Genomic DNA, 60,211 nt, shown 5'->3' on the forward strand with positions numbered 1-60,211 from the left:
AAAAATCAAATCAGCTGCTATACTGATACTATCTGTGCAATGTGCTTTGCCTTATTCATAAAAAATAAAGTAGCTTTACAAAAGGTTTATAAATTGAAAAATGTATGAAAACGTCACTTTATAAAGCGTTTTAAACCTACTTAATTTTTTATGAATAAGACCACTAGTGTGAAACCTCTAGACAAAAAGTTACTAATAATTTCTTTCCAAATGTTCATCTAAATATCTTCTCGGATAGCCAAGCGGCTATTAAGGCACTCTCTTCTGTAGGAGAGAGCTGACCTACACATATCACTGATCAATGCGAAACTACCCTACATAGGGACATTTACGGAAACGAGGCAACGATACCGAAATGTATCATTTGAAGGCTAAGCAGCGGTGGGACTGAATACGATCGTACAAGATTACCAGGCAATTCTGGATGTCCTGCGACCCACTTGAAACCAAAGCTCTCTTAGGAATGAGCAAAGAAGATACCTTCAAACTTATTGCAGTGTGCACAGGGTACTGGCCCGTTGGGGTACATGCCGCAAAAGTTGGATTGACTTTCAAAAGGTTCTGTCGCAGTTGCGATAACCCTGTCTCAAAAGAGACAGTCGAACACTTCCCGTGCGAGTGTCCAGCCCTCGCATGGATGAGGCTGAAAACACTCGGCAAGCTATTCCTGCAGAATGTTTCAGAGTGCAGCTGCCTCTCCGTACGATGTAATAAAATTCATTATATCCGTCAAATGGCTGTAGGTTGCTCAAGTTGTGGAATCAAAATGGCAAACTTGCTAATTGCTTGTCACCAGGGTGACAATCCTCTTAAACCAACCAACCATTCATCTGAACCACTATTAAACTGTCAATGTTCGTATATCCGAGCGGACTTGTGCACAAGGGTATTATAGCTTTGTTCACATAACGGTTGTTTGTAAATGGCAAAACGAATCGAGATATATATATGTGACCTGGTCTACGAAAAGGGAGCTTACGTGCGAAAACTAGTTTTCTGTGAAAAAGCTGTTAAAAGTAAGCAACTCGTTTCGTCAGTTTCTCATTATCTCGTTAATTGTTCTCCGCGCCGGACGTCCAGTAAGTGTTGTTGTTGGTCCAGTAAGTGTTGTTGTTGGTCGGAATATTATTATAGTTCATCGTGTAAGTTGCTAGTGTGGAACATTTGAGTGTTGATGAGGAGTTCAGTGCCGTATACGGACAATATTTTCAAGAAAAGGATGATGAAAACGATGATGAAATCGATGATGAAAACTATGAAGAGAGCGATGATGATGAAGACGAAGTATGTGTATCTCAGGCGGAAGATGATACCGAATAAACTTTTGTTAAGATGGATGGATGGAGATCTCAAGGAAAACGACAACAAAGAAAAATACATAAACTACTCAGCATTATTATTTTTGGCCCATAAACCGTTTTTCTAGTGTATAATCATGTCTTTATAGCTTATAATTCAATGTATTTTGTTCATTACCAATAAATTATATTTTGTCGTATTTTTACTCTTCTTTCTCTACATTAGCAGTTAGGATTTTCTGCTTTTCACCACGTGAAAAAGCATCTCATCTTCCATCCGAATCAACCAAAAAGTGAAAATAGATTTTTGGACACCTAAGCCCCCTTTCCGTAGACCAGGTCACATATGTAGAGAAATGTATACATAAATGATCAGAATGAAAAGAGAAATCGATTAAGCGGTGACTGTCTGTCCGTCCGTCTGTCCACGATAACTCGAGTAAAAATTGAGATATCTTAACGAAACTTTATATGTGCACTTCTTTCGGGCGTAGGACGGATGCTATTGAAAATGGGCGAAATCGGACTGTAACCACGCCCACTTCGCATATAACGGTAATTTCCAGAAATACGAAAACTGCGATATTTTAGTAACTACTGAAGATTATTCACTCAAAATTGATATTTACAATAATTTTTAGAGGAAAAATAAGAATATTATAAATTTTTGGTAACCGCTGCACCAATTTCTTCCAAATTTGGCACAGTTGTTAGTCTTGCTACAGCATACCAAATGGCCGTTAATATTAAAGCTAATTTTTTTTTAATTGATACTTGCAACAATTCTTTACCAAGAAACACGTTTTTGATAAAATTTTGGAAAATGGGCATGACACCGCCAACTTATGATCACATATATGTATCTCGGTAACCGTTCTACCAATTTGTACCAAACTCGGTACAGTTATTGTGCTTACCACATAAAAGCATAACGTTGAAAATTGTTGAAATCGGACTAAAATTGAGGCCGCTTTTCATATAACGGTAAATTTCGGTAATACTTGAAACTTCAATATTTCGAAATTGAAGGACACTAATTTACTCAAAATTGATACACCCCGGCTTACCATGTAGCGGTAGCTTTCGGAAAGATGAAAATCATATATTTAATACTTGCGCCAGGTATTTAATATTCGGCTCCGCCCGAACTTAGACTATCTTACTTGTTATTTTTTGCACCGACAATAAAATATTAGGAACATATTTTTAATTGCATATTTTATTTGTTTGTAGCGCATATATTTGAATTTTGAGTGCATGAGATTCCGGCTTTTCCCTTGTCACTTTATTCTTAATAATAAACTAGCTGTACCCTGCTCCGCTTTGCTGTGGCATATTCCTGTTTCATGGATGATAAATGATTAACAAAACAAAGCATACGTTTCTGATAAGTTTGATTTTGAAATACTTGTGTGTACACACTATATTTCGTTTTTCCATTCTCTACGTAGATATTAGGGCTATTTGGTTTGCCGACAATCAACATACATAAAATCGCCCATGTGAGAAGCAATCGGCGTCTAAATCTAAACCACACTTTTCCAAATATTGACCTTGAGCTTTATTGATTGTGATTGCGAATGCCAATCGAATTGGGAAGTAAAATATTTTAAATTGAAATGGTGCATCGGTAGGAATCATGGGAATTCGGGGGATGAGGACATCTTTTCCTTTGAAAGGCCACGTTAGAATCTCTGCTTCCATTACGTTCTTCTCAATTTCATAACTGCGAGTCGCGTGCGGCTGCAGAGCTTTGGCTGATTAATATTTCGCAACATGATGATTGACTCACCTATTTGCAATTTCAGTATGTGGGGTAATCTCTGGAAGATCAATCGAGTTCAAAAATTCCGTTGGATAATTAACTGCTTCATTTGTTTCCACAACGGTGTTTATCGACGTAAATATATGTTATTTCATCACTTTTAATGCTGGATTCCTTATTCTTCGCGGCAAAAATAGCTCATTCACTGAGCCAATCGTGATTCCTATAATTAATTTGAATATCTGGAAACATTCTTTCGATCAGTTCTCCTCTCGATGTTTCTAAGTTACAAAACGTATCAGGCAATAAAATTCGTCCCAATCTCTCATTGACTGGCACCTTTCCGTTCCCTATTTTCAGTAATTGTCGCGAGAAAACCTATGCTGATTAATCGCTCTGTAGTTGGACACGCATTTATCTCGCCCGCTGGTGTCAATCGAGAAATTACAGGCAATATTTGCCTAAAATATCCTGCGAACAATATGAATGGTTGAACGTTTCTATGCAAATATCGCACCGATCGATCAAGAAACTCAAACGATTTTTTATGTGCGATCGTGCACTCATCCCAAACAATGAGTTTACATTTTTGTACTAAGTACTTTTCCCATACCGGATGTTCTGGAAATTATGCACGTGGGAGTTTCGATGATTTGTATGTTCAAAGGCAGCATAAGAGCTAAATGAGAAGTGTTTCCACCTGGTAACAATGTCGTAGATGTTCCAGACGAAGCGAGAGCTACGGCTATGCCATTTTTTCATCGAATCGTTGCCACAATCTTTTAAGGAATGTTCTCCTAGTTCCTCTTGGTGCATCCAAGAAGAAGGTAAATTATCATTTGCATCATTAGCGCACACAAGGGGTGGGTTATGGGGTTCAAACCCCCCCTAAAGCTAATAACCTCAAATACAATATGTATCTTAAAGCTAAGAATCCAGCTCTCAAGGAAATTATAAAAAATATTTATTATAATTTCTGTTGCTTGAAAAAGTGCGAAAATATACGAGCTTTTTTTTTCTTGAGAGCTGCAAATTGATTTAAGAAATTTTGGTAGAAGAATATTTCTTTTCCATTTCCCGTCCGTCGTTTTATATGAATTTTTCGTTTTTCTTGAGAGTTCAGTTAATTTTTTCGGTATTTGAAATATTAAAAAAATTTAGCAATTTCGAAAAATCACCATCTCTATCGAAAACCAGAAATCAAAAAGTGAACATAGAAGTGCAAAAATTCATGGAATCAACAAATTTATTTTTACTCACTTTTCTATTTTTTTTTTAATTTTTAATTAGGTACTTTTGAAAGTTGAGCGCATCTTGAGTTTATAGAACTTTTTATTAAACAAGTAGTTTTTAAGGAAAGAACACAACCGACTTCAATTCTCATATTCAAATTTAGGGGTACCGTTAATTTCTTCATGATCCAATCATCGGATCTCTAAAACAAATTACGGGACGAACCTTGAGGTACTATCTTTCTAATAAAAAAAGGATTATTGAAAACGGTTCACGTGGTCCAAAGTTATGTATTCCGGCGAGATGATAACCTCCCTTTTTTTTGAAGTCGGTTAAAAGCGTTTGAGTTCTGTTTATCCGTAAATAAAGTGCAGTTTATGAATTTTAAAACGTTTATTTATTTATTACATACTGTACATAAAACTTGCCAAATGTATTTTAAAGAAGGTATTATCTGAAGCAAATTTTCAGTATTTTCCGGTGATATATCTTCAGAAATATAAAACCCCCCCTAAAATATATTCCTGGGTGCGCCCCTGATTTGCATATTCTTATTTGGCGCTGTAATCGCATACGCGATTTTGGCAGAGTTCGGCAAAGCACGCCATTCGTTTCTCCCTGCGCCAATTTACACTGATTGGAAATGCCACGTGAAGCCAAGTCCTTTTCCACTTGGTCTTTCCATTGCTGCTACCACCAGGGAGTTGCGAGTCGAAAACTTTTAGACCTGGAACGTCGGTCCCATTCGAACGACATAGCGAAGCCAGCGGAGCCGCTGTAAAGCTTACACGGATAATCGTTCCATTGTCTGCGGTACTCATCGTCGCCAACGCGTAGGGGCCCTTAAGTCTTCCGTAAGATTATTATTATTATTATATATATGAAAAGAAGTGACGATCCACTGCTTTACATTTAGATGGAGCACTAGTGTTACCACCTTCGGCTCGAGCCGCCTCATCGGATGTTGTCATTGTCCATTCTTATGCGCCATACACCGGCATGGGCATGACGAGTGACTTCTAGAGTGTGGTTTTTGTACGCCGAGTGAGAACTTTACTACTCCGGAATTGCCTACTCAGTCTAAAGAAGCACCTGTTCGCTACAGTAATTCTGCGTTGGATTTCGATGCCGACATTATTATCGGTTCCTAACTAAACGAAATTTTCTACTTTTTTGAAATTATAACTGGCAACAGTGACGTTGGTGCCAAGGCGCGAATGCTTTGTCTCTTTGTTTCATGACAGGAGACACTTCGTCTTATCCTTGTTGATCACCAAACCCAATCGCTTTGCTTCGTTATCCAACTTGGAAAAGGCAGGAAGACTTCGAGGTTTTTGTTACCGATGAGGTCGATGTCATTGATATAGACCAGAAATTACACATCCTTGTAAAAAATTGTTCGTGAGTGGTTCATTCAGTTCTGGAGCTCTTATTATCTTAGCATTTGCAGTATGCGATCATAAATGCCCTTCTGTTCACGCTTTAATGTGTGAGTGTTTGGTTGGGCATATAATTGGAAATTAGAATAATTATAATAATAATCATAATCTTCATAATAATATCCAACGTTATTCAAATTGCTCTCGCTGATTTTTGGAAACGTTTGGCTCAAAACCCGAAGAAGGTCATTTAATGTAGCACAAAAAAAAATCTGGAAAATGAGGATATTGTAAGATAGATGTGTATTTCACTAACAGCCAGTTTCACCAGCAGTTAAAATGGAAAAGGTTTTTTTATTAAAATTTTATTTAAATTTTCACTTGAATTGCTTTCAAGAAATTGGCTGTAATGTATGTAGATTCTTAGATATTTTAAGGTCGGAAAAACTCAACGCTTAAGCAGGCACATTCTCTTTACTCGCAATATACGTAGTAGGAAATGGCGACACCAAATGAAATTGTTTATGATTAAAAGTTAACTTTTTTATAATTTTAGGGAATAATGACAACAATTTTAAGTTTTTATTAAGGATTTTTTAAACAGCTTTCATGGGATATTTTTATGTTTTCGCTAGGTACGGTTTTTATTATTTCTTCATTAGGATCAGTAGTTTTTTATAATTTTCTTCATTTCGAAATTTGCATACCATCTCTTCGTTGAAAATATGATCAGTTCTTTTGATAAGATTTTGTAATTTACTTCTTCATTTAAACTGTTCGGCTTTTGGATAAGGGGAAACATAAAAAAAATCTCTAGTAAAGCTTTCCCTAACACTTTCCGTTTGGAACCAATTATGTAATATTTCATTTAGTTTTAAAATTTGCAGTCTTTACTTTTAGATAGGGCATAATTCTATCGAAAATGTTTCTAAATTAAGATTTCTCAAATGCCTTTAGTTTGGTACCCATATTGTAACATTTAATTTCTTTTTTAATTGAGTTAAACTTTCAAACAGGTGGCAACCCTCCTCAAAAATATTTCCATTATTAATTTTTCTTAAACCTCTTTAATCTGCTACCCATATTATAATACTTCATTTATTTTATCGATATAATTGGGTTTAAAAATTTTCAAATAGGTGGGCAACCCTCCAAATTTTTATGATATCATTGATCCTAGTATTATACCGAACAATGCAAAAAAAAAAAAATATTTAAATAGGTTCAGCCGTTCTCGAGTTTTGACGACCGTGATATACGAACACAACATTTTTATACATCTCCGATGTTTTTGCAAAACCGCCCATCGACCAGTTGCAAAACGGCCTACATCGCCGTTATGGCAAAAATGAGAATTGGTAATCCTGAACTCCAGGCATCGATATTTATGCATAAAAATCGTTAATTCGTTATTAAAACCACAGATTTGTAAAATAATAGCTAGAGAAAATACCGCCTATCAAGGCAATGCCTTCAAAGAATAACCCGTTTTTCGCTCTCCTATAAAATTCGAGTGCTGTAAGATAGGCGGTTTTGCAATTGGGCGAAGGGCGGTTTTGCAAAAACATCGACGATATATAGATATAAGATAGCAATTGTGTCAACATGGCGTCAGGTAAGTTTTTTATTTGCGATTTTTTGTTAATAATATATTTGCTTGTACAATGGTTATAAAACATATTTTATAAGATATCGTTTTTTTTTTTTACAAAATTTTGAAATTGTTAATTTAGCTAGAGTTATAAAAAAGTTCGAAAGAGTACAGGGACTTCTCTTCAATAGTTCGAAACTCCAATAAACCACCAATGTAAAAATATGAAGAACACGTCCGCCGTTTCCCCCTTGCATTACATAGGTCATCCGTTTCTTAGGTCGCATACAGGGACGAATCGAGAATCTAGGACGTCAAATGTGTTTACTTGCAAGCATCAATACAGCTTATCACTTCCACAGTTGTCGCAGGCGGTCAATTTGTTACATACGTTAATATCGGATTGGCACATTGTCGCTGATTTGGTATTTTTTCACAGCTGAATGCTTTTGGATAGGAAAAACCATTTTAATAGGTAGATGAATTACCTCGGAATAAGTAAATAAGTTATTTTTAAATAAATAAATTATTTGAGGGGCCCTTTCATGACGCATACATACACTTGCCTGCATATGTGACACGTAAAGTTAAAAGCGACCTACGCTCAGAAAAAAGATTTCGAGAAAAACGACTTTGCAGTTTACCAAGTTGATTTTGATGCTTCTGAACGTTTTAATGGATTGAAACTCGTTACTCGGGATTTTCGGGGTCACTGATTACGAATCCGATGTTAGTTTTCCAAAATTCAAAATGGCGGATCCAATATGGCGGATGACTTTTTTAAAAATTGATCGGAATCGCTCATTAACCGGGGGCTTTTGGTGTCGCTGATTACGAGTCCGATGTTCGTTTTTAAAAAATCAGAATCGCGGATCCAATATGGCGGAAAAAATTTAAAATTTGTTCGGATGCATGTGAAACTCAAAAAAGTCGTTGACACCGAAAAGGTCAGTGATTACTAATCCGATGTTCGAAAACCCCCGAGTAACGAGTTTCAAGCGAAATTGATTAATTTCAGAATAGTTTGTCAGATTTGATTTTTGTGTACTTTTTTTTGTGAAAGTACCTAACTTTGAAGTGAAATTGTGAAAAAATACTAATGCAGCTAGAAAGCTGCGGTTTATTGCATTGGAATGAGTGGCCCGTTTACTATAAGAGTCGATGAAAAAGTGAAAACCGATTTTTTCTGACCGTAGGTCCCTTTTAACTTTACGTGCCACACACATATATCCGCGGACATCCTATCTTTTTATACCCGAGCGCACTTGTGTACAAGGCTTTTATAACTTTGTTCACGTAAAGGTTGTTTGTAAATGCCGAAACGAATCGAGATAGATATAGACAAATGTACATATACATGAGTTCTGAGAATGGAAAAAGAAATCGATTAAGCCGTGACTGCCTGTGCGTCTATCCGTCCGTCCGTTCGTCCGTCTGTGCACAAGATAACTCGAGTAAAAATTGAGACATCTTAGCGAAACTTGTACGTGTTTTGAGCCGGACGGATGATATTGAAAATGGGCATAATCGGACGGTAACCACGCCTACCTCCCATATAACGGCAGATTTCAGAAATACGAAAACTAGGACATTTTAGTAACTATTGAAGCTTATTCACTCAAAATTTATATTTGCAATGATCTCTTGGGGAAAAATAAGAACATTATAATAACCTATATTTGAAAATGGCTGTAGCCACGCAAGTGTATATCTCGGTAACCTCTCCACCAATTTCTCCGAAACTTGGCAAAGCTGTTGGCTTGTTTTTTCCTAAATTTCGAGAATGCAAACAATCGTTGCCCTTGTTTCTTTACCAGGCCTAAGGCAACTCTGCGATGAAAAGACCAATTGGTGCCAGTTAGCACAGAAAGGAACGAGTGGCGTATTGAACTTGACCAATATAGATTCGGGTGGTTACAGCGCCAATCAAGAAAAAGAAAAAAAGCGGCACTGATCAGGTCCAATCAGTCCGGTGACGGTGGTCTTTCACACAATACGATTGACCGGACTTTATATGCGGTGCTTAGAAGGCTGATCCCGAGGTAGTCGGCGCTATGGCGTGGTCACCTTTCTTGTGGATTGGGCAGAGCACACTTAAATTCCAGTCGTCGGACATGCGTTCATCTGACCATATTCTGCATATGTGTACCTTATCAACTACTAACCACCGTACTTGAACAGCTCAGCTAGCAGGCTGTCAGCTCCAGCAGCTTAGTTGTTTTTCCACCGCATCCATAGTCATCGACTCTTCTTCTTCACGTCTTTCAGACTTGCTACTATACAATATGGTGGAAAAGTCTTTACTCCATAATTTAAGTACGTTCTGGACATCGGTCAATAGGTCACCATTTTTGTTCTTACAAGGGTTCGCTGGTCTTGAAACCTTCCGTAAGACGCCCAACTCTCTGGTAAAATTTTCGGGCGTTTTTCCTGTCGGCCAGCCTCTGTATTCTTATTACGGCAAATACGTTTCGCTTCCATCTTCAGTTCCCTAAACCGGTCCCACATAGCTCGCATGGCCCTGTAGGCGGTATCTTTTTTCTCTGCAGCTTCTTGAAACTCCTCCTTGTTCTTTCGGGCTCACTGAAATCCGACTACTTTTTCGGCGGTGGTCCTTAGTGAACGGGAAATGTGGTTCTCGCATGTGTCGGTTTGTTGAAGAGTGCTCTCTGAGAGCAAGAGTGAGAATCGAGTAGCGAATGTATTGGCCGTCTGTTATGACTGCAGCTTTTCGAAGTTCAGTTTTCTTTGCATTTTGGGAGCACAATTTTTGCTGCACAGAGGCGGGTTTGTATCTTGGCTGCAACAAGATAGTGGTTCGAGTCGATGTTTAGTACTCGGTGGGTATGTATGTCTGAAACACTGGAAGCGTGTATTTTTTCTATCACAACATGATTGATTTGGATTATTCTGGAGACAAATAACTAGCTCTATATACTGTAGGTCTCATCACCTTTAATTCATTGACATTAAGGCATCGGGATCCCGAAGCCCGGTACAAGTCCCGAGCCTTTATTTAGTCCCGAAATCCCGGGGTCCCCGGATATAATTTAATTTACGACTAAATTAAAATAAAACGAGATTCAGACACTATCGGCATAAAATAATTATAAAATTCAACACTACAAATAAACTATTATATGTTACAATACTAACACTACTATTATTCTATGATATAATATATACTAGCAGACCCGGCGAACTTCGTCCCGCCCAAAATTAGATTTTAAATGTAAACAGCGCGGAGCGGAAACTAGAGCTTACCGCCTGCCACACATTCAAAGTAATGACTACGGGAACATGGATCGGAAACTCATTCTTTCCGACCATGATGAACAGCTTTTTCATAGCGTGGAGCGGAAACTAGAGCTTTCCGCCTGCCGCACATACAAAGTAATGTCTTCGGGAGCATGGATCGGAAACCCGGTCTTACCGACCATGATTAACAGCCTGTCCGCAGCGCGAAGCGGAAACTAAGTCTTTCCGCCGGACGCACTCAAAAGTAGACTGAAGACTAGGCCTCGCCAGCTACCAAACCTGCCATTTTAGATTATTATTATTATTATTATTACAAATTAATATGTAGTGTACTCTGTAATATATCACACATACTTAAATATCTAAATGTTCTATTCTCATTTGTCTGTAAGAAAACGTTTATCTGTAGACCAAATAAATAAATACATTTTGGTTCAACATTTTCTCAAACAATCCACATTTACGATTTGTACTGGCACATTCATCGGCTAAGACTATGGTTTGGTGGTCGTTTGTCGCCTTAAATATCCGAACAAAAGTGTTATGTCTATGAGAAGTTTCCTGGTGGCAACAATGATCCGGATCTATAGGGAATGTGCCCTAGAAACTTTATCTCACAGTTGGTGGCAATTTCAAAATTAATGCGTATCCTTGTTCAACAGAAATACAATATACAGCGTGGGGACGAATAACTGTTACCCAGGTTTTTTGACAAACAAAAGAGTCCTTTATAGATTTTGCGAAAAATGTATTTTATTGTAAGTTTTCCACAGATTTTACTTTATTTGTTTAATTAGTTTTTAAATTTTAATCCCTATTTACATTTGCCAGCAGTGTAAACTTTGAAAGAAATGTTTATTTGGCACGCAGGTCTTCGTCAATTAATTTATTCCATATCTTCTGTAACCATAGGCTAATTTTCTCCGTATAAGTCCCTTATACTCCCCCTTCCGTCCAGCATACGGCCTCATACTCAAAAATCGAAAAGACTCGGAACTACCTATACAGTTTTTCTTTTTTTGTCAAAGCCTAAGAAAAAATACACCTGAAAAAGACTTGCGTGCCATATGATCTTTTCTCTCCAAGTTTACACTGCTGGAAAATGTAAATAAGAATTGAAATTTAAAATCTAATTAATATAACTAAAGTAAAATCTGTGGAAAATTAACAATAAAATAATTTTTTGCAAAAGCTATAAAGGACCCTTTTATTTCTCCAAAAAACCTGGGTAACGGTTATTCGTCGCCACGCCGTACATACATAAACTGAGATGAAATACCTTAAAAGCCAGTTTCGCAATTTAAGTGAAAAATGATTTTTTCTGTCAGGTTCTATATTAAATTCAATCCAAAAAATCAATTTTCATTAAATTGCTTAAGGTATTTCGACAGGTGGTGATTTGAGATTTACCACCTCAACCCTTCGAATGAAGCTTTAACGCATAATATTAAAAGCAAATCATGTCCATTGAGCCAATCGTAACACACAAGAGTTCGATATACTCAAGGGTGCAACAGGTCAACTTAGTCTGACATTCACGGCACCTTTTCTCACTTGTCGATTTTTAGTAATAACTCGATCTCCTGGCAGCTGCAATTGGGCCGCCTTTAGAGTTTCCAATAAATGTTTTGAATGTTCGCCTAACCGGATTATAAAAAAGATTTTTAGTAATAACTCATCTCCGACGCCAACCGGCGGATTATATTGTGAAACTAAACTCTCGAGAGACCTACCCAAACACAAACACAAAACTTTGTTAAAATCCCTCTAGAAATTTAGGATTTCAACAACAAATATACCTACAGAAGAATTATATACACATTCAAAGATAAGCAAAAGTCAGTACGTTTGTCCTTTTCCACGCCCTCTTTTCATTTTTCTCAATGAGTATGGGATTGATTTCATATATTTATCTCCATGCGAAGTGTTCCAGTATGGTAGGTGCCACGCCTCTTTTCCAATAGCTCCATATTTTCTCCATGACTATTCTATTAATTTCATATATATCCATGCCAAGTTCCAGTATTCTACCAAGACAATTCCAGAGATATGCAATAAGAAAAATTCGGTTTGTATGGGAGGTGAAACGCCCGTACTCTACCATGACCATTTTAGATATACTTATTATGAAAACTTCGGTTTGTGTGGGAGGTGCCACGCCCCGTTTTCAAATAGTCCGAATTTTTGTACATGAGTATGAGATTGATTTCATATATTTCCGTACCAAGTTCCATAAAAATTACCATGAACGCTTCCAAAAATGAGCGCAGTATGAAATATTCGGGTTGTATGGCAGGTACCACGCCCTCTTTTCCAATAGCTCCAATTTTTCTGCAAGTGTATGCGATTGATTTTATATATCTCCACGCCAAGTTCCAGTACTCTACCATGAACATTTCCAGAGATATGCAGTATGAAAAATTCGGATTGTATGGAAGCGTCCACACCCTTTTTTATATCGAGATTTTTGTTAGCTGATAGCCATCCTTTGATCATCTGCAGCAGGTGTCCGAAATTTCAAAAAAATCGGTTTAGCCGTTCTCAAGCTTTGCGATATACATTTGTAGATGGATAAGAGTTGCTGATTTTAATATTGCGCTAACTTACCTGCAAAAAAACATAGCAGCAGAGTTTTTATGCGTAAGTATATACATACATACATATGTATGTATGTACATAAATATGCATATACAAATCTAAGCGCAATGTTAGTTGCTCCTTGTGGCAACATACTCTACATACATAATTGCCTACATTATTTCTCCATGAACTGTACATAATATTCCGTAAGAATTAATAGCAGAGGACGCTCTCATTTGTGATTTACAGGTGAGCAGCGCTGTTATGTGGGCATATAGTATGTTAGATTCTATAGGATTCCTGCAGTACCATTTTTAAAAAGTATTTAAACTTTTTTTTTTTTCCTAGGACAATGAGAAGCCCATCCAGAACCTATAACCTAAATTTCAAAAAAATCGGTATAGCTGATCTCGAGCTATGCGAACAGAACAAAACGGCTTTCGAAATATATATTAGTATAGATAATGTATATATGAGGCATTCTTTTTCATATCGGATACCAAATTTGGTGTCACAAAATTAAACGAGGATTACGATAGTGTAATTTTAAAATCCAAATTTGGTGAATTCCACGTCAACTCATCACAGATATTTTATTGAATTAATGGGATATGGTTAATATTCTGTGTAAGTAAACCCTATATTATGAAAAATATTACCAACACATATTTTTTGAAAATTTAAAAAATGGCGGTTATATAAGACTTCAAAAGTTTTGGTCATATTTTTTTTTGAAATCGTTATAACTTTTTCTCACTCATTCGATTTAAGATTTTAATATCAGAAATTAATCACAAAATAATTCACTTTTAAATAGGAGGCACTTAGTTTACAAAACAAAAAAAAATTAATTACTTCAGAAAACTATAAAAAAATAAAAGTCGCCATTTTGAAAAGGTGGGCTCTTCAATTTCTAACTTTTTTTTCAAATGTAGCCCCCAATGTCCCCTACATGACCTGTAAGTTTCATCGTGGGGCTGCCTTATATATTCAAGAAAAATGTTTTACAGTCGTGCGACTCCCAATTTAAGTCAATAAAGTTAAATTTATTGTTCAGTTTTGGGTTTTTTTTTCAAAAAATGTAATACTCTTAACAATACAACTGAAAGAAACCAAACAAATAATTTATTTATAAATTTCTTACACACCACGAATACAACTGAACATTTTACATTACTTATTTCATGCAAATCCGTGACCTGTGAATTTTTTTGTTTCATTTACCAGCGCTTCACTGCATTTTTCGAGGCATGCGAATTGTTTTTTTTTTTCATAGTTTTTAATACAGTCACAATGTTATATTCCTCCGAAAGGGAAATTGCTTAGTCATTACTTCTGTTTTAGCAAACGGAATAACGGCATGTATTTGTTGTGTTCCAGGAAGTGTGATGGAATTTTTGAACCGATCATTTAAGAAATCTGATTCAATTTCATACTCTTGCTTGGTGCACAATTTCACGGAAATTTCATTCAAATGGATTTTAGCCCTTTTAAAGAGTTCTTGAGCACAGGTTATTTGGTTGTTGTAAGGTCGTTGAAGATTTGCTCTTGCAGCTGTCCTTTTTATAATTCCTCCTATTCCATCGCCCGGAACTTTGCCGTGAAAGGTTGCATGAAAACTCCATTTTCCTGGACAACCGAAATCATCCTCATGATGAATAAGATTGACAAAGTTTTTTCGATTTTTTTACTGCGCTGCTGAACCATCTCTAAAGTATATTATCTCGATCATCAATATTTCTTTTTTCTTTAGGAAGGCTAAACACTTTTTTTGATGAAGGTGCACAGAAATCGTATTATGCTCCATTATGTCAGATATTATGGCAAAACTAATGTGTTGCAAATCCCCTTTAGATGTGCGATAATTAACTATAAAAGGGTGGATTGAGACTTGTGTTTTAGACCAATGATGCCATTGGGAGGAATCCTGGCAATCAATAGAATGATTTTATGCAAAGTCCATTAAAATTAGAAGCTTACCGACTTTTAAAGAGGTATTCAGCTCATGTAAATGCAAACTTTGTTGTTTGGCAATGAAGTCATGTCGAAGAATTTTCTTCATATGGTCACTTAAAAACTGAACAGACTCATCCACTGGTTTAACTACGGTTTGCAAATCACAGCGATCTATTGATAACACTGGTCTACAAATTTCAACTTTTTTTCTGCGAATAAGACGGGACCTGGTGTTTCTGAACGGATTTTTCGTGCTGAACACGAATCCGGGGTCAAAAATGTCCCATCACGTCACGTTTTCGAGAAAAAAGGGGTTGAAACCCCTAAAAACAACGTTTTTGGCCATTTTCGAAAAATTATAGAGCTGAACCCTGACGTGGTACAAATTTTGCATATATCAGAAATTAAAGGCTAAACCGTGCCCTTTCGAATGAGCCCTATGCCGAATTGATCGCGTGCACCCTTAAAGCAGGGGGTGTATTTGTGTTTAGGGGTGCAGGAAAAATTGATCACAGAAAGAATTTAATCTTAAACGATCATAGAAAATTAATAATGCCAAGGTTTTAACTATATTAAAAGTCGCTGATTACGAATCTGCAGTTAGATTTTAAAAATTTAAGATGACGGGTCGAATATGGTGGATATAAAAATTGGACTCCTAGACACAAATACACCCCCTGATCTAAGGGTGCATGCGATTAATTCGGCATAGGGCTCATTCGAAAGGGCACGATTTAGCCTTTAATTTCTGACATATACAAAGTTTGTAGCACGTCAGGGTTCAGCTCTACAATTTTTCAAAAATGGCCAAAAACGCTGTTTTTAGGGGTTTCAGCCCCTTTTTTCTCGAAAACGTGACGTGATGGGAAGTTTTGGACCCCAGATTCGTGTTCAGCACGAAAAATCCGTTCGGAAACACCAGGTCCCGTCTTATTCGCAAAACCCTTGTAGACCAGTGTAATCACTGTTTAAATGTGATTTCTGTAATATATTCCTCGGCATGGGCTTGCTCTAATAAAATTTTAAGGTTTTCATCGCCAGGACAACTTTCACATTTATTCAAATAGCATTTGATTTGTGGAGGATTACAAATTAGTTGAGCCAACCAATGTTTAGCAGTGGGCAACGGTAAATAATTACATTCACTTATATCTACTATTTTTCCATTCACGAACATAAGTTTGGCGTTATGATGATACACACCAACACATACGTTATGGGTGTCACTTGATCCTGCCAAAACGCATTGTTTTGGTCTCAATTCAGCAAATTTTGAAAATCCAACTTTAACAGCAGGATTCGTTTCTTTAAACGCAACAAATAGTTCTCTCAAATTGCATAAAACTAGACGCTTTTGAAGCTTGACATTTTTCCGTCAACTTTCGTGGTAACACAATCATTTTTACATGGCATTACAATCATTTTTGTAGAAATTTTGAATGTTTGTCACAGCTTCATCTGATAAAGTTTTCCCTGATTTTTCATTCGAATCTATCAACTTTTAAGCAGTACGGACCATGTGATCTGAAGAACCAATCTGAGATATAATTTTTCTAATAGACCAAGTCGTGGGTAAAATAGTCCAAATTGTTATTTGTTTTCTTTTGTCAAATTCTTCCTTGTAGAAATTATATTTTATATGACTTAAAACATCATAATTATCACTCCGCACGTTAGCAACACTAAAAAGTTTGCGTAAAGATTCACTTATTTGTTTCAAAGCTTCACTCTTCTCCTGGTTTGTTTTTAATTCAAACAAATTTATTTTTTGTTCCCAAGCAGCTTTAAGCGAGTATTGCTTGCTTTTTATACCATACTGAAATTTCAAAATCAGTTTGCATCCTTTTTAAAGAAGATCACTGTCAACATCCATGTTATCTTCAGCTTCGCTCACATTTATTGAATTATTTATGGATGCATTCGGAACCAATGTTTGATCTGTTAGTAACTGTTTACGACAATTATCACCAGGGAACGGATTTTATGGAAATTGCCTTTTTTTCTGCTAAAGAGATAGAGTATTCGATTAAAAATGTCCACGATTTAGCTTTCCCTGATTCCATATATACACATTTGATGTTGCCTTTTTTGCCTTTTTTAAGATATTTGCCTTTTTTTTGCCTTTTTTAAGATATTTGCCTTGTTTTGCCTTTTCTACCTTTAAAGAAGTGATTATAGCATTTACAATTTTTTTTGAAGATTAAAAAATATACAAATGCCCATGCGGCTTATAGAAGCGCAGGGACCTCTTGCCAAACTGGTGTTGGAAAAATTCAAAGCCGTTTTCTCAGCTAACGTAGGCTTAGAGACAATAAGGGATGTGGATAAAATTGTAAAGGGCTAGGAAAACGCCCATATTCCTGATAATATGAACGTTTCAAACGTTCCATATTAAAATTGGGCTCCACTTGTATCACCTTACGGCGAGCGCACATTTAGTACATTCAAGGCTTTTCTTCGCGAAAATCGAATGAAAATGCTGCCAGAAAACTTCAAAATGCATCTTGTGGTTAAATGTTACTACAACTATACAGATTAAAGTTTTATGAGTTAGAAACTCGAAAGGATAAAATAGTCAAAGATTCAAAGTACAAATTTTTCATATAATGAAACTAGTTCATAGTTTTTCTCTTTTTACTTGTAATATAAACATTTCTAAAAAAAATACATTTTTTGATTGTTCTTCGTATTTTCTGTCTTTTTTTAGTGCCTTATTTTGCTTTTTTTGCAAAACTTTTTTTTTTTGCCTTTTCCTGCCTTTTTCGCTATTTTATTTTGCCTTTTTTTGCCTTTTTTACAATACCTAGTGCCTTTTCCTGCCTTTTTGGCTATTTTATTTTGCCTTTTCCAGCCTATTTCGTTACTTTATTTTGCCTTTTTTATAGGTTTTTAGGTCCTAAAAATCCGTTCCCTGATTATCACATATAAAATCACTTCTTGTAAAATTTGAATGTTTTTCACAAATGCTCTGAGGAACATCACGCAGATTTTTCCGGAAATCGTTATGATTAGGCTACCCAAAAGGGTTAAACCACTTCTTATACGACATTTTCAATTATACGTGAAAGATTTGTAAGTAAAACTTTCGTCAGGTTTTTCCTGCTGTTAACTTTATGGAAAAATCATGACCCTCTTCGGTAAAAAAAAGAAAATAAATCATTAAAATAAATTTACATATTTAAAAGTTTCTAACGAAAAATACGATTTATTCTTTAAATAATATATTGATATCCTTTCCGCAAATATAAAAACAAGTGACCATAAAGCATCAAAAGTAATGTAAACAAGTATAAAATATACGCTGGTATACGCCACACTCCCTGCCTTCTGCCTTTACTGAAATTTCGCAATTATTAGAGCGTTAAGTAAATTATTATTTTTGAATATTTAAGTCAGTCGCACGATGAAACTTACAGGTCATGAAGGGTATATTCGGGGCTACATTTGAAAAAATTAGAAATTGAAGGCCCCATATTTTCAAAATGGCGACTTTTTTTTATGGTTTTCAAGTTATTAATTTTTTTTGTTTTGTAAACTAGATGCCCCTTATTTAAAAGAGAATTATTTTGTGATTAATTTCTGATATTAAACACTTACATCGGATGAATGAAAAAAAGTTATAAAGATTTAAAATAGTACCAAAAATTTTGTCTTGTATAATCGATATTTTTTTAAATTTTCAAAAAATATTTAATGGCAATATTTTTAATAGTATAGGGTTTGCTTACACAGAATATTAACCAAATCCCACTAAGTCATTAAAATTTCTGTGATGAGTTGACGTGGAGTTCACCAGTTACTGGTCTTCACTATGTAAATCGACTTAAAAAAGTTCAACTGTCTAAGATAACTTTAGCTCGTTTCTTTATTTTCAAAACGACGTTAAGATGAAGTCTGTGCGATGAGTAGAGCACGAGATACAACGACTTGAAGAAGTACAGGAATGGTCAGAATCACGAAAACATTCGAACTTTGCCAGATCATACATATCTCCGAAGAAAACAAATTAAAAAAATTCCTCGAATACGTGTTAGCTTATTTCATATATGGAAGCCATACAAAAATTTGAAGTTAATCGGAGACATGAAATCATTTATTTTACGAAGTCTGTCCGACTTTTATATACATATATATCTTTTGGCATACTAATATTGCTACACATATGTGTATATGTATAAATACTATATAGTTTATTCAGTTTGTAATTAGCTTTTGAAACTGATATAAAATAAAGACATTTATATTTCTTTGCTTAAAAACACAAATTTATTTTTATTTCTGGTATTCGGACTAAATCAAGACTACAAAACTAGTTTGTTAGCATATTTTAATTATTGGCAATAATATCCCGGGATCCCGGAGTGAAATGATGTCTTAACATCTCGGTTGCCTACAGTATAATGTGGATTTATCTATGTTATGCTATGTTGGCATCTACATATGTACCTATATATGTTAACATACACACATTCTATGTGCTGCGCAAGTACCACCAAAGCATTTGCACGTGTTTAGCACGCTTAAATCGACGAAACTGAAAACGAAACCGAAACCGAAACTGATCTACTTTGTTTATAGTTGCTAGGAAAAAAGCTTCTGTTAAGCAAATCGCCCAGCTCTTACGATGAAATATGGTGCAACCGATACCAAAGCTGCTTCGACGGTCATCAGTTGTCATCGTCGTCATTGCCACTGCAGCTGCTGGAATCCTCGATTTACATACCCAAGAATATAACGACCCAGTGGGAAAAGTAGTAATGCATTACATGCGTGATACATAATGTAATTACTTATGAGCAGGGAACGGATTTTATGGAAACTTCCTTTTTTTCTGCTAAAGAGATAGAGTATATTCGATTAAGAATGTCCACGATTTAGCTTTCCCTGATTCTATATATAACCATTTGATGTTGCCTTTTTTGCCTTTTTTTAAGATATTTGCCTATTTTGCCTATTGTACCTTTAAAAAAGTGATTATAGCGAGGAGAAAACCCTTATTCCTGATAATATAAAAGTTTCAAACGTTCCATATTTACATAAATTGGGCACCACTAGTATCAACTGACGTCGAGCGCACGTTTAATACATTCAAAGCTGTGAAGACTGTAAAGCCTGTTCTCTTACAAAAAAATCAAGATGATAATGAAGAAAATCGATGGATAAGTAAAGAAGTAATAAGTGGTCATATGAAGATGCGCAAAGATTTTTGTATGAAAAATGAGCAGGAAAGAATGTTACTCATACGCCATGCACATCGAAAAATATCTCGAAAACTTATGCATAGAATAAAAAGTTAACTCGATTTGCGGAATCAGCAAGCAATTTTATATATTTTTTCTGTAATCCAGTGTTAGTTTTCAGTTTTTGTCTTTTTTTGTGCCTTATTTTGCCTTTTTTGCTATTTTTAGTGCCTTTTCCTGCCTATATCGCTATTTTATTTTGTCTTTTTTTTATAGGTTTTTAGGTTCTAAAAATCCCTTCCTTGCTTATGAGTGCGAAAAAATTTTTTAAGTCTTAAAAGAATGGGGCCAGTTCGGGGCTTGATGGGGACCAGTTCGGGTCTATTTCGGGAGAAGTGTGCGACCAGTTTGGACTTAGTTTGGGTCTAGTTCGGAACTATATACATGTAATATAGACCCCAACTGTCCCAAACTACTCCCCAACAAGTCCCGAACTGGGCCCCGACTAGCCCCGAATAGGCTCCCAACTAGTCCCGAACTAATCCCGAATTGGTCTTTAATAAGCCCCGTCCTTTAAGACTTAAAAGATCTTTTCGCACTCATAATTATTATGACAAAACTTTTATAATATAAGCCTCAAAATAAAAGTCTTCCAAGACTTAAAAATATTTACCTCTCACACATAATCAGGGACGTGAACCGGTTTTGAACCGGAAAACCGCTTTTTCTATAAACTAACTGAACCATTAACCGAACCGAAATTTTCCACAAATGTTTGAACCGAACAGAAACCCCGGTTCAAAGACCAAAAAAACCGCTTTGACGAACCAATCCAAAAGTGCAAAAACGGTTCAAACCGCTGAACCGAACCGACCAATTTTTAGACTTTTATAATTCTTGCGAAATACTGGATGACTTTTTAAAAACTCCACCATGAAATAATTATTATTCTGGGTCTCTGCCTATGAGTTCAAGATTACATTACTGTTTAATGTGCAATCAGCATTCGAATGTATCCAAAAAATCGCAAAAATATCATATTGAATCAAATTCATTCTGGCATTACTGGTAATGCAAAATTGAATGCCCCACTTTTCTTAGGACATCGCCGTGGAAAAAAAAATTAATTTTCGAATGTGAAAACGGCTGATTTACTGATTATTTTTTTGATTACAATACATTACATTTTCCCACTGGGGGTGTGTTGGTTTTTGCACAAGCGTTTCTTTACTTGGGCGCGGACCACGTGAAGTTCCTTGCAATCTATTTTCGTCGGCCTCATCGTCGTTCTTTTGCTTTAGCTAGGCAAATGACCAAGCTTAGGTAAAACTCTAGCTTAATGGCACGGAAGCCATTATAAATATGCATACATACATACAAACATACACAAATACATACATGCGTACTGGGCAAGCAACCATACCAAAATGAGCATCCCAGCAAAAACGTGATAACCACAGAAATGAGTGTGGAATCGAGAGAAAATTGCTAAGCGCTCCCTTTAGCTTCTAGAAGGCAATACTTTAACCAGTATGTCTTTGACGATAATGGTTTGAAGATGACTTTACATTCAATGTAATGGGTTAAAGAAGAGAAAGACAGTTTAGATATACTAAAGTAATACCTTCCAGAACACGTTACCAGCAAAAAATTAGGAATCGCTTTAAGTGAAAATGTGTGTTTGAACATATTACTTTATAATGTCTTTCGCTTCTTTAGCCCTTTACGGGGAATGCAAAGTGGTCTGCAAGCCATTACCTATGGATAAGTAATGCCTTCTAGAAGCGAAAGAGGTCAACACGTTACCACAAAAAAACGATTTAAAATTTTTGCTGGGATGCCAAAACGGCCATTGAGGCTCAGTCTGGTAAGAACAGTATGTGATGGCCCGTGGAGAAAAAAACGAGTGAGTATGTGAGGAATGATGAATTATTTTTGATTAGAATTACTTGCAGCGCCTGAGGGCGAAAAGTTTTGCCAGCGCAGCTGCAACCGTTTTTGGGTTCAGGCGGGCTTTTAAAATGGATGCTGTGAAAGGAGAATTGCATGCTTTTTTACAGTGTCAAGATTTGATGAAGAAAAACTTTCGCTATTTCCATGACACTGAACCGCTGCGGTGCGCTGATCCAATGGTATCGAACGTGAGGCCTTCCGCAGCAGAGTCTGCTGGCTATGACTGATACGTGTTGCTGTTCATCGGCTTTTTCGCGCAATCAGCGGCTTTCAATTAGTCAAATGTCATTGGACCTGATAATGGTTTTATTAATAGTTCTCTGTAGCACTTACGCCTTGCCCACTCTTCCCTCATTCTTCTTATTTTTCACTCGTCCGCCCAGTTACTATATTTAGCAGCACGCTCGCGCTTACGCTGAAGCCACTGTGAATAACAGAAAAACCGAATGTGTTGCATGCAGCAAAAGCAAAAGTCTGCCAACATGAAAACAACAAATAAATCACATACGCCAAGCAGGCGAACGGTGGGGCGGTTGGCGCACCAAATGACGTACCCAAAACTAAGCAATTCAATTTATTTGCAAAATAAATCACCAACGGCCACTCATTAACACATGAAAGCGTGCCACTCGCTACTTGCCACACGACAGCCCGACTCTGTAATGCAAATGCAGCAAATCGAATGGCTTTGCATGCCTAGCATGTCACAGTCCGACGTCAATCTGGCATCTCGCGACCAAATGACCGGCAGACTGGAGCAACACATTCCAATTGGTTGTTCGTAGTTTGATTAGACGACAACTTTAACACCTCGGAACATAGAAATCATTTGGGGCATCCATCCGTTGCACACTGGTTCCAATTTATAATTTTGTGGCATAAATTGTAAATTGTATTTAAGGAGTTTGCGACAAAGGTTTTGATATTCCTTAAGCTGATGTTCCAGAGAACTTAAAAACCATAACTACATAATTAACTTATAGGCAAACCTGTATTTTGTAACTGAATTTGTTTAATAGCGTTTGGTAAATGAATAAATTTCGCTAAAGAAATTAGTTTAATATGGATCGTTATATTTTGTACAAAATGCAATTTATTTGGGGCAGTGCATGAGACACAAACTTCCTAAATTTCACTATGCACATAGTACATCCAGTGATCTAGGGGTGTGACCTATCTTTCCCTCTTTCCCGTTGGATACGCATATTTCCCAACCATTGTGGAGATAAAAAATACATTTGGGTCCGAATCGCGGCATTCGATATCGAACGTAACTCGAATCGAAATCCGAGTTTGAGATGACGGCATTCCATAGCGAGTATGCTTCGCCCAGTTAAATTGTATTGTTTAGAAAAAAAAAAAACAACTGCCACCGTGTTTGACTCGATTCAAAAGACACGCTTCGGACCTGCTCCTGACGAGCCAAGACAGCCAGCTGGCTTCAAGACAGATGCCAATTTGCAGCCTCGTTTTCTGGTGTACAGAAGCTGAATTCATATTCACAGCCGCATAGTTATTGTAATTTTTGGTTATTGTAAATTTTAAATAAAATTTGTATTTGTTTATATTTTTCATTTATAGGCTTTGCTATGCTCACTCAACAGACTTCACAGGGTTGTTAAGGGTGTCTGGCTCTACTTATGTGCAATTAAATATTAAATGTAAAATTAATTAATTGTTGCTATTGTGTTAATTAATTGGTTATTGTGTTATAAATTGAGCTCAATAAACAGCTTGTTTGCTTATTTAGTATTCCTAATTGCGCTACTAAAAGGCATGTGTGATCATATTTACCTCCGAATTCTGGGCACTTGAAAAATTGTCAAGCTTGACTATTTGTCAAACAAAATACGATAGAACTATGCTTCGAAAATTTAATTTTAGGCGCTCTAAAAATGCACAGCAAATTTAGTCAAATACAGACAAATCTTAGCGGCATAACTTTAGGCGCAAATTTTTGACAAATAGTCAAGCTTGATTATTTGTCAAGTGCACAGAAATGCGGGGTTTGTATTAAGAGCAAAATATGTATGAGTAAAAATTCCAGAAGTGGCGCTCTCAGTTTTCACAAAGTAACGAATATTGCAATAAGTGTTTGCATTTCTTAGCTTGAGTATCCACAAATATTTCAGCACAAAAAAATTTTATATATATAAAATATTTATAAAGGAAAAAGTATGTATTTTATTTTAGCTTGTGTGTTATCGTTTGGCCAAACGGCGATATTTTAAATATAAAAAATTGCATTAAAAGTCTTTCGTTTCTTTGTAAAAATATTTTATATTTGCACGCTGCGGTTAGAAACTTTTACATACATCTCCGCAAAGCCAATTCATGCTCAGAGCCCGCCAAAAATTGCTTAGGATTTTAGAGCGGTGGCATCACTAGAAAGCAGGATAGTTGCACAAACTTGAGAAACTAGAATATATTATTTCATTGAAAAGTAGAAGATAGGCATCACAAAAATGTATTGAATTTTTGCTATTTTTTTACAGCGTAATTTTGCACCTTTGTGCCAAGTTGTAAAATAAGGTACCCTTTGAAGTAAAAAGAGGCCAAAAATGGTACGGTTTGAGTCAATTTGACAGGCGTGCTAGAGAGGAATGAAAAAAAAATTGTGGCCGGAACTTGAAGACGATATTTTGTTTTGTTTGCCACAATCGATCTTTTGTGCGCCAAGGTCGGTAATCGTGTCATCAGTCATCTCGGTGATGTCAATTGGCCACCTCGGAACAGATATTTGAGCTACCGGACTACGCTAGTGTCTTCAAGGCTGAGGTCTCAGCTATAATGAAGACTATAAAGAACTCTGTATTAATTCAAATTGTAAAGATCTTTAGTCACATCCAGGGGCCCATTTCATAAAGCGGCAATGATAATTTTGTAATGACAGGCAATTTCCATGTTGTCAGTGACAACTCGGCCGTTTGGTAGATGTTTTGTTACATAAAAACAATTGTCACCACCTCTTAAATTCCATTGAAAAAGTGACAAATTGTCATTGTCGGAGTTTAAAATTGTCGTTGACAAAATTGTCGCCAGTCATATGAAATTTATATGTAAATTATATGTAATATTGCATTTGCATTATTTTAGTTTTAAGAACTATTCAAATCATTGAAAAGTAATGAAATGTGCGCAATTACCATATAAATAAATTTACAAAACCCTGCTGTGAAAGCGTTCTGACGGAGCTATTTAGTTTTGTCGCCATTGTCGCGACAATTTTGTCAGAGTGATAATTGTCAGCCCAATTGTCGACAATAGTCCATATTATAACTGTCGTTTTCAAAAAATTTTCACGGTTGTCTACAAACGTATATTAAACCGGCAAACTGTCGCCGACAATTCTGGCAGTGAAATTTTAGAGAAAAATCGACAAATGTCGCATCTGAAACTTTTATGAAATAGGCCCCAGGCAGCAATTAAAGCTATGAGTTCCGTCACAATTAAATCAAAACTTGTGCAAGACTTGTGGAATTGCCTTCGGTAGTAGCAATGCACTGCATCCAAGTTAATTTGAAAGAGGTTGAAACTATCAACAGTTCTGCGATTTTACGATCAGCGATCGTGCCAACTGCACGGTCAAAAATTTGGGTTTATTGTTTAAACCGCCCTGGGACTACAGCCTTTTTTAATCGTTTTAAGCAATCTTTAATATATTCTGGTTTAGATTTTTGTCCAAAAGTTCGTGGTTTAAAAATCAAACCAAAATGTTTGAATTCTAGTTTCTAGGTTTCATATATAGAAAATTTCGTTTAAAATCTAAACCGAAACAGAAAATGTTTGCACACATAGAAATGAGGTGTTGATTCAAACTCAACATATGAAAGCACATTTACATGCGTGGCTGTAGCTGAGTGTGCAAGGATGCTTGATACAATTGGTTGCTACCAAGGCTGTCCGGGTTGAATTCCCATCAGACGGAGCATGAAATTTACGGTTTTTTTTTATTAATTACGAAAATGTTTGAGTTTAAAATTTAAAGCGAACTGTTTACATTCTAAACCCAAAATATGCGCTCTCTTTTTTTAAACTTGGAAGGTTTGTATTTGAAACTGAATTTAGTTTGGTCATATATGTAGCACAAAAAGTTTAAAATTAAAACCGAAATTTTTAACCGTGTGAGCATTGGGATTTTCTTTCATAAAGGCCCCGCCAGATAGAAAACCTTGTCTGCGCCACAGGGATGCATATGACTGACATGACGCACAGAACATGGCTCTCACTGAGTTAACTTCGATGTCAGTCAAAAGCATTCCCATGGCGCAGAAAAGAATTTCTATTTAGTGGGGCCTTAAGTGAAACCAACCTTTCCTGCTTATTTTTAGTACTCACGACCTTACCCCTACATGAAATTAATAAAAAAAATTTTAATTCGTCTTAAATTTTTTAAAATTTTCTAACACTTTGCTACGGCATCGGAAGCAAAATTCTGTACGACAGAAAATTCGATACTCAATGAAAATTTCGACACGGTTGCATAGCCCACAATACGAATTTTACACTCGACCTTCGAAACTTAGCCGCTTCGTATCACTCGCTAGTGGCAGTGTAATCAACATTCTAATTCGATAAAAGATCAAAAATAATTTTAAGTAGATGATCAAATATTGAATATTTAAATACCCATTATAGCAATTGAATGCCACACTTACCTATGAACTTAGAATTGAAGTAACGCCAAAAATGAATTCATCTTTAACTCTTTCATAATGTTTTATTATAGATTTATAATTTGAAATACAATTGTACATATGTTTGTATGTATATTATTACATATTTATAATATTTATAAAATAATGACAACAAATTTTAAATAAATTTTTTTTCAATTTTAGAAAAAATACATGTCATATAAATATAGTTTTATAAATACATACATATACCACTATAAATAATTGTAAAATAGAAAGAATCTTGCGTAAGAAACTGTGCATTCATAAAAAATACATACAACATTTAAGATAAACAACTAAGCAACAATTATGTATCTTGATAGTTCACACATATTGCGACCTGCTAGTGTAAGACAGAAGATTATAAAATAATTAATTAATATTTAATTAATAATTAATTTAATGCTATGATAAACATAAAATGCTTTAAGCAATGTTTGAAAAACTTTATTTGTGTTAGATTTTATTGTGTTTCTTTTTCGTACTTTTCATTCCACGAATATGATTACAACACAAAGACAGTCTTTTCGAATGAGGGGGAAATCTATGTATTAGCAGCTATGCACGCTATATGCTAAGACAATTTTGAGAAGAAAATTGCATTGCAAATCTTGAGAGTGCACAACGATTATAAAAGGGTTAATGGTCCTCAATTATACTAGAACATTTTTTTCTTCATTTTATTTAACTTTGAGATGTTTGTGTATACTTGAGTAAATACTTAAGAAATTGCAAGCCTTTAATTTCGTACTCATTGAATCATTATGCTTGTCTTCTGATGCTTGGGATTTTTAATACGTAAAGTTTTTCAGCGTTTTTTTTTTGTAACAGTTTTTAATATAAGCTTATATTTTTAAATAAATAAATAGTTTTACATTATACTTATTACTCTAAAATATATTTGCATGTAAATTATGTAAATATATCAACATTTCGTGTCCGCTTCAAAAAGTTTTTGTAATTTTTAACACTCAAAACTGCGAAAAAACTTGCTTTAGTTGATTGTAAATGGAATGTATTGAGATACATACTTAACCGAGAAAAAAAGAGCCTTAATTAATCGATATTAAGTTTGTATTTACTAATAGTGATACTTTATTTGATTTTCTTTAATGAAATATGTATGTTTGTATGTATGCACCTGGAAGTGCATGAGCATTAAAATTATCTCTAGCTACATACATTTAAAAACGTTTATCATCGGAAATAATCTTTCAAACATTTACATCAATACATTCGAACTGCAGGTTTTATCATACATTTTTTAAAATAGTTTTTATTTTGTAAATATTTTTAAAATTTTAATTAATTACACAATATTTATTTGTAACAACTTATATGGAAGAAAAACTGTCCATAATTCAGCTTTGATAATAACTACATACCATTTTATAAATATCTTTTTTATAATCTTTTAGCAATTAATTGATTTTTTAGTGTTTATTTTTTTCTGTTAATCTTTGATATTGTTTGAAAAGCATAAAATGAAAACATCGTGATGAATGACAATAATCACAACACCTTATGTATAGATATCTGCAGCTATCTACATATGTATGTATATAGAATGTTCAATAGTTCGCCAATATATAGCGCTAAGGCAAACTTGCAAAATAAGTTTGCAATAAAGCGCCTTGCTAATGAAGTTCTTCATCTGCTTTTCGTTATGTGAAGGAGCTTACATCCCTAAAGCATTTATTATATATAATTTATATAGATTAGTATATATGTTTGGGCGCGCATCGAAAATGTTTTTTGGAACTTTCAAGACCCTACTCCCTAATTTTATTAGTTTTTATGAGAAATATTATTACCTATTTTTATAGATTTATTAAATGTCATTTAGGGGTCGCCACATCTTTTAATGACTATTTTTGATCCGATTTCAAAGATCGAATATGATCTGAGAAGAGGATATATTATAAAAGGAACCAAATTAGGGGGTAGGGTCTTGAAATTAAAAAAAAAAATATTTGCTATGGGCACCCTAATGTATATACATACATATATTATATATGTACATACATGTACTATTAAAATGACTTATGTTTTCGTTCCGTCATTACTTTTTCTCAATTTGAAAGCATGCATTTTCTTACCATGTCTTGTAATAATACAGTTCTACATATAAATTACCATCAAAAATCTTACAATTTATTGTTTTTGTTCGCTGAGTTGCCATTTTGGCTACCTGAACTCACAGCTCTTTGAATACCGAAATTCCTGCCAACCGATGTAGTTAATATTTTATTTTATTCCTTAATGGCACCTTTTTACAAATATTAAATACCTAAATACATTAAAGGCCTTGTCAACCTGTTCGTTCTTCTAATTTCAATAAAATTTTTAGTCTTAGGTATGTTAGCCAAATCAAAATCCCTTTTTTACACTTTTAAATCCCCAATATCTGAAAACCTAGAGCCAGCAGAATCATTTGAAGGCCAGATTCTAATTCTGTGGGAAAATCATATAAGAACCAGTGGTCACTGGTTGTGCCCCAACCTATTGGTAGAATTTTGTTGAGGCCTTGCAATAGTAAATGGGAGTAGAGCTGTGGTTGTTTTTGGCATTGTTCGTTTGTGAATTGAACTGGATCTAACACTTACTAGTACAACTTGCAGATAATATAGTTGATGCGCCAAACTAAAAAATTTTAAAATCAAGTTGAATCTATTTTCCTGAGTGGCTGTAATTTAGATTAGAGTGACCGTTAACTATTTATACGAAAAATGTTTCTGTAAGTTTATTTTTGGCTAGGCGGCACCCACCATAGATAATAATTGAAAGTAGTTAATAAGAAGAAAAGTCCTACTTGTATGTATGTACATATTTTTTACGATGAACAATGAGGACATGGTCCAGCGAATTAAAATACAGCGGGTACGCTGGCTTGGTCATGTCGTTCGAATAGACACGAACGCTCCAGCTATGAAAGTATTCAAGTCGGGTGGCGTTGCTGGTAACAGAAGAAGGAAGGAAAAAGGTACATTTCAAATAAAGAAGGGATTTTCATTTAACACAATTATCGATGGGGAATTGGTCAATATTCAAGAATATTCGATACTTTTACGTAACGAATAGTTCTGAAGATGTGATGTGGAGTAAAATTATGTGTGTATAAGTTCAAAAATTAAACAATTAAATAATAATTTTGAAATATTTCTCCAGTTAACCAATTCAAGAGCCGAGTAAGAGAGAACATTTTCAAATGTAACTGGAGTTTAATGTAATCTGATGAAATTTTAAACAGTACATGTGCATATGTATATAAAATAACGGTTGCTTTTGAATCAAAAATGTGAAGAGCTTCAACGTTAAAGTGACCAAAAATCATATTCGCTTACACAATATGTTTTGTCCACACGAGCCCGCGGGTGTCCAAAACAGCCCAGAAAGCTTTCCTTACGCTAGAAAAATAGGTAACAGAGAGCCAACACCTTCTAATTTTGGATCGTAAATGTCTTCTTCTTCGTACCCGTCCCCGTCCCAGTCCGGGAAGAAATGTGCTAGAAGTCAATTTGGAGTAACAGCTGTTGTTTGTTTACATCCGATAGTAAATTTTGTAAAATACAAAAATGGAAAATAGCACTAAAGGTTCAGAAATGTAGGTATTTGCTAATTTTATTAGCTATATAAGATAAATACACATAAAATCATTGTGCACTTTTGGCACGGAATGACACGTTTTTGACACTTTTGAGAGAGTATCTTATTTTAACGCTCTAACTACCGAAACAGCCCGGAAAGCGTGTGGAACATACCAAATGCAAATAATTTGTAACAGTAATAGTTAATCAAGAAGAAGAAGGAATATTGTTTTACTTCTGAAGGTTCTGAGGTTAAATTCTCATTTCTAGACCATTTTTCCCCGAATTTTTACCGGTTGCTTTTATCGATGTGTACAGAAGTCAGACAGTTTTAGATAACAAAAAATAAAATTTTATATGGTAAAAAAATTTCCGGAAAGATAAAACTATAGGCTATTGTACATGAAATTACAATGCCGCAGTTGCAGAGATCAGCTATTGTTTTAGACACAATGGGACATATTCACAATCGAAATAAAGTCGACTCTATAGTTAGTGGCAGCTATTTGGACAAATATTACTTATGTCAAGAAGCTCCCAATAACTTTAGAGTAGACTTTATTTTTTGACTATGAATTTGCTCTAATGAGTTTCAGTGAGTGGTAACTGTCGCACTGTTAGCGGAAACTCAAAATTTACTGCCGCTGCCGAATCATTCAACGTATTCTTACTATTATTTCCAATATTTTATAGACGTTTTCGGATGTTAAAATAGCCGAATATACTTCGAATAAAGCTTTATAAACAATTTAAATCTTTTCTCCAAATTTCATTTTACGCGTTTTCACTAGTGACGGAAAAGGCGCTCGGAGAATCGATTGTTGACTTCAGAATCGACTTTATGGTTTTCGATTCTTAAAGTCGATTAATCACCTCCGTTAGTCGGCTTTGTGACTTAAATTAACTTTTCGAGAATTTATAAAAGAAATTATTACCTGCCTTTATTAAGTAATTAAAATAAAAATATAATTTTTAATAATTCAAAAAATTATTTTATCAATTAATTGCATGCGATATAGCACTGAAATTTAAAACAAAATAATTATATAAAACTTTTAATTAATTTATTTGAGCAGGGGACCAAGTTAAAGTGGGAGTCGTTATAAAATAATGTGTAGTTTTGAACCCTTGTTGCAGAATGCCGTTTATTTAAATACAGTATTGCCATATTGAACATACATAATTGAAGTGACAGTGTTGTCATAAAACACCCTAATACTAATAACATAAATAATAATAATATGTTAACACTACTGCAATAGAATGTTAAAACTTAAGAATTAGGTAATTATGTTACCATAAATTACTTAGGAGACCAAGGTCCAAAAGTCATCGATTGAGAGCCGATTCTATTCGACTTCAAGCGGCAGAGCGCGATTCCAAAAAACCGAACTTTTCCAATAATAGGTCGTTTTTTGATTTAAGTCAGAGTTGACTTTTCCATCCCTAGTTTCCACCGATTCCACTATTAACTTTCTTTCTACTTTTTCACCATCCTATCCAATAGTTTTCAATAACGGCCACCCTAAATATAGGTTTGTATATATGTATGTATGTATGTAGTCTACTAATCTGTCCGCCTTCAAGGTTTTTTATTGTAACAGTTTTTGCCATGTATTCGATTTTCTTCTGAATTTTCTGTGGAGCAACTGCAAAAAGCCGTACTTTAAATAATTGAGTGGAAAGTAATAAATGTATGCCATGAGAGCAGAAGTGGCCTAAACCAAAAAAATTTTTTTTGTTAGGGATGCACAAATATTCTTAAGTGTAATATATTTTAAAACAAAAGTCGCTTATTACTTAATTTTAAGATACAGAGCTACATAACGTATCAATAATGAATAAATAAGCGGCCTTTACTTTAATATTAATCACATTTGAAACTATTTTTAAAAGTTAAGTACAAACAAAAAAAATTGTCGGTTAGGCCACTTCTGCTCTATGGCCTCATTTCTGAAGTGATGCTTGAAGAATATTCTCCCAGAAATATGTAAATTATGCCAAATCTGCTGTGTTGTGTGGCTTTGTGGTATAAATAATATCTTGGCATTGGTATACATTTGCAACAGCTTTTAATATTTTTCTTAATTGTTTAGGCCACTATAAAAATTAAAGCATTTCTAAGTTGCATACTTTTCGTTGAATTTCGTAAAAGATTTCATGCTTCGTCTGCATGTCTTAATTTTCTAATTTGTGATTTATTTTAGCGGCTATGCCAAATAATAATTTTGTTATTTTAATTTTATAATTATTGATTGGCAATTTTATTTGAGTATTGAGCTTGATGAATTTTTTAGATTAATTTTCTTTTTAAATTAACAAAATTATTATTTTGCCAAAAGGGTTTAGGTTATAATTAAAAATAAAGTTATTATTAACGCTTATGGTCTGATTATGGCAACTTAACGTCACTTACGGCTCTCTCTGTTAAATGGGTGTTGCTTATAATTGAACAGCCGAAACTTAACGTAACTTAATGCCACGTCGAAATCTGTTTTATTTTGATTCTCTCAGTTCTACGTTCCGTTAAGTTAAGTTAAGTTGCCATAATCAGGCTTTTACACTGCGAGAAATGTCTGCCAGCCTCTTGATGAAACAGTCCGACTGAACTTCTACAGATACACACTTAACTTACGTACATACTTTACGTCTAGCCTAAGTACAAACATGTGAAATTTTTCTTATTCTTGTCTTACTTATATAATCAAATACCAACTACATATAAATTGCAAAACTCAACTTTTACTTAGCTCTATTCTTGCAAGTATAACTTTACTAGCCACTAAATCAGATCTTTTTTTTTTAGAAACCGTTTTTATGAAGATTTCTCTACCAACACAGCTCATAAAACATCCTAAGATGCATTTACGTTAATCGTTTTCATCTTAAAAGGCATGCAAAAGTTAAAATAAAATTTTTGTCAATTTGAGTCAATATGCAGCAATGAATCATTGAAGCTTTTTTGTTTGCTTATTTTTTGCCATTAGACGGCCAAGGATCATCGATGTTCCCAAGAGTTAATCTATTGCAATTTCATGAAAGCAAGATAGGTTTCCAAACGAATTTTGTCAATATTTTCTAATAAAAAGATTACATTTATGACTTTAAAGGTAATTAAATTAGCGAATTGCAATTTCATCAAGATGCTTTATAAAAAAAAATAAAAAAAATTATCTTTTCCACGTTTAAGCATTGGACAGAACATATCCCGTGTTTGTTGTTATCAATCAGGACCTTATCCAAGTAATATTATATAGAGTTACGTAGACTAGAATGTCATGCCAGGTATGCCTAAGCCCCAAGGCGGTAGTCTTTATGTCAAAATCCTATGAAATTGTGCTATGAATCCGGTTGAGAAATATCGAAACAATAAATTTTTATTTCATGAGCGTTAATTAAACTAGCGGCTGCACCTTTAAATATTGAAATTAAAACAGCCTACATACCATATAAAAGTATAATTTTGGGCTGCTATTATTTTTTAAATGGAAATTGTATTTAAAAAGTCAAAACCCAAAAGAAATTAATGGTGATTTCGTTTCTTCCAAAAACAAGTTGCCCTAGCATGGCGCAAAATATTTTTTTCGAATTTTCGACTTTTTCTGCTGCATTCCGCATTGTGGTTTTTCAGATCACTACCGCTGTTAAAGAAGTTTCACTTCAAAAATATGAAAAATTAGTTTATGATTTACTTATGGTGATTTCGTTTCTACCAAAACTGTTGCCCTTGCACGGTGCAAAATGTGTTTGCTGTTACACTCAACCCTCTCAAAGGGCATGTTTTTGCCCTCTTGTCCTTGTCTAGCTAACGCATTTCATAACATTATAATTTAAGCTGTTATCTGATATTCAGGGCAACCTTCTCCCCTGAAAAAGTTTCAAAGGACAGAAAATGTGCCTTTTTTGCCTTACAAGAGTGTGACATTTTAAGTAACGAACACAAACTTTTCTCATCGTATACCCGAGTCAATAATATTAAAAAAAGGGCACGGGCAAAAGATGGAGCTTGTAGCCATAGTTCAGCGGCTATCACAGCTGACGTACGCGATGCACAAAGAATGAAGTCTGGGTTCCCGGGCACAGAAATATTCCAGGAAACAGCATTGCGAACGAGCTATTAATGAAGGAAGTAATCTGTAGTCGTTCAATTCTGCCACAATTGCCGTCACGCAAACTATCTTCAAATGAACTATTGCCCAGATATTTTTTTTATTTGACAAGAAAACCACAAGTTGGTCAACGAATTAATGGAAAAAAGACTGAGGTCTCTAAATCTCTGTGATCGTCTCTTTACCAGATTAGCGGTTGGTCTTGTCAACGGACACTGTTCAATTGCAATACACGAAGAAAATAAATGTCTATCCTCTGTTGACTTCACCAGTAGTTGCATGAATTCTGAAGTATCTCTTATCCTTATCACAGCCTTCTCTTCTGTGTACGGGAAAATATGTGGATCCTGTATATGGGAAAGTAGATGTGGTAGAGGGCAGGTCACGCTTGTGATATCACAATGAACCTTTTGGTTGGAGTTTGACTCTCTACATTCCCTCTGCATTGGCAGTCAACGTAAGTTAACCTAACCTATAGCGAATTCCTACGGCGAAGTGTTACCCACAGAACAAAATAAACTTCGAAATTTTATATGTATACTAGGCTGTAATAACTATAGTTATATAGTTATATGTATATGAAACTCAGAGATGTCTGACTTCACATAAAAAAGTACTTTTAAAAGAAAAGTGTTGAAATAAAGAACAAAATAGATTTATGGAAAAATAAATAAAATCAAAGGCCAGCATCGCGAAAAAAGAACTGTCCTTTGAAATAAAGTACGGGTGGTCACCGTATTTATAATACATAGATATGTATGTATATATAAGTTCAGGACAATTTGCTTTAAAATGTATTTACATTACTAAAGTGCGGACATAAGCGAGTCAGATATTCACGATGTTAAAAAGCGCGGGATATTGTGACGGCCTGTAGTAGAGGAGGGCGAGTGGAGCCCTAAAAGTTGCGCTGTAAGGTTAAACACATAGTGGAGCGGCGAGCAAAGAGAATCGAGCAAGGCGTTGATTTCAAACGTATTTGTTTCAATTTAGTTTAGCTTAACTTTCCCATATTAAGGATCCACATATTTACCCGTACACAGCAGAGAAGGCTGTGATAAGAGATACATCAGATTACGTGGTTGTACTTAGGAGTTCTGGAGTTCTGCCTGCCCTGCCGATGCCTGGTTTAGCCTAGCCGAAATTTTTAGGGGAACAGAAACACATACTGCCATACCTAAACAAAAGCGTTGGGCTGAGCGTTTTCGGACGCCTAGCGTTAACGCCGAAGAGCCATACATAAACAAAAGGGGCAACGCTACGTCAAATGAATAAATAACACCAACAATAAGCATAGGTTTGTTTGTGTGAACTCCGAAAATGGCTGTTTCTCCGTTTTCTGCAGCCAACTTCACTTTCCAACGCCCTTTCAAAATCGGATTTTCCAACCGTTCAGCGTTGACGCCGCGTTGTTTCGGTATGCTTCATACAAATTAAATGGGCATGAGAATTTTTTCACAGCCAGACGCACAACGCAGCCTCTTTTGTTTAGGTACGGCTGATAGTCAGAGAGCTGTATATGTCTTTCAAAGCGACCCATACAAGTTAGCCGGACAAAATTATTTTATGGGTTTAAGTTATAGAACTAATTAAAACGAGTAAAAAATCGTTAAGGGATGTGGGTCTACTGCGCATCGCAAGTTCAGTAGAGGATTTGAAAGTGGTATATTTGAGGTTTCTCTAACTTCCAAACTACTAATATGTTTTGGAAAGCTGATAAAGAGGGTTTCGCAATATGTTCATACATTTGCACTTTATTTTACGGGAGGGCTTTAAATCAGCTGTTTTGATTAAAAGAAAAAATTAATTTTGCATTTTGTCTTTAAAAGAGATAGGAAATTAGATCGTAATATAAATCAGTATGTAGTACATCTTTTCGCATTTTGTTGGTTAAAAGCAATGCAATACATATGAAAGATATCTGAATCGTCAGAACTTTTTGGTTAATCTAAAAAATGCAATATGTCTGGAGAAATATATCTATCACTTTTTAAAGGTGGTTCAAGAAACGAGTTTATAAAATGATCTGATGAAATAACCATAATATTGAATAAATCTCCATTTGTATCAGCTCGGGATGATTTTTACGATTTATTTCGGGCTTCTTGCAACTCTTTGGATAATTATAATTGCCAATTGCTGCTACGAATTCCTGCACAATTTGTATAAAACTATATACTAGACTATTTCTAAACAATCTTTCAAAAAATTATAATAAAAAAATAGCAAAACTAAGTACACCTTTATAAACAGCAATACTAAGTACACCCTTATAAGCAATGAACTTGTTAATGACCTTTAAATTACTTAAAATGTATTGGTGCGAACGCGTGCGAAGTCTAGGGTCTTCGGATATGTTAAGTGAGTTATTGAGGTAAACAATATCAAAAATGCAGTGCGGTGTAGCGCAGGGTAGCCTTTTAGATTGTCCACTTAGAAATTATAATATTTATTGCCAAATATAAACTATGATGCACAATCATCAAAAGATATCACAAAAGTGTGTTCTTTTTTATACGATGTATACTTCAACAAATTTAAAAAAGATTATTAAAAAAGAGCCCTTTGTCAAAACCTGGCTTCCGTTTCAAATATATAATTTGAATTCGCCCACTTTTGCACGTAAGAAAAATTTCAAAATGAAAGCTATAAAATAATTTTCCCGTTTTGTTGGTCCGGAAATTTTGCAATGAATTTGGTCCGGCTAAATTGAACAAACGCGCTACAGTGCGATGCTCATGAAAATGTTCATTTTACGGATAAACAAATTTTGTTGGTAGAGGAAGTTTTTAATAAACAAAATGTTAAAATCTTCGCTAAAACATCTCAAGAAAGAACTAACACTATACCAAGGTTTGGAGGAATCGTCGTCTTGCATTCGTTATGGTTTGGTGTGGAGTAACCCATAGATACGAAAAATGATTAAAAACTGGATCACAATTTTACTAACTAAATACCCTGTTAAAGCATAGACAGATGGCAACGTTGATCCTCATTAACAACGCAGTTGATCTGATCAAAATTGTGCCTTGACAGACGGCAGTAATGCGGATTTACGAGCCGCGAGGTCGTAAGTTCGAGTCCCACGGCCAGTATAATTTCATAAATTTTTTTTTTATTCATTGAATTAAAATATATATATTTTTTTTAATGTTGTTTTCTGACTTTGTTAGTAAAATTAAACTCTAAAAGTTTAAATTAACTAATAATAAAATAAAAAAAGTGAAATAAAATATAAAAAAACGAAAATAAAATAAAGTAAAATCAAATATATAAATCAAATAAAATTAAAATTAAATAAAAGATATATTGAAAAATAAATTTTTGACAATCGCTCCAACCGAGGATCGAATCTGGGACATGCGGGCTTGTAGTACGCAGCTCTCACCACTCGGCTACTGCGGACGAAGGAACCAGCTGCTTTATTTGGTCAGGGAGCGTAGAACACAAAGAAAATGCAAAACTAGCATCGTCCACCTTGTTGTCGGTAATGCAGTCACCACAAGTTCTTATTCAATTTAAATTGAATTCCTATTTCAACTAGTATGCTGACTGTATTACCGATGAAAAGATATATGTCCATGCTCTCTGAATTTTGGTCAGTGTTGTCATCGAAAATTCTCTTGTTCCGAGTTAAGTTTGGGAATTAATCCAATTAATCCTGATCAACTGCAGTTAATTCCCGAGATAATTCCGAATTAACGAGTTGATCCTGATCAACGCTGCCGCCTGTCTATGCTTTAAGGCGCGGTGAAGAAATTGAGAAAGAGAAATTTTACTTCCATATGTGAACAGCCAGAAAGGCAATTTTTATTTCTACTGCAAGTGCTGTCGAGCTAATCGAGTGTTGCCGTGTGACACTGATCGCGAGTTTGTGAGAAATAATAACGCACAATTTTGAATAAAATATCAGGGGTGAAATTCTGTAACCAGTTAGCGACAATTTTCGGATCGCTATCACACTTATTGACATTTCCTATGAAGGTTGTTGCGTCAACAAGTGCTATAGCGATCCGAAAACTTTCGCTAACTGATTAGATAATCTCCCCCTGGAACTCTTTTAATTAGTAATTTGTCGGAATTTCATTGTTAAGTTATGAATAATAAATTAATATTCAAACTGAAAGTGACCTTTGCACGTTTGTATTTTAGTATCGAGAAAGATTGACAGAAATTCACTCGCTGTGTGAACAGCCATGCGTTTTCAGAAATTTTCCCTGCTATTCGCCTTTTGTAAACAAAAACCCTCTTTCGAAAGACATTTTACATGCAAGGTGTGACGCCTCATGCAACTGCTGTCCGATATTTCTAATTTTTACAGCCTTTTCGAAATATATATGGCATCGCCCCTTCAATGGAGAACGCTGGTTAAAATCTGTATTTCTGCGAAAGATTGGTCATCGATTACTTTTTATGGTCAGAGTTAAAGCGTATTTCCTGCTAAATTTTGACACAAAAAATTGGAACACATACACATATGTATGTGCCGATATAGCCCAAAGGAGGGACTGTTTAGAGGTAAAGGAAAAAGTGATAATTTTAAATTTTATTGTTTTCTCAGAAACATTAAAAAAACATAAAATAAAAATTACATTATTATCTAAAAACTCATTGTTTAGTTTTTAAACTACATACATACATACATTTGCGCGAAATTATCGTATGTGGCATTTTTTTTTTTCAAAATTAACCTTTTGTTGCAAATTTATGGCCTTATTCATAAAAAATAAAGTAGCTTTAAAAAAGGCTTATAAACTCGAAAATGTATGAAAACGTCATATTATAAAGCTCTTTAAATCTACTTTATTTTTTATGAATAAGGGCATTAGTTTGTATCCCCATTGCAGAACGTGGTAAAATATTGTAGCTGTAATCCCTATAGTTACGCCAAAAATTTAATAATTTCGTATGTTACAATGCATTTTTTCTTGTGGGCGAAATATTATTAAAATAAAAATATTGAAACAATTTTGAAAACTAGACAAAAAACGCTTTCCTGTAAAATTTGGTTTCTGGCACATACGATTATTTCGCGCTAAGAGGTCGATATGTATCCAAATTATAACAGGACTTATGGCAGGACCAAGTACATACAAACATGCATGCATGCATAAATTGTTGACACCACAGACACTTTTTCATTTCAGCGATTCACGCATGTGTTGGTAAAAAAAACAAATATACTGAAAAAAATAAAATAAAAACCATTTTTTTTTTGTAATTATAATATATATTTGTATTTGTTTTATTAATGTTTGAATTATTTTTTGCATTTTCATGCTTGCACCACTTGTGTAGAAAAAAAAACAAAAACATATAGTACAATACAATAAAACATATAAATTTTCAACAAAATTTCGGAAAATAAAAACATTTTAGTGAAGGTCATATATACACATTAAAAATTTTAAACTTTTACGAACAATACATTGATTTAATCAAATAAGAAACATTTGCAATTTTCACATTCAAATGACTTTAAGGACTTTCAAAATCGAATTAAAGTATTTTTAGCAATAGATAAAATATGAAAAAAATAAAAGAAACACATATAAACTGACATTAAATGGCTGTGCGAATATCTTAGAATAATAAATTTACAATGAAGACTATAAACTAATTTTCAATTGATTCTTAATTACACTGGTCCATCGATATGCTAAAGTCAGCTTTGGGCAAAATGCTAAACATTTAAAAGCCTTCCACTGCACTTAAATAACTAAACTTAGAAACTAATTTAATTTTAAATTTAGTTTGTGGTATTTGCACGTAAAAATGTATCTATATATGTATGCTTGTGTTTGGCAAATACGCTACTCGAAAGATCTAAGAACATAAAATACAATTGATTTGGACGTTTCTTTTTCGAATACAGGACAATTACAAATAAATAAATTAGTTAATAAATTTAGTAAGTTGAGTTAATGTGTTTAGATTTTCGGAGCACTTATTCTATAATAATACTAAGTTTTATACAAATAAAAACAAGTATAATTTAAAAGATAAAATTAGCTAAACAATGAGGCGATTTTTCTTTTCTTTTATTTTGTTAATTAATTTATGTATGTAACATTAGTTCAACCTTTTGGTTCTGTTTAAACATTTTGTTAAGTTGAAATTTAAAATTAAAATTAATTAATATTACAAATGAGATCACAGTATTAGAGATATAAGTTAATTTAAGTTATTCTTTGCGCTAAATCTGCTGAATTTTTACTAATTTTCTTGTTGTTTTTCCTGTAAATGAATAACATTTTTTCCCAAATTGCACGCATTGCATTAGCATTAATATAGTAGTGTGGTTTTTTTTTTCTTTCTTTCTTTTAAAAAAATCATGTACTGGTTATTTGTTAGTCTTTCACTGGTTATTTTAATTGTAAATGGTAATTTTTGTATTTTTGTATGCCAAAAATGTTAGATGTCCAAAAGTTTCCGTTATGTATCGTATGGTTAGTTGAAATTCATTAGCGTTGCACCTTGACATTGTCCGTTATTGTATTGCGCTGACTAATTTTTATTTTATATCCTTTAAATTTTACTTTATCTTTGTAAATTTAAACTAAATAATAGCTTTAGCGTAATTTCCATTTTTATAAATAATCTAAACTATGGTGAATGTCTTGTTCTTAAGCTTGTTTTATTTTGTTTTTGTGTTTTTCCTATTGAACAGCAAAATTTGATAGCAACGGTTTCGGTTTGTTCAACTTTTTAAGTCAACAATATAACAACCTATGAAAGATTTCTGTACTAAATAGTACTTGTTTTTTTTTTTGTTATGCTATTTAAATTTTAGCCATTTATTGTTTGAATTCTAGTCTGTTTATAACTATTTGTATATTTGTTTAATTTGACATATCTAATGTAAGTATTATTTTTTGTTATACTTGTATTTTATTTTTGTGTGCTCAAATCATCATCGAGTATTTTCCGTGCATGCGATTCTGTGGTGAGGACATTCTAAATTGTTTGCTCGTAATATATTTTTTTAAAAGATTTTTGCCTCTTCGTAGCGGGTGTAAGGTGAGAGATGGCGAATAATAATTTGGCATTTGACAGCTGACATCGACAAATTAAAACAAAATTGGAATAGGATGCGAAAGGCTTTAAAAAATTTAAAATTTTATACAGTTTCATAAGGTGATGAGTGATTTGTAAAAGTGGAAGTTTTTTGCAAAATTAAAAAATTAAACGACGCCAAAATATCATAGAAATTTTAACAGTTTCAGTGTAAAGTTTCACTTCATTCGACCTGGCGCTCTCTAGTTGTAAAGCTATATATGGCTACATTTATGAGCACTGGCTCAATACTAAACGTTGGATCATTGTTGCTCGATAATAATTAAAACGAACTAGTACATAAAACAAAATCAAAACTCATTTTGTTAAAAGTCCAGGGTGTACGGTTTTCGCAAGTACATATCATTGAATACCCCCATACATATGTGTGTAGCTATCTAAAAGTGCCTTTGCCACTACACAAAACTCCATTCATACATACATATGGGCGACAATGGTGCCATTAAACTTAATGACAATTTATGACACGAAGCACAGTAAAGTACAAAGAAATATTGCTAAACCCATTTTGAAAAGAGCAACATTAAAAAGAGTAAATAAAATAAATAGATATGTATGTACATATGTATGTATGTATTAGCCCTCGGACCAATAGCAAATGAACCCGTTTTGCCGGAATAAATACACAAATATTTATGGAAGTGTGCGTATAGTACAAACTAACTGGCTGTTTGGCTGCAATTAATTACCTACTGAAGCAAATAAGAGTGTTGTTACCTTTATGAGTTATTGACTATAAAAACATATAACCAAAAATGTTAATCAGTCCAAAGTAGTTGTAAATTGACGTCGAAGTAAGCGACAGGATTGATTTCAAAACATAAATATTTACTACTTGCCCACATCCTAAGGCGTAAGATCTTCGTCAATTGGGTTAGTCAACTGTCAACTGCCAACTCACTCCACAATTTCCCCTTTAATACTTCCGCTTGCCACACTTTGACTTAGCGCTTATGTATGTAAATATATTTACATTTAAATCATTTACTGCGTAAGAAATACTATTACCATTTCCTGATTACTACCACCCGAAGCATGAGTATTCAGGCTGCGCAATATGGCAACTGGTATATTGCCAGCTTGTTCACTTTCACCGGCACCCTGAGACAACGGCCTAGTAGTATTGAAAGCTCTGCCTTTTGTATTCATTGACGGCGATGTATTGGTCGCCGCTTCAACGGTGTCGCCAACGTATCTGCCGGCATCCGGCTCACATTCCCTGCGTCCGCTCAGTTCAATATCGAAGTCTGACTCGGTTTCATACACTTCCATTTGGTAGTTTTCATCAGCCAACGCTCCGGCGTCAGCTTCGGTCAGTTCACTCTTGTCGGGTGTTTCAACAAAATCGCCCAGAATGTCTGTGGGGAAGGGAAAAGCTGTTGTCGTTAGTTCGCCACGTTTTCCTCGCAACGAGAGCTCCGCCGTGGGCATCATATCTAGTGGCGTATTGGGTGAGAATCGCGATGAAAGCTCCGTGTGCCAGTCCTGCATCATCAGCGGTGGTGTTGTCGTTGGTGGCGGGGTGAGTTGTGAGAAGGAATCATTCGATGATGAGTTACTTTCGGCCTACAAGCTAGTGGCACTGCTCGTCACAATGGGTAGGTCACCGGAATGGAGCATGTGGTGGGCTGTGTGGTGGTGATGATGTTGTTGTTGCTGCGCAGCTGCCGCTGCAGCTGCTGCAACGGCCTGTTGTTGCTGCTGTTGTTGGCTCAGCTTGGATTCCTTCTTTATGCGTTGCTTGAGATGTACTTTTGCGTGGCGCTTTTTCTCGTCGGAGCGTGCAAATTTTCGTCCGCATATGTCACAAGAAAAGGGTTTTTCGCCGGTGTGTGTTCGAATGTGCGTTGTTAGGTGATCCGAACGACTGAAGGAACGCATACAAATGCGACACTGGAATGGCTTCTGGCCTGTGTGAATTCGAATGTGGCGGGTAAGCTCATCAGAACGGGAAAAACGTCGATCACAGTTTTCAACTGGGCAGGCGTAGGGGCGCTCGTGCACAGGCGTTTTACTCGGCCTATTTGGGTACTTTCGCGGCTTAACCGGAACCAATTTTAGCGGCATGGTGCTTTGTTGATATACTTGCGAGAGAATTTCGTGGCCCTTGCTTGTTGACGGGCTGTATTCGGCCAATTGCACGACAGAGTAGCCAGACTGGCTGCCTTGCTGCGTCGGTGGCTGTATATGATGTGGTGGCGTTGGATCCGAGTAGGCTTCTTGTTTTGGGATGATACCACCAACGACGGCCGTTGCCGACGCCGATGTGGAGGATGAAGGACCTGGTACAACCAGTGATTGTTGCGCGCCCCCATACTCGGCGGGCGAGTCCAGCCATTGGTATTTGGTTGGGCCGACGGACATTTGCTGGCGATACTGATGCAGTTCGTGATTGGCTTGCGCCTGTTGCATATCTGCGAGGCTGGTAAAGCTGCTGGTGCTACTGTAGCTTGGAGGCGGCTGTTTCAGTATAATCGGCGAGCAGTCCATGTTGAGGCCGATCAGCTCGACATGTTGCGCTGCTGAGCGACCATCGTCGTAACCGGCATGCATATGATGTGAAGGTGAGGGCGTCGACGATGGCTGCGCCACGGTTTGTTGGGCGGCATAATGAGCCTGAGCGGTGCTTTGCGGACCAGGACCGAGTAAGCTAAATATGGGTGGCTGGAAGAGAGTCTTATCGGGACTTGGTAAACCCCAACTGTTGCCAAGACCAGCCGACGGCGGTGACATTTGGCCAGGTAACACGCTCATCTGGGGCGAGCCGAGCTGTTGCTGCTGTTGTTGTTGCTGCTGCTGCTGCTGATGGTGAGTAGCTGCAGCGGCGGCAGCGGCCGCAGAATTTAGGCCGCTCATCGCTGTATTACCTGTAGTGGTGAAAATGCCACGATATGATATTTTGCCGCTATTGCTATTTGCATGCGTCTGTTGTTGTTGTTGTTGTTGTTGCTGCTGTTGTAGTTGGTGGTGTTGCGCATGCTGTTGTTGTTGTTGTTGTTGTTGGTGATGGTGGTGGGCGTGTTGTTGATGAAGGCTATGAGGCGAATGCTGGTAGTGTGGATGCTGTTGGTGGTGGTGTGTATGATGACTGTTGTGTTGTAGATGTTGTTGTTGTTGATGTAAGGCATTGTGGTGAGATATTTGGTTTTGTTGCAAATGCTGTTGTTGCTGCTGATGCGGGTATTGGTGTGGTGAATTATGTCCGCTATGGTGTTGTTGATGATGCTGCGTATGTTGTTGCTGTTGTTGGTGGTGATGATGTTGTGATTGATGGTGTTGTTGTTGTGTATTGCTTTGTGTACTTGTATTTGTAGTATTATTACATAATGTTGTGCTTGTTGCTGTTGTTGTTGCTGTTGTCTGATTCTGACTTAGATGTGTAGGGTACATGGTACAACTATTATTACTTGTTTCTTCCTTGACAATTGTCAACGTTGGCGGCGTGCTGCGCTCTTCCTTCAGTGGACTGCACAGCACAGGACTGGTCGTCGGTTGGGGTTCGAGGGACAAGTCCTCGGACTCGATGGATCCTGGAAAACGAGTAGAAAAGCCAAACATTTTTATTAGACAGAATTGTTGGAAAGAGTTAAATAAAAAAAATGAAACAAATAGTTTTTATTATTGCTAATAATCTCTTCTAATTTTAAAGTCGTTGAGTCTTTCATTCGTACTTATATGTAAGTACGTATATGTATATGTGTGTATGTATGTACATTATATGTAAGTATGTATGTACATGCATATGTGCTTAGCTTCAGCTTAATGTTTTTAGAATAATTTTTCAGTGCACATCCTTTGCTTAGCCTCTTCTCCTACACCCTATCGACTCCAAAAAGGTCTCATCTTACATATACCATCCAGCTGGCCGCTATCAATTAATTTCGCTCAATTGCAAACCAAAGTATCATTCAGCTTCCACAAAAAGATGACCATTGCAGCAAAGTGATTTCCGCGAATGCCGCCCAGTAGCTGCCGTCGGAACTTCGTTCGACGAACTTGACTGCTTGAATTGACAAAAATCAAAACACCAAAGGCAAGAGCCAAGTGGCAGCCAGCCAGTCAGCTGGACTCTCTTCGATTCGTATGAAATCCACACGGGAGGTCGGTCGGCAGCAGTAACAGCAAAATCTTGAGTTGCAACAAAAGAAGAACGTAAAAAGCGTAAAGCCATTGCAAGGCGATAAAACAGTGATACCAACACCAACAGTATGATTGGTGGCAACAATAATGTAGAAGCGGCAGCAATAGCATGAGCCCTACCGAACTGCCGCAAAAAAGCGCGAATATAACACAACTTTGGTGTGCAAAGAAGACTAATTACATTCCGAACAGCGGTCTGTTATTTGTTTGTATTTCAGTTTTTTTATTTTCACATATTTTTTGTGGCGCTGCACAGTCTGTTTCAATGTGTGCGGCGGCAGAATTTCTTGGATACGAATTGATTGAGTTGCAATACGCTTTTAATGCGATGTGACATCAATCCTGCGATTGCATTGCAGTCGAAGTGAATAAAAACATTACTACGAGTACTACTGTATAAACGTGCGAACACTTGTTCGAGCGAGTGTAAAAGAAATCGCATATGTATGTACCCTGCAGTAAATCGCGATAGTTCAGAACTAGCGCAGAACTAGCTCTTTAAGAGACAGCACTGGTTCTCGGTCTATTCCAACGGAATGCTTAAACTGTCTCTTTTTACATGGCGATGCCCTACGAAGTGGAAATTGGCACCTCTGCAGAACTTTCGAACTAGTTCTGAACTGGTTCCATTTTCGACAGTTCTGGGACAATAAATCTTTATGAGAAAAAATTTTTAAACTAAATTATTGCATGTTTTTTTCATTTCTGAACTGTTTCCATTTTGGACAGATCTGTGAAAATAAGTTTTTTATGAAAAAAATTTTGTTTATTCGATTTTTTTTTCTGTTCTTTTACAGATTGCATTTTGTTTAATTTTTTTATTATTCTATTTTATTTATATTGAATTTGATCCTTCAATTTTTAAACGGCACTCAACAGTCTAAATTTGTATTAAATCTGAAAACCACAGCTGCCTCCACCGCGATTTGAACTCGCGACCAACGAAGTTAGAGTCGCTCCTGCTGAGCTATTTTAGTATTGTATGAGAAGTGAGAATTTGTGCATTTACTTCTCAACAGAGCGCAACTACCACACCAATAGTTTTAAGTGTCCCTCTCTACAGCCGTTTTGCACTAGAACTAGCGCTTTAACAGACTGTCTCTAAATTTTACTGCAGGGTATGTGCACACATATGTACGTATCTATTGATGAATTAAGTAGTCAACGCAGCATCTTCTTTCCCTGCGAAGTAAAGAATTCAGGGAATGGTTTTTTTTTATTTTTTAGCCTCTTATTTCATTACTTGTTTACATTACTTTTATACTATTGTTTTTATTTATATTTGTGGTTCACATGCTGTTGTTTGGTGTCCAGTTCTGTTTTAATTTGTGTGGTTTAGGATTCCTTGTTGCTGGCTTTGGAGCTACATATGTAAATACTTACAATCAGTCTTTAATTTGCTCGTTGGGAAGGCGATTTTTAGAAATATTTGGCGAATTCCCACCTGCCTGGTTATCAGGTTAGCTGGTTATGTGGCTTTAATTTTTACTCAGTTTATAACAACAAAATAAAATAAAGAATAATAACTTTTGACCAAATAACCTGATAAGCAGGCAGGTGTGTTTATCCAAATTGTTGATTTGGATATAGGTAAATATTTGTTAGATTGCTTTAAGCTAGATTTATGGATAAAGACCGGCTCGAAGAGGTGCGGTTTGGCACGTTCCCGTGCGAAATATGGTATTTAGTACTGCGCCGGTATATGGAGCATTAAAAAATACACGTTATTGAAGTACAGTAAATGTGTGCATACCGTATATGAGCCATTATTTTTTAAGTCGGACGGATTTCGTAAAAAAATTATGTCATGTCTCCGATTCGCTTCAAATATTTTTGTCGGTTCTATATATGAAATAAGCGAACACGTGTTCGAGGAATTTTTTTCTTCTGAGATATGTTGATTTGAAGGAGTAAATGATTTGTCAGAACCACGAAAAAATGCAAACTTATGCTTATTTCATGAATAGAACCCAAAAAAAAAAAAATTTGAAGCCAATCGAAAGTGTGACACCAAATTTGGTGTCCGATATGAAAAAGAATGTCTCATATACGAAATTTTCCACGAGGCACTGTCCACACCTCTTATGTGTAGAAAGTTTTATAGCAGACTTACACCCGTATTCTTACAGAATAACAAACCTTAGTTCATCGCTGCTGTGATTACTATCGAGCCTCAAAGTTTTCCCCTGCAACCAATATGCCGGTACAACAAACTTTTAAGTTGTTGTGTCTTTTTCTAGCTTTTAAAATCGAAGTTTTGTGGCACATTTTGAGGCGCATTAGAAATCACAACACTGATGAACTAAGTTTTATGACTCTGTTAGAATAGAGGCATTAGTGTTTCCAACTAAAGAAATTGACAAATAATGTTTGGCTTCATAATAGGGACTTATTGGGAAAATTTTATTTTTATAAAGTAATTCGCCCTCTGATACAGGAAAGACTCAAAGTGAAAGCACCGCTGCATCCGTTAAGTGAAATACATAATGATTTGGTTTCTTTAGCCTATATACATAAATACATAAGTAGCTACGTTATTTGAGTTTATATTTCTCTGAATACCAGATCACACAGGATTACCTGATAACCAAATATCTGACCATTTGGCTAGGTGTCACTCAGATCTCGACGAGATACTGCATGCAGGCAAAAATCATGTTATCTCCAATCTCAAAAGGTCTAAATAGATACTGGCCCTTAGTGAGTTGCCGACTGGCCTCTTTTTTTCACATTCTCGAAGTGGTGTAAGGACTGTTTAATTAAAAAAAGTTTTAAATGACTGACTATTTTAATACTTTTACTGACAATGTTATCACAAATTAGCCATACAAGCGCATTCAGAAAGCTGTGCGAGGTATGTGTGCGCTGGTTTTGCGCAAAGTTATCAAAAGTCGAGTACCCTTACGAGCATGTACGTGCAATAAACAAACGACAAATTCTCAAAATACACCCAAAATCTCACAGGCTTTTGAATGAAGCGGGCTGATTCACTGCCTAGCAGTTATCTTGGGAAACTACCAGCTTGTGAGAACGCATAGTGACAATAATTTTTTCGCAGCACTTCTTTTACGATACAAAACCAAAGTCCATCGCAAATGTTCGCGCGCCAGAAGTTCAAACTTCCGATTTATTGCTAACCAAGAAGTCTCAATGCCACCCTTCTGCAATCTCTTCCTTTCGCAGATAGTACAGTCTTCTTATAATTGCAAATTACAAACAAGCATATGCAGATATTTAGTATATGTAAATGTTTCGCGCTGCAAATAAATTATTATAAATTGCCAACATTTTATGGCTTATTTTCGGCTAATAAATGTATTCTTTAGTCGCTGAGTTCATTGTGTCCAGTCGAGTGAATGTGTATTACTTTATTGTTCTTAATGCACTTTGAAATTTGCTGGGGAATTTGCCAGCAAAAAATGACATGAAAAATGCGTTTAGCGTTGCCAAGTTTAGCGATTAAAAGCGACTTCATCATTGTCCCCAAAACAAAAAAAGAAAAAAGAAAAATATTTTTGAATCTGAGTGAAATGTTTGCAATTTCTAAGACAGAAAAGCACAAGAAGTAATGGAGCAAGAAGACATGGAAATTGGCTAGTAGCTAAGTGCATAGCAAAACAAAAATTCAAAAACCTAAAATAATATAAATAATACCAGCACAGTGATGGGCATTTAAATGAGATAAACAGTGGGGCATTTATGTGGAGTGAATTGTAGGGATACATATTTACAGTTATCCACAAAATAATATGCGTGCAATATTTTGACCAGTTTTGACAATTTTTCTTGTTTTTGTTTAATGTTTATTAGTTTTTTACAAAAGCATATCTACAAATACAAATTCAAATTTCAATCTTTGTGCAAAAATTATAAATATTCAACAAACTTTCACCAAAATTTAAAATTTTTATTCAGAGTTTGTAGAAAAATTTTAAGATGCAGTTTATAGCCAACTAAATTATAGTAGAATGTTGTGCAAGTTTAAAGTTGCTGCTACATACCACTGATTTGTGGAAAAATTTTTGTTGGCGGTGCCACGCATTTCCTCCATACAAAGTATGCTCGTCAGAAATGTGGAAAAACAAACAAATTTCTAAAAATTAACACGATTTTTTAGCGTTTAAACTTGCAATTTGTTATACTAAAATTTAATGGCCTATACCTAAAATTTTTCCAAAAATTCTGAATAAAAAGTTTTAAATTTTGGTGTAAAATTTGTAAATTTTTTTATAGTTTTCCACAAAGTTTAAAATTTGGATTTTTTTGGGTTTTGTTGGACAATGAAGTATATCTATATAAAAAAAAAATTATAAACATTAACAAATAAAAGAAAAATAATCAAAACTGTTTCAAATATCGCACTCCTATTATTTTGTGGACAATTGTATGTACATTTGTATATGCTACTATATATCTTGTGGCGATACATGTATGTATGTATGTACATGACTGTATTTATGTTTCCTTGGATATATGTATGTTCACATTTTAAATTTTTTGCTTTAAAACTTTCTCAAAACACAATACATACGAGTACTTATAACATTTCCAAATTGCGTGGGGGACACCAAAGTTTTCGTTGCTTTGTTTTCTTGGTTTTGTTATTGTGACCATTGGTGTTGCTACTGCTGCTGATTTTCGAAATTAAATGTTGTGTAAAATTTATGATGACAGCAACTTTTTATGTGTTCATAGCTAATAAAAATTTTTTTATTTGACTTTTTTTAGGGGTGCTACACATTGTACGATTTTGTAATGAAAACTGTTTTTATTTTTACGCACAAATATACATATACTATAGATCATAAAAATTATAATTTATAAATATTTAGTAATTAATTGATGCTGAAATGACATTTAACGGTAGTTGATTTAAAAAGGATGTGGTCTGAAACTGAAAAAAACAACGGCTGGGCGAAAATAACTGTAAAACAGAATTGTTTTTATATTATCGTTCATATAATTTTTTCATTTTTTATGTTTCGTTAACTACATCTCGCGAAGGCGAAAAGGTAGTTTTAAAACAAGTATGTAGTATTTTAAAAGAATTTAAACAATTGTTTAAGTTTGCTTTATTCCAAAAGCAGAATAATCTAATTTCCATTTTAATTATGTTTCACGAAACTTGTCAACCGCAATCAAACACCACTTCCTGCCACTTTACATAAGCGCCATTAATAGTGTTTGTTGTTTCGTTAGCATAATCTAGGAAATGCATACAAAAGTTTGTTTCAAAAAACCTTGCACTCCTAATGAAAGACCTCCCTCACCTCCTTCATCATTGGTTCTCATTTGAGTGCGGAGGGAATGTGATAAAATTTGTATTTCCTTTCTCAAATTACTGCATCAATTAAATTCAATTTGCTGCTCTTTTTACATAGTTGCTTGTCTCTGCGTTTGCGCTTATAAATACTACATTGTTTTATATCAAAATGCAAAAAAAGTGTATGTAACTAAAATTAATATGAACGAGGATTCTGGGAGAGGGGAAGACGACATAGATACATACATATATACTTCTGCTTTACTACCAAAGACATTTCTTAATTCAATTATGGAGCAAATTGAGTTTTTTTTCCGTTCAACATCATTACTCGCACGAGATCTGCTCTAAAAGTTTGTGTGCCTCAGAACGCCTGTGGAAGCATTGACACTGAACGGAAATGTTTAATAGTACATACGACACGATTAATTAAGTAATACCGATGCAACTATGATACCACTGATAAAAACAGTAAAGAGCATTATTTAAGGGATAATGTGTAATTGCTCGTATATATTTATTTGCATATACGTATGGATGTAGGTACGTAAAAATATGCAGCTGATGGCTACATACACGCACTTACGTAAGTAGCAAGTACAAATCAAATAAAGCGGCTTCTCATAAATGCGGAAAAACGGGCCTAGTTCTTTTTATTGGGAGATATATTACTGCGGGCTGGCTTACTCTCTCCATGAATGCAAAAAGATACTGGCCTGCACCCGGAGCCAAACGTTTTCCCTCTCCTAATTGACCTTGAAATCAATCGTTTGGCCGATATTGGTGAACATCAATGAAAAAAAAAAGACTTCCTCGGAGTAGAGAGTGTGCTTTGGATTAAACCTATTTAAAACTACTCTTTCTGTATATGGTTTAGTTGGCAGCCTTATCATAGTGAGTCTCACTTCGATAGAAGGCTGGTAATCGGAGTACCAACAGGACATCGTTCGTTGGCATCTAATGCCTTTAAGTTAGGAAAAACTTATCACAATCTGTTTGGGATGCGGACAAATGGGGAGGCTAGGGAACACATACACCCACCAGAATAAGTCTCCGTACAGGTGTTTTTTAGTAATATTTGCAATGTTTTTCATAATTATTTTTTTGGTACATATTTTGTAGAATCATTCTTCTTCAAATGGCATAAAGATTAATGTTTCAAATATTTTAAGAAGTTTAGGAAAATTCGACAAAGTTTTCCACTTTTAAACAAAATTTTTTAGAATTTTTTTAAGTACTCAGTTTTGTAGTTCACTTAATTCAACGTAATTAAATCAGAAAATTAAATAAGTAAATTTTTTTTCTGCAAACAGATGATAAAAAGCCATTTTTTAAATTGGGACAAATGTAGGTTCTCACCTATAGTTTTGTTTTCCATTTAAAAATTTTCTTCAATTATTCGAACTTTACAAAAAAAAAAGCACTTGAAAACAACGCAAACAACGTGTCAATAACGTTTTGAAAGTATAACTTTGTTTGATTGCTGTCCAGCGGTGTTTTTTATTTTACAAAAACAAAGTGAAGTTTCTGTTATCTTGGAGTGTTCCCTACAGAATGGCAACAAAAAATAATGTAAACTGTGTTTACGAAATTGGACTTCCGCACAGCCAAATGAATCACTTGACCTAATATGCATTGCTAGGCTTTGTCACCTGGGAGTCGGTCTTCTACGGTCTCTATAGGCAGACGGCAGAATGGGGGCACAGTAAGTGGCTAGCGTTATTTGCACTGTCATCCTAAGGTGTGATTTATATTTTCTCGAGCTAACACATATGTACACATGTAATATTTAATAGTCCTGGCAGAAATCATGGAGGAGAGTATGTATCATGTATGTAATTTACTGTTTCCCAACGGCATTCTCCCTCAAAAATTTCGATTCGCAGATGTTGCCAAACGGTGGTTGTTTAGACGCGTCTGCTAACACCAGGCGCCTAAATACATGCTATGTACTGCTGCATGTGCGAAAATTTCCTTTATGCAATTTATGAAATTTTTGCACATGCACTTCTCAACTGCCATGTAATTGAACTTTCTTAAGTTTTGATTAGATGGCACTTCAAAGTATGCTCGGCCTAGTCTGATGTATGCTCCGGACACTGATTCCGGAGCATTTTGCGGACTCTGAATGGCTAACAACCGTGCAGAGGTGGTAAACGAACTTTACCATTGGCCACAGTGCATACCCACCATTTTTCACTCAAAAATTTTTTTTTTTTTATAAATTACATACATGCAAGCATACTGGTTTCCCCTCTTTCTGAGTTATTCACCGGTTCTAAATCAGCGGAAACGTACTCATATACGACAATTTCGCGCAAAGGGGTCGATATGTGCATACATATCTAGTCAACAAATCCAATGTCTGAATTTAATAAAAAAATACTTTTCATAGCTGCAAAGTCGACAGACATTTCGGACATCAAGATCACTCGTAAGCAGACAAATCACCCAATAATGCCGGAATAAATACCCGCAAATGTTGTAAAATGTAGTTATTGATTTTTCTGAAAAAAAAAGCAATTGTGCTTGTAAAAAGTCTTGCTACATTGTGATTATTGTTTTAACAATACACGAACATTTATGAAATGAAAACATGAAAAAATGTTTTTACAAGAGCTTAAGTGCTCTTAACACAACACTCGATGGTCCGAAGTGTCTTTTCAGCGTTGCGCCAAAAATGTTGTGGAAAAGGGAAACAAAAATAATATAAAAGTGAGAGGGCAAAGAAATTGAAAAAACAAGAAAAAAAATAAGATAAGAATAAGACAAAAAAGTAAACACATGAAAGCAAAATTTAAGGCATGATCATTAATTAAAAAATGTTATTTTTAAATCGCTGTAGCAGAAAAATGCTGCGGTTTTCCACCAGCATATTAGCAAGTCTTATGAAGCGTGTATACTTATTTATTTGGCAGTTGCATGCTGAATTCAATTGGCATACCCTGTTGCTATCCATGTTTTGAAATTCGAAGGTATCTACTCAGGTTGCGTATTAAGGATTTATTGGAACTAAAATTATGAAGGTATTTATAAAAATAGGAGTACATTTGAACGATTTTCTGTACAGAGGAGATTTCTATTTACTAGGCTTTTGCATCTACTTTAGAAGCTACGATGATGTAAACCATTTATTTAACTTGGCTACGTAATGTTTTGAACTTCATAAAAAATTTAATCGTACTTTCGAGTGCATTTATTTTGCGCTTTTCGCTTTGACAGGAGTCACCGGCTAAGCCAAAACATACATCAATGTATATGTTCATACTCACTAAGTATTCAATACCAATTTAACAATGAGTACTTTTCATAACGCTACATATATATGTAGATTCTTACCTGTAATTGGTGGCGGCTCAACAATGGTTGATGGTCCGAAGAATGATGGAATATCGTTGGAGGTGGTGACGGGCGTGTTCAGATCGCCCGTCTGCGTGTCACCGCACTGCGCGTCCGACGGCAACGATTCCGACTGTTTGACGCTGTTCGCGATATCCAAGCCGCTGGTGGCGCCCACGTCGCCAAGACTAGCTGACGCGTGGCTTCCTGGACGCTGCTGTGCAGTATTCAGTAGACTTAAGTGTGTGGCAGAATTGCGTCCACTACTATTGTGGTTATTGTTGGCAGCTGCACTGTTGCCACCTGAACTTACTGCAGCGACGGTTGGTGTAGTTAGGGCAACACTGCCGCTGGCGATTGCTGCGCTAGATTGTTGCGCACTGGATGCGTTTATACAGCTGTTGGCGTTGCTACTGCTGCTGCTATTGTTGGTGGAACCACTGATGCGTGCGAAATTTGTGCGTGAAATGGCAGCGCTAAGCGCTGAATTGGTTACTGCTGCAGCAGGTGTTGTGATATTATTGTTGGCTGGGCTGGTGCCGCTGCTGGTACTACACGGTATGGCGCTCTGGTGATTGCTATTCGCCGTGGACAGATTGTAGTGGAGTAATGTTTGGGCGGCGCCCAAATGGCCACCACCAAAAGTGTGCGATGGGCTGCTGAGATACGTGGCCGCCGAAGTGGCCGCTGTCGACGGACTAGTCTGCGCGGTAGTCTTGAAGAGACACGTATCGAAGCTCAGCACATTGAAGTGTGCGGCGGCAGCGGACTCGGTAAGTAGGAATGCGTGATGCGATGGCGCCACCAGGGTTTCAAGCCCTTCCATGATCATGGCCGCTGATGGGGTTCCAGGGGCTACGCCACCTATAAGAAGATGGAAGGGAAAATGAAAAAGTAATTAGCTTAATTGAAGAATTTATGAATTCAGATGGTATTTCTTAAGCGAGTAATGCAACATGCTCAAATATAATTTGTGGGTATATAATTGGTACTTAAACAAAGTCGGAAGAAAATATAATGGCAAAAAATTTCATGAAAATATGTATCAAAGCAGAATACTTCATACTCTTAATTTTTAAATTTGCTTAGCTTTGACTAAAATTACTAAGTTGAATGTAGCATAGATGAGGCTTCCAGCTGCATTTACCTGGCTGATACTTATTAGAATTGTTACTTTGTGATTTTTAGAAACTTTACTAAATCGTTTTCTACCACAACTTGGTTTCCGGTACCACGTTCAGAGCAAAATAAAACTCTCATCCACGTACATATATCTAACAAAAGCCATATAAACCCAAATTTCAACTTTGTGGAAAAATTAAAAAAAAAAATCCAAATTTAATGGGGCCATAAATGCAAGACCCATGCACCACCTTTCACAAAAATTAAACCTGTGTGCACTCCTCCTTCTAAACACCTTTCCAACAAAGCACAACCTTTCGAATCGGTTAAGAAACTTAGGAGAAAATTGTTCCCAATTGATTCTGGCGTGCCTATTTATATTTTCTTCCATATAAACTAAAATGTCAGAATTAGTTATGGGGAAGAAAGTGTGCAGCACCGTTAATTAAAAAAAAAAAACACTTCCGAAAATCGACGGTGGTTTTTAGCCACATCAAACTTGAATGGGCTATGAAACTGGATGCCCTAAAATGTTCTAAAGATTCTAAATGAAAAGTGTGAAACTTTGTAGTTTTTTTTTTAATTTTTGGTACAAAGTTTAAAACTTGGTTTTATTAATTAAAATTATTTGAAAGAAAAAAAAACGAGTAGTTAAAATTTAAAGTTTGTGCTCTAACTATTAGCCGCACGATAGAAAGAGTTCCTGTTGATTGAAGCTTCCAATAGCATAGAGCTTCGCCACCTCTTATCCCTCGTTTTTATGTATGTATGTATGTCAACAAATGTCAAAATCTTACGCACTGACGTTAATTGAATTGCTATGACAGCAATTAGATTCATAAGGCCCAAGCCAGAATGAGGCGTCCGACATAAAAACGAGCAATTACAATTTATTTTTATTTTTTTTATAGATAACATTCATTCTAGAATTCAATCAAGAAAGCGAAAGCAGCAACTCATTCATTTACTCCACCACTCATTCACAATTTTATTTGGTTATTTACGATAATAACAGCAATAGCAACAATAGCTAATAGTATTAGACATCAAATATACGTAGAAATTAACGATCTGACATCTGTGCACCCACACAGAATACCCATGTACATACATATGTATGCACAAACATACATACGACATTTGCAAATTAATAATAAACGTATTTAGTGCTCTCACACTCCTCCAGCCATCAATCGATCGCATTGACATCTCAGAGTTGAGCAAGCGCCCGAGACGTGTCACCGTCAACAGTGGTCATAGTTGGCAGATGTTGTTTACAATTAAATTGAAATCGATTAAGCACTTAACCAGCCAATGCTGGACCAAAGAAGTAATCAACTAACCGCAGAATTAGAGGAAGAAGAAGAACTTGTAGGAAACGATTTGCAGGAAAAGACGAGGGAGGAGCATGCAGGCAGTTCACGTTCCAGTTCCCACAATGCTTTATGTATGCAGTCTCCACACTAGGCGTAGTGTGTCGCGAAGTCTATTAGCACTGACCCACTTTTGACAGTTCAAGCTGTCAAACAGCGTTCGCGTTTCGAACGTAACTACATATGTATGTACATTAGGTTGCTGTTTTGTCGACTTTTTTTTTTGACTCCCACCTTGAAGTTTTGTGAGCCCTTAATATTAATATTAAGTGCTCGGCCAAGGCTTGCAAAGATTTCCCGTTCAAAATACATACACGAAAGCTGTGATTGTTTTTCTAAAAAAAAATCTATAGCTCAGAGGAATTTTTGTGGTATAATCACGTCAATGATGGTTTTTTATTCAAAATTTAATGCTCTACAAAAGTGTCCATTGCGGCGTAACTCTAACTCCCACCAGCGAGGTAGTACGTGTCACTAAACCCAATATTTTCATGAAATTCCCGTTTTTTGCCCCTATCTCGTAAATAACAAGAGCTACAGAAAAATTGTAAATGCCATTCAATTTCCTACAAAAAAGTTTCAGACCAGCAAATCGCTAATACATGCAGATATTTCTTGAGATATTGGGCTTTGAAGTTGCGGTAGTGTGTTTTCGTTGATCGTATTGAGCCAAATTGTAGAAATCGTTGGTCAACTTCAAAGCTTAATATCTCAAGATGGTAGGAGTTAGAGTTACACCGCAATGGACACTTTTGTAGAGCATTCAATTCTGAAGAAATACCATCATTGACCATGATTATAACATGGAATTCCCCTGAGCTATAGAATTTTTAAGAAAAACAATCAAAACTACGTGTATTTTGAACGGGAAATCTTTCCACGCCTTGGTCCAGCATTAAATGTTAATATTAAGATTATTAGATATTTCCCACAAAATTTCGTGGTGGGAGTTAAATAAACAAAAAAAATAATAATAATATAATAGATTGGCGCTTACACATAAGTTAGTGTTTGGCCGAGCTTCTCCTCCGACTTGTGGCGTGCACCTTGATTTGTCACACAAAGCGGAGGGACCTACAGTTTTACGCCGACTCCGAACGGCGATTGTATTTTTATGAGAAGCTGTTTTTCATGGCAGAAATACACTCGGTGGTTTGCCATTGCATGGAACAAAAAAATAATCGCCGAAAATAGCACCCTAATGTATATGCATACATATGTATGTGTCTCTAAGTTATTTAGTAAGTATTCGCATATGAAAATTTAACAAGAGCATGCGCGCATGCGCATCAAATTTCTCGTAAAAATTCAAACTACATGCAAAAAAGTATATACATACATATGTATGTGCGCATATTACGTTTATGCAGCTATTCCCAGTACGGAAATAAACTAGCTTAAATATCGATGTTCAACTATGTAGTTGAAAATCTGACTTTCTTCCTTGGAACGAACTGTTGACTTTAACATGGCGCTGTCATAGGCATAGTCAATTATCCGACTCTGCATTTGATTTCAAGTACTTTAAAATGCATTTGCCTTCCCTGCAAAAATCGCGACTACTTCATGCATGCATGTAAAGAGTACTCCCTAAGGGCCACGGAGTACTCCAAAATTAACCACAATTCATATAAAAAATATGGTCCAACTAACATTGCGATGTCCTAGGGCAGGACCATATACTCCATCTCTGCATTACATCAGAGTAGCACAAAACTACTCCAACATATTAACAATGACGTTGTTGGTTTGCTTTTTCGTTTGTACACGCTTTTGTTCTTCATTTGATGCTTTTTCGCAATTAATAAAAACCAAAAACAAAAATAAAAAATTACATGTTGCCTCTTTCGGTATTTGAACCCGAATATGCTGTGAGCTAACAACTAACAGCGAGCATCTCTACACGTTCAGCTACAGCCAGACATGAAAATGTGCTCAACTTCAATCACATTTCGTTAAAACACGAGCAGTGATCGGGGTACCAATAAAATGGTGCAGAGACACGAGTTGGTCCGCTACAGCATGATAGAGGAGCATTTTTGTAAGTACTCCAAAATACCACAAATAGATCACATGGTCCAACGATTTTTGCAGGGTTACAGCACCTCAAAGTCAGTATGCTTCTTTTGCAGATTTCTTGGTATTAAATGCTAGTTAATTGCCCACAGTTAGAAGATATTTCACCTAATATTGAATTATTTGCAAAGATACATATGTATCAAAAGTGTAAGCATTTTTTATCTCACCGAGTCTGCTAGGTGATTATACATCAATTTGAGTTAGTTGCTACATAACTAGAAATAAGTTAGTTTTTCTGAGGTAATTGGTTGAGCTATGCCGTACTGGGTTTCCATTCCGTTTTCGGCTATTAAAAAGTTGTAAAAAACGTCACTTGACAATTTACTTTGCAACGCGACATTAATTTGCATTTGAAAAATGCACGCACATACAATTTCAAATATACATATAAGCATTAGTTAATATAGTTACATATGTATTTTACAAAAGTATGCACATATAATACATACAAATGTTGACTATTTATGTATGTATGTAAATGTTGGCCCCAACACCTCACCGCATCCTCTGAATGCTGAGCTACTTGAACGGCTTTAAGCTGGCAAGCACTATTGCTGGTTCAGGGGCAACACTAGCGCCAATTGCAAAGATCATTGAGTAAATACTTTGTTTATACATAGGGTACATGTGTGGGTACATGTGTGTGTCAACCTCAACTCAACGGCTGATGTCACTAATTTAATTTCGTGCGTTTAATTGAATTTCACTGGACACTGTGGAAAATGTAGAAATTGATTATTTTATGGTTATTGTTGTTACTCAAATGTTTTAAATGAGTAATAAATGAGGCAAGTGATGGGTGCTATATTTGTATATATGTCCCATTGAGAAGCGTTTATCCATAATTGAGGACGGATAAGAACTTCGTAAGGTTTGTAGGTGCGAATACATAAAATTTCTATGAAAATTTACTTTTTTACAAGCTTTTATTTAACTTCACTTGTATGTATGTATGTATGTATGTATGTATGTCCTGGAACTTTGCAGTCAATATTTAACAAACTTCCCGATGAGCTACAGACTTGAAACTTCAAACTTAGCTCAGAACTCGAGGACAATACAATTTAAAAGATGTTTTAATCCGCTAGGTGGCGCAGGAGTCGAGATATTTGTAAAACCCGCATTTATGGTCTGATTTGGTTCGTATTTAGAACATTTATTACGTATATGAAAAGAAATTAATCCGAAAAAAATTTTGCCGATAGGTGGCGCAGGAGTCGAGATATTTGGAAAACCCGTATTTATGATCC

At 35.5% G+C, this 60,211-nt stretch overlaps 1 protein-coding gene across 1 annotated transcript; it reads right to left on the bottom strand.

Annotated features, from left to right (window-relative positions):
* Positions 1–43,197: 43,197 nt before the first annotated feature.
* On the bottom strand, positions 43,198–55,246 carry LOC118746168 (alpha-protein kinase 1). The gene is made up of 2 exons (XM_036479973.1): positions 54,388–55,246; positions 43,198–45,175 (listed from the first exon to the last, which is right to left on the bottom strand). Exons 1-2 carry the CDS (start codon positions 55,217–55,219, stop codon positions 43,212–43,214), a joined length of 2,796 nt encoding a protein of 931 aa, XP_036335866.1. The 5' UTR covers positions 55,220–55,246; the 3' UTR covers positions 43,198–43,211.
* Between the last annotated feature and the right edge of the window lie 4,965 nt (positions 55,247–60,211).

The sequence above is a fragment of the Rhagoletis pomonella genome, unplaced genomic scaffold (genome assembly GCF_013731165.1).
Source record: "Rhagoletis pomonella isolate Grant_MI unplaced genomic scaffold, Rhpom_1.0 Rhpom_scaffold_00001, whole genome shotgun sequence".
Classification (NCBI taxonomy): Eukaryota; Metazoa; Arthropoda; class Insecta; order Diptera; family Tephritidae; genus Rhagoletis; species Rhagoletis pomonella.

Bases quoted from the DNA above. Each gene is read 5' to 3' on its own strand.
- LOC118746168 (XM_036479973.1), bottom strand. From the start codon at position 55,219: ATGATCATGGAAGGGCTTGAAACCCTGGTGGCGCCATCGCATCACGCA. The intron at 45,176-54,387 runs GTAAGAATCTAC...CTCGTTTTCCAG, and splicing joins TGAGCCGCCACCAATTACAG to GATCCATCGAGTCCGAGGAC.